Below are 70495 nucleotides of genomic sequence, written 5' to 3' on the forward strand. Positions count from 1 at the left end.
TAAGTGAGTAAAATTTTATTTATATAGCACCTTTCAAGATAAAAAATCACAAAGTGCTTCACATAAGCTAAAACATAAAAATAAAAATCAACCAAAAAGCAACTGTTGCTGTGTGCTGTCATGAAACACTGATTTAAAACATGAACTAATAATGCTGGTTTTTAATTTCATTAGAGATGAGTTATTGTAGTTCCTACCTGACCCTCAGAATCACGTTTTTGTGTGAAGGTATATTTCATGAAGCCTTGACCAGTTTCGACTTCACACTGTGAATATTTTATGAGAGCAGGCTCTCAGAGTGCATTGAGGGGGTTAAAATTTGGCATTTTTATTAATTATTCAGACACTTTTGAGGGTCCCTAAGTTTATATGTACAGCAGATATCCATGTGACGCTCTGTTTAAAAACTGCAACCACATCAGTTTTGTTCTCAGGATCACTGAACGCTGCGATCACAGAGCGTTGCTTCCTGTTCCATAAGACTGCGTGCCCCTTTGTTTTGCTGCTGTAGCACTCAGATCAGCTCATCCCTGAGTGACCTAAAGCTGTTTGATCAATGTGACACATGGTTACTTTCAGTGCTGACTCTGAAGGAATCACAGCTCGAAGACGATCCTGGAGGTAAAATTGAGACCTTTGAGGTTTGAAGGATCAGAAACAGATGAAACATCAGGCCTCATGCCTGGTATGTGCCGGTGTGAAGTTAAAGTGCTGCATGGCTTCATTAAATGTACTCAAGTTATTGTCCATGAACAAAATCAGCTGATTCTGAGGGCGTGCGGTGGCAGGCAGATGGAATAAAAGTTGAAATAGGCATTAGAACTTTGGTGTAGGTCATGAAATCACTGTGTTGAGGTGTGGTGCAGTTTCCCCTGCAGTGCCTCATATGGGGTGATCAGGTCCAACTGACCTGCAGTAACTCTGGCGGCTGTGCTCAGGTTTGGCTGGCCGCCCTGAGGGAGACGCACAGGCAGGACTCTGGAGAGGAGCTCTTAATCTGTGAAGACCACTTCCTGCCGGAGGACATCTGCAGAAAGGGAGTCACCAGTGATGCCATTCCCCTCATGCCCCCTTACCTGGATGGGCAGCTGGGTCTGCTCAGCGCCTGGGAGGTCGATTCCTCCGAGGAAGACGAGCAGTGGCACGCCGGAGGCTGCAGTAACGACAGAGAGGAAGATGAATTTAGAGAGGAACGTCCGACTGCACCGAATCCACGGCAGCAGGTGGGAGTCTGTTCTGATTTGGTTAGTTGTGATTTTTCAGAAACTGCTGAGGTTGAACTGAAGGTTTCTGTGGATAGCTGCATGCTTTGGACAAACTGCACACACGCTGCATATGTGCAGAAACATGACAGCAGCTTCACTGTTAGTTGGACATGAAGAGTAATGAGTAGCGTGTTGACGTCTCCTGGGCGTGTGCAGATAGAAACATTTCTCTGATAATAATTAGCTAATATTTTAAGAAAATGAATCATCTTTGAAGCTGTGAAATAAAAAAGTATGTCAGAAACTCTCTGATAAGATTTACTGCTGTTCTCTTTCATAAATCTGGTTCAACTCAATCACCAAATTAGAAAGGTCAATTAACTAAAAGAAAAACTAAAGTAAATACAGTAAAAACAGAAGTGGCCCTAAAATTGAGCCCTGTGGGACGCCTAATGACAGAGAAGCAGAAGACAATTCAGAACTGAGAAGGGTGGCGGAGAAAGTTCTGTCTGCCAAGTGTGACCTAAACCAATTAAGTGCAGTGCCACCAATGCCCACTAGATCATTTAATCAAGATATTAGACTATTGTAGTCTACTGTGTCAAAGGCAGCTGTTAGGTGAAGCAAGACCAGAACAATGTGGTTACCAGAATCACATGCCAGAAGGATGCAATTAAAGAGCATCAATGCACGGGCACCAAGCAGGCATCAACAGGATCCAGGGGTCGCTGAGACACAAAAATCTTGGGAACAATCCGTGCGCTGTTCGGAAAACAGCAGAAGAATTCCTTGGTGAAACTTCAGCTTCACTGAGCACTTCATTTACAGTGGCAGCGATGACATAGAGACTTGGTTTCATGAATGACATGGGTCACAAAAGCAGAGCGACAGATGAGCAGCCCTCTCACACTGGCGCCATTATTCCAGCCAAATTCAAAGTCATCGACATGAGTCAAACATAAAAAGCCAAGGCTCATTCATCAATCATCTGGTTTCCATTTTTTCTTGCTCAGCCATCGTCTTTTACACATAAATAAACTGCCCCTCAGTAGGCTTCCAGAGGATGGCTAATCAATGAAAAGTAGTACAGTAGTGCAGCTTTAAAGAGATAGGAGCTTAAAAAAAAAAAAAAAGCTGCTGCAGAGGATGAACATGTCAGTCATGCAAAGCTGCCCTAGTGAGAAACATCGGAGCTTATCTTGACTCTAATGTGATTCGATTGATTCATTTTATAGTTTCTGTTTTCCAGGGTCCGGGCTGGGATTGGGACGATCCTGCCGGGGCTGACAATATCAGGTAACTTACGTCTCTGTGTTTTGTGTTGTCTGTTAATTAAAGTAAAAAGTCCTACCTGCCTCTCGCAGCTTGTTAGTTCAGCATAGTCTCAAATGCAGTCTTCTTTTCTTCTGCAGTGCTTCCCTCCAGCAGAGCAGCGAGCACGGTGAGTCTTAGTATTCTACTCATTTCTAATCCTGGACTCTACTGCAGTACCTTTGCATGATTGTTACTAAATCAGACACAGTTTTGGTGAAAGCTCAGTGCTGTGAAGTAAACGGCTCCTTTGTGTTCAGGCAAACCTCTGGGCTCGTTGACTCACGGTTTCCTGGAGCTGCTGCTGGCAGCTCCTGACGGCTCCCTGGACGTCAGGCAGGTGGCCGCAAACCTGCAGACCTCTGTGCAGCAAGTGCACGCCATCGCCAGGGTCTTGGACGGCATCAGCCTCATCCAGAGAGAGTCGGCCCACAAGATCAAGTGGATGTGAGTCCTGAACGAGAGAATGATGGATGTGTTAGGATCTGCCTCGCTATCTTTTTCCATAAATTAAGTTTTTATGTGATTCTAATTTTCCTCCAGTCAAATTTGTGCAGGTTTGTTCTGTGGTGCAGTTTTTGAGTGCCTCTCACTGATAAACAGCAGGTTTGGAGGGAAGTTAATCCCCTTCAGGTTAAATTGCAGGTTAAATTGCAGGTTAAACGCGGCCTGCAAGGAGACTGTGAGAGAAGCTGAAGATGTTTTTTCCAGTTCGGGTTAGGAGTTGGTAGTTCCTCTTTTAGCATGAACCTTCTCTGTGTGCAGAGGTTGGAGCTCCATCTCCAGCTTCCTGTGGAGGAACCAGCAGAAGTTCCATAGAGAGATTCAGAAGCTGAAGCTGGTGGAGGAAGCGCTGGACGGCTTTATCAGAAGCTGTGCCCAGCAGCTTTTCAGCCTTACGGACGACGTGGAAAACTCTTCATATCCTTCCATGTGGGACTGAGGTCAGAGGTCACCCCTCTCAGAGGCCGTCAGCCTCTCGACAGGTCGCCGTCCTCCAGCTCCTCATGCGAGCTCCAAACATGTGCCGAGTCTGGCCCAGGGTGTCCTGTTGAGCCCATTTTCCTGGATTATTATGGTATTTTAAGAAAGTAGTAGGATTAGCATTCTCGATTTCTGTTAGCTGAAAGAGTCATCTCCAGAAATATGAAAATAATAATGCAGAGACCCTGGGTTCAGTTAAACTGCAGGAAAAATCTATAATAAGTCTGAGAATCAGTCACATCGTTCAGCATCAGGTATATAAAAGTGCCTTAAATCTACAGATTTTTGCTCTTTTCTTTAAAGTGAGAAGTTTTCTTTAACCCTTTTTTACGCTTGCCTATGTGACGTTCGAGGACATCAGTCGACTTGGAGTCTTCCGGGATCAGACGGCCATCATTGTCAAAGCTCCCGAGGACACTAAGATGGACGTTCCTGCTCCCACAGAGGTGACGCAGAGCTCAGACGGCCACGTCTCTGCTGGCTCAGTCATTTATAAGTGTGTCTGTGTTTCTTTAGGAGAGCGTTGAACTCCGTCTGAAGGCAGTGAAAGGTCCCATCTTGGTGATAACCTGTGAGGTTGGCTCGGACGACGCTGTGACCTCTGACCCCATGCAGAGTATTACCTCGTTTTTAACTCTGAACGAAAGCCGCATCAGGACGACGGCGCTGCACGAAAGTATGAAAAGAAACCCTTGCTTTTTCTTTTGGCTCCGATGTTGAAAAAGAATCTGTCAAAAAATTCCACATCCAGATCTCCTCTAAAGGTTAATGACTAAACCCCAGCCACCTCTGGTTAAAGTTTCCATGCACATCTGTCCAGAACTTTTTTTTGTCAGTCGTGCGAACAAACAGCAATCGGCCAATTGGCATCAGTGCCAACCGCGAGCACGTGAGGTCGCTGTGAATCCTGCACACAGAACGGGATGATGTCAAAGGATTTCACCTGCCTTCTTTTCCTGATGTGTTTGTTATGAAGATGTTAGTATCGCCACTGTAGTGGCTGTAGCTCAGGCGGCAGAGCAGGTCAGCCACTAACCAGAAGGTCGGTGGTTCGATCCCAGGCTGCTCCAGGCTGCATGCCAAATATCCTTGGGCAAGATACTAACCTACTGGTGGTGGTCAGAGGGCCCGGTGGTGCCAGTGTCCGGCAGCCTCGCCTCTGTCAGTGTGCCCCAGGGCAGCTGTGGCTACAATGTAGCTTGCCATCACCAGTGTGTGAATGTGTGTGTGAATGGGTGAATGACTGAATGTAGTGTGAAGTGCTTTGGGGTCCTTAGGGACTAAGTAAAGCGCTATACAAATGCAGGCCATTTACCATTTCACTTCAGTGTCCCTCAAAATGAAGATGTCACTTTGAAGCTGCAGTGAAAATGACTCTGCAGAGCAGCCTCGACGTTTATTTCTGTTGTAGTGGAGACGAATCAGCGGCAAATAAAAAAAAAAAAAAAAAACACAAACAAAGGTTTCAGATGTTTGATGACTTTTCTCCAAAAAAGGTTTAAAAAGCCTTTTTTGTACTATGAGATTTACTCTTTACAGATTTACACGTTAAAGCTCCCTCTGAATCCAGAGCCTCATCATGTGATCACATCACTGAACCACTAACTCACATTATGGTCAAGCCAAGAAAACTAGTTTCCTCCATCTTTACTGTAATGAATGGTCGATTGATCTGTCACCACATCTCTCCTCTGTGTCACTGCAGCTACATGACTGGCTCATTTATTTCCAGGTTCAGCTGTTGATTGGCTCATTTGGGAGAGGGGGGGGGGCAGCTTGTCTCTGGTCTCATTTCTGAAGTTATTCTCTGTGTTTGCTGTTTTCAGGGTCACTCACTGACCTGGAGAGCTCATGAACACCAGCTGACCTCCAGGGGGCGCCGGCGTGTTGCTGCATGTGTCTGATAAATGCACACGGGGAGAACATGAGGAGGTATCTGCTGACGGTGGCTCACTTTAACTCACGCTCGATGATGTGACGACATGACAGCAGCAAGCTCCTCCTACCAGAGGAAACAGTCTGAGCACAGGAAAGGAAAAAAAACAGTTTTCATCTGGACCAATGAAACGGCTTTAACCTGCTGAGCTCAGTTTGATGCACAGTGCCTGTATTTCACTGTTTGTCTTTCTGTCCTTTGCTTTGTGTTTTTAATGTATAAATGTTTACTTCTTCATCTCACAAATACCTCAAATATACTTGGACCAATAAAGTTTTACTTTAAAGTTGTGAATCACTTCCTGTTTTCATTCATGAGAAAAAAGCTCCAACAATTGTTGAGCAGCTGAATGTCTGAATGTACTCTGTTCCTCCTTTTAAAATTCCCTGAAGTGCACAGCTGGAAAATCAGAGGTAATAATAAAGGAGTTTTTTAGTGGCATCAACTAGAATCTAGAACATACCATAAGCATTTCCAATAAAAATAAATGCTTAACAAATGGTCATAATATTAATGGTTCAAAAAGAAAAACTTCATAATAAAAATAAATGTGATTTCATGTTCTGTGCTTCGGCTTTTTTATTTTACCACACATTTTGTTTTTGTCTGTGGAGTCTCAGGTCAGCATGAGCCTCCAGCTCCCGCTGCTTTCTTCTTGTAGTAATACACAGGTGCAGCAGGCAGGGGGCAGTATACTACACCTAATGTGTATTCACTTCATATCGTGTTTCGAGCTTATTACATTTAATAATGAACTGGTTCTGATCGCGTTGACCGAGCTTATAAAAAAAGTACAATCAGCTGTAAAAATACGTCATCAGTAAGAAATCCATGTTTTTCTCTCTCAGCTTTGTTTTTGCAGCTTTAGAATGTTTTAAATGACTCTCATATGTTGCATTCATATTTGTGATCGTGTGAGTTATGAAGCTCTGAGTGTCCCAAAGGCTCTTCAGACTTGTTGCAGTTTAATTTCTTCTGTCTTAACCTCCTAAGACCCGAACTCTTGCACGGCAAGCATTTTTAATTTCTCTTTGATATTTGGGCATATTGGGGTCCGATGAATGTAAAAACAAAGAATTGCCAGATTAATTTTTTTTTTTACCTTATTTTTGTTTTTAAGAAAAATAAGAGCCACATATGAGGATATTCGTTTAAAATTTTAATAGAACAGTAGCAGTATAATGTCCTTGTAAGTGGATATCAGGCCCTTGTAGAGCAAAATTGAGTATTTTGGTCTAAATAACCCAAAATTTGATGTCCACATATGTGGACGCCAGGTCCTAGGAGGTTAAAGAACACACTCGGGGAACAGCCTTCACCCCGCTGTGTGGACGGTGAGAGGACACAGAGCTCAACGTGGAACTGACTTTAAGAAATCTACTTGAGTCTCAGAGGGGTGGCCTGGTTACAGCACATCATCTTCCTCCTCCTCCACCTCCTCCTCTTCGTGTGGCTGGTCGTGGTCCAGCTGCAGGACCCCGCCCTCCTGCTGTCAGGACGGAAACACAACATGTGAGCAGAGCGGAGGAAAACTCCAGGATCGTTCCTCGGACATAATTCTTTTTATTCCAGGACTTTATTTTGGGTGAGTTTTTGTCTTTTCTCTCCTGATGTTTGTGTGGGAGTGTTCTCCCACAGCAGTGAGTCTGTAGGAGTGAGTGTTTTGTGGTGTTTTTGAGCAGAAGCTGCGGGATTTGTGTGCTGTTCTCTCGGACAGTCCTCCTTAAAGAAGATGACTTGTGTTTGTGTAATGTGAGCAGAGTGGTAACAGTGCGCAGCAGGTCCTGGAGGTTGGTGTGTGTCTGCAGACTGAAACTGGTTACATAACGTGAACAAAGACATGGCATGTCCTCCTCCAGCAGCAGCTGTAAGCAGATGTTTCCTCTTTGGACTGAAACTTTACAGACATGTGACCATCAGCTCTGAGGTATACTGATGGCAGGAAAATGCATCATCAGAGCATTCTTCTCTGTTTGTGGTTTGGGATCTTTGAAATATTAAATGACTTATAATTAGTGATCATAATTCTCCAGTGAGCCTCTGGAGTAAAATGTGTTTGGGGCCTCTGCTAACCTCCTCTGTCCTCCACAGCATGCTTACTACTACTACTACAGTCTGTATATAAAAGATGGAGATCTGACTAAAGCAGCTGTGACACTGTATGTAGATTTCTGATTGGTTGAAAATTTGGCTTTAACTAGGTGATAAGTGACAGCAGAGATCCTCACAATGAGGAAAAAGCACAAAACTAAACTACAAATCAAAAAGCAGCATTAGCTGCTCAGACAGGGCCTCCGGTGGAAACTGCCCCCTGGTGGCAAGTCACAGATACCATGTGTATCACAATCATATTTACACAAACAAGGAATGTGTCATGGTGCAATCAACAATGAAAAAAATCAACATCATCTTGTACTGTTTAAAGTTTGAAAGTAGCAACTAATCAGGAAAGTGTTTGCAAATACTAACTACCAGCTGAACAGCAGTGAAACTTATAAAACTACAAAACAGACTGGACATGAAGAAACTTCGCCTTCAAAGTAAAAGACGTGCCTCAGTTTCAAAAGGTGCAACTTTTACTTTGAAGAAACTGTGGTTTGCGTTGTTTTCAGTTTATCTACAGATTGAAGAGCAGCTGGTTGGTATTTGAAGTTCATTTGTTAGCAGTCAAAGCAGTCACATGAGGTTGTGGTGGTTTTTAGCTACCGGTGGTGCCAGAGAGTCACTGACCAAGGTGTTGGCCTGTGTGACTAGCCATTGTTTTCCCATCAACCGTCATTAGGCATCAACCTCCAGGAACTACTTAGTTTCATATACTAATAATATAATATTATTATAATAATTTACCGGTCGATCTACATCCCTACCCTCACCTATGTTCACGAGCTGTGGATAGTGACAGAAAGAACGAGATCGCAGATACAAGCAGCGGAAATGAGCTTCCAAAGGGTGGCTGGCTTCTCCCTTGGAGATAGGGTGAGGAGTTCAGCCATCAGAGCAGAGCCGCTGCTCCTCCACATCGAAAGGAGCCAGTTGAGGTGTTGTGGCATCTGACAAAGATGCCTCCTGGGTGAGGTGTTCTAGGCATGTCTCACTGGAAGGAGGCCCCGGGGCAGACCCAGGACATGCTGGAGGGATTATATCTCTCGGCTGGCCTGGGAACACCTTGGTGTTCCCCCAACAAGCTGAATGAGGTGGCTGGGGAGAGGGAGGTCTGGGCTTCTCTGCTTAGACTGCTGCCCCTGCGACTCGGCCCCAGATAAACGTAAGAATATGGATGGATGGATGGATGGATATATTTTACAGGAAATACTAATTTTTCCCTGGTGACTGGGTTGTTGGCAGCTGGTTGCAGATCAGTCTTTAGGCTCATATGACTGGAGCCTTTTTCACTTAATCCTAGATTGCCACATGTCAAAAATATCAAACAACATAACATGTGGTTAGTGATCACTTCATGTGCAAAAACTCAGTATAGTCTGAATAGTTTTTATAACTAGAGAAGTTGCCCACTGTGGGCCATTAAAAACAATGCAGGCAGATGGTCTTTACTTTTCAGACACAGAAGCACAGAATGCCACATATTTGCATTTCCTCACTGCTTGCCTGGTGATCCATAAGCAGACACTTCACATCGTTGGACTGATGTATCACTGCGGTCTGAGTCAAATGTCCTTTGTGTCCATGTCGGGGTCGTAATTAACATCAAAGCCGCTGTGGCGCATTAGGAAAGACTTATTACACTTATTTTATATGTCATGAAATTTCCATCTTCTTCATGTGGCCTAAAACATATTGCACAAACTCTTCTTCATTAAATTCCTGATGATCCACAGCCTTTCTTCACTTGTTGTTTCCCCGAATTTCACAGCAGGAAACTGAGCGTGAAATCCAGCAGCTGTCTCTCTATTAGGGGAAACCCTGTTAAATAAACCCCAGCAGGCCCCTGTGGTGGCTTTGTTGTGGTGTGTGTGTGTGTGTGTGTGTGTGTGTGTGTGTGTGTGTGTGTGTGTGTGTGTGTGCGTGTGTGTGCGTGTGTGTGTGTGTGTGTGTGTGTGTGTGTGTGTGAGGCACTAACTAAAGAGCAGGCTCATTAAAGGCTAAGTGGCGTCTTGCAGTGCCCCCAAAACCTCCAGAGAGGAGAGTTCAGGACCTGAAAACCCACCGCGCGCACACACATATAGTCATACTTTTGTCTTTTTGAGGCCCCTCATCAGCATAATGGATTAATGGATTTCTGGGGCCCATCCTGCTTGTAAACCTAAACTCTGAATCCAAAAGCTGCTTGGATCGCTCGCACATCGTCCGCTGTGCGTTTACGGCTGCAGACGAACGTGCCGGGTCTCCATTGTGATCTCTCTTTCTGAAACAGCAGCAGACTATCAGCAGCATATTAAACAGAGCATCTCTCAAAAACATTTGAATAAAATCTCTGTAGGAAACTTTATTTACAACATACTTTGGCTGAACTGCATCTTCTTAAACTAAAAGGCACATTTACCTGTGCTGTTATTCACTGATGCTTCAATATAGTCATTGTTAAACAATAAAATATTGATGTCTTTTGTTTTTTTTAAAGCAGCAGCATCAACGTAAGACCTCAGGTGCACACATTTCAGCAAGCTCAGGTATTCACAGTAGAGTCTTGCATGTGGTCCTGCCAAGGTGAGCACCTGTGTGTTTGTGAGGAGTTTAAAGCTCAGCAGGTGTTCTTGTCAGGAAACTAAATTAGTCTTTTTATTCTGAAGCAGGTACACATGAAGGCTTTGGTTTGTGGGTGTAGTGTTATATAGTTTCTGAACGCATGTTGGTGTATAACATGAATGTCACAGCTGCGATCATAAATGATGGGTCTTCCCCATCAGCAGCACCAAAGCTTCGACTCAGTTAAACTTCGACTCAGACATGGTGTTAGCTCAGATTCATCCTCAGTCACAGTTACACACACACACTTGGGTTTAGTGTTTAGTGATGACATCCAGTGGCCACAGGTATGCAGACATGTATATTATCACAGGCTCGAGCATTAAGATGAGCCCAAACTTTAAAATGGAGTGTTGAGAAGTTTTTGGCATGATGCACCCCGGGGACGGTCGAGCCAGACCTGATTAGTTTCACACATCAGTGAGTTTACACACTTCCCGTAGGAGTGTGAAGCAGGTGAAGCTGTAAACAAACCCTGGCGCTGCGTGCTTCTCTGCCCTCCTGACCGAATGGCTGCTGGTGAGTTTCCTGTGCTGTCGCTGACCTGGTTTGTGGTTGTTTGTGTTGTAAGACGAGCGGCTCAGGTGGCAGCGCGGTGGCGGGGAAACGCCCCAGCGGGTCGAACACTGCAGCGCTGTGTCCAGAAAACCACCGTGGAAGCTGCAGGCCCAAAGTCATGCCAAAATGAACATGCTGTACACACACACCAATATTTTCACAGCGTTTTGGGCCAGAACCAAAATATATTTGGAGGAAACCAAAGCTCACGTTTTTATTGCTACGACTGCGGTGCCATCACGCCAGGAACGTTCCCTCCCTACCCTGTAAATAACGTTTCTAAAAGTCTCTACAAACCGATGAATGACTTGAATAGTAGACAGCTTTCAGGATTTCTTTGCAAACAGATTCTACCAGTGAAGTAAAAACAGCTTCTGTGAGTGAGGAAAGAGGGAGGTCAGTCCAAAGCTAGAAGGAGGATGTTTTGTTCAGCACGAGTAAGAATAAAAGCCACACTGATCCCCTATGGAGGCCTCAGAGATCAATAACTGAAACACCTCAGTGATCAGTGTGACATGTGGGAGGCCAGAGATCATCCTAGGCCTCTGACCAACAATAGAACCTGATTTTACTGAGCTCGATGCTCCGTCAGTCGAGTGTTTGGTCTTGGCTGTCCATATGTCACATGACATCTAAACAGCATGTTAATGAATACAGAGTGGGCTCATTAGGCTCTGCTGTGTGCTAATGAGAGTCAGTGTATAGTCAGTGAAAGACGGCAAGATTCTCAGTGTGATAATGATTTAGGTCCGTTGATGGAGAGAGTCAGTGTCCCAGAATTATGTGGATCAGAATTATGTCTTTGTCAACTTCAGTCATGAAAGAAAAAACTTCACATAATACTTCACAGATGCACCTTTGGAGTTTGTTTTTATATGTATTTGTTCCTGTTTGCATTCTAAACACAGATACGGACGTCTGCTCCTCGAAACCTGAAGAAAACTGTAAAAACCTGAGAGATTCAAGATTTCTTTGTGTTTTTATGCCTGTTTTTTTGATGATTCAGTTTCAGCTGTTTCATTGTCCATTAATACGTCTCTGTGTTGCTTTTTGTCAGACTAACTTGTGTCTTTTTTGGAGTTTAAGGGAGATGAGTTGCACAAAACAGCATGTATCAGAGTGCATGAATCATTTCAGATGTCTGAATCTCTGTTCACATTGGAGACTGAACAAACACATCAGGGTTTTGGGTGGGTGCTCCACACAAACACCTCCACTCAGTGTTTGTGTAATGTTCAAAGATCGACATGTTAACTGCAGAGGTCGTATCAGACTACATATCCCGGACAAGAGCAAACTTTTTTTTTCTGGCTTTCACTGACGGACATTTCCTGGCTGACTATGGGGAGGTACATCACCATTACAGTGACAGACATATTAATCAGAGCTGCAGTTTTAGTTCCAGATCTGTGAGGACTCTTCCATCAGCAGGTCCAATTCTGAGCAGCACAGCAGCAGGATGTCCTGCTGTCTTTCTGCCTCCAGGCTCAGCCTCAAACTCCACAAACTTCTCATCTGTGAACTCCACGTCCAGTAAATACACCCGGCCATCAAACTGAGATGACCTGCACCATAATGGTCCATGTGGAAATCCTCCAGCAAATATAGCTGCTCAGTTTCCAGAAGGTTCATTTGTTTTTCTTCCAGTCTGACTTAAAACAGACGTTTCATGTAAACAATGGATGGAATTAAATTTTGGGGGGCAGATGGAGGATGTTGCAGGGATTTCCTGCTCTTTTCCCCAATATACATGCAAAGTGTATATCTCCATGTTTTTCTATATCTCAAAAATAGAAGTGGGAACCAGAGCAGACAAAAATAATCCACATTTATCACTTAAGTCATGATTTTAGTCATATATGTGCAAGATCAGAGCATCACAATAACTCCTGCTTTTGTTAAAGTTGAAAACACCTGACAGAACTTTAAAGCTGCTTCTCTCTGCAGTATTAAACCAGCAGGCTGTGGAGGTGAAGACTTCAGTTTTTTTCCTCTCAGGTCACGAGCTGCTGTGATCACCGCTGCTGCACCAAGCACGAGTTGAAGAAAAAAGGCGTCTGTGTTCGGCTGGAATGTGCAGTGGATTTTCCACCTAATTAACCTCCACGTTGTCGTGCAAGACCACCACTTTCTGCTCGATGAAAACAGGCGATAGGCTCGGCCGCTCTGTTGTTCTCTGTTTCTGTAAGCTGTTTAGTTTTCAGTATCCAGCAACTGAGAGGCTTTGTTCGTGCACGAGGCACAAGACCAAGCTGATAAGATCCGCCTCAGCCAAGCAGAACTCCGTTAGAGCACAGAATGAAGCCGCTCCAGGATAATAAATCTAATTGGATCACATTTTCACCATGATGGAGTTTTATTGTCGTCCTGGTACGGGCAGGAGGTTCAGCTGGATGTTTGAGATTCTTTACACCGAGAGCACAAGACTGCAATCAACACTGGATAAAAATATAAAAATGAGTAGCATTTTAAGAAGGTCAGAGCTGAGAGCTTACAGAAAATCCAGAATAAAACACTGAAAGGCCAAAAGACCAAAGTGCAGCTCCAACTACCCAAAAACATCTTAAATGAGTAGATCCTGATAGTTTATCATTTTTTAAGAACATTATTGCTTTATTGTTGCTTCAGTTGCTTTGTTTGTGAAGCTGTGGTGTTGAATGACTCTATGAGGCAATGGTTAAGAATCCTAAGATGATGTTGATCACTTCCCAGCTGGAGCAGGGCCCATCCAAATCTCTCTGTGGGTTTATGTCTGCCCGTTTTCACAGTTTTCTCACTGACATTGGAGGGCAGAGACACATCGGCTGCAGTCGAGATGCTTCTTTTTTAATGAAACATAAATATCTGAATCTTTCTTTCATTTTCAGTTATGTTTGTCTTCATTTTCTAAAATGTTACCAACTCAAGCACCTCCTGCTGGCTCCAAGTCTGAGGAGAGCCAAGAAGTAGAAACTTCATAAAGGCTCACGTGCTGTTGAATTAAATCTGTTCGAGCTCTGTGGCCTTCAGCGTCAACACAGAAAGTGGACGGAGCTGTCAGCCAGCATACCTCAACCTGAATTTAACAAGGCCGGGACTGTTCTTGGCAGAAACCGCTGCTGCTTCTTTTTTTCCACTTTGTGGTTGTGGTTGCGGTGCTGTGGACTCAGCTGAGTGTGGGGCAGTGCTCACGAAAAGACCCATTTAGAGTGGACTGCAAACAGCTCAGACTCCAGTTTACTGGAGCAAAGAGACGATTTAAAGTGTCTCTGAACGAAAGACAAAGGAGACGCAGTTTGGAGAAAATTGTTGAATTGAGAATCAAACAAGCATCTGAATCACAGAGCATCACTCTCCAAACTCAATAAACACAAACATCAGGGGCCACTGAACACACGCACAGACACACACACACACTCATCATGCTTTGATTACTCGGAGGATGGAGGAAACTGTAATAGTACAGCTCGTGATAATGAGGTTTGTTGGGTGCCTGCAGCTGTAATTTCAGGAGTCGTCTGTCTGAAAGGCTTTGGTTGGCCTGCTGAGGGTGAAGACGGCAGTGGAAAATCTCGACATGACTGTGAAATGGGAACCGCTGTGGTGGGCTTGATGACGAGGCGCAGAATCATCTAATATGAATGAAATTCCAAATATGGCTGCAAAGATACACATGAAACTCAAAAGGCTTCAGCTTCTTCTGATAATGTATATAATAATAATAATAATAATAATAATAATAATATTAATATAATATAAACATATAAGAGCTGTTAGGTTTGTTTCTGCGTCCGGGCCAACTAAAATTTATCTGAGGACTCATCCTCCGTTTCTAAACAGGTAAACTTCGCAGTTATTGGATTATTCAATTCAATTTAATTAAATTCAGTGTTATTTTCATACAGCTCCAAATCACAACAACAGTCACCTCAAGGTGCTTTATATTGTAAGGTAGATCCTGCAATAATACATACCGAGAAAAACCATACAATCATATGACCCCCTATGTCTGAGCAAGCACTTTGGTGACAGTGGGAAGGAAAAACTCCCTTTTAACAGGAAGAAACCTCCAGCAGAAACAGGCTAAGGAAGGGGTGGCTATCTGCCGTGACCTCTCTGCACTGAATCATACTTGTTATTAATCTCTGGCTGTCTTCCACAGCATGTCTTTCATCCTGTTTTCCTTCTTTCACTCCAACTGGTCGTGGCAGATGGCCGCCCCTCCCTAAGCCTGGTTCTGCTGGAGCAGGCTTGGCCAACTCCAGGCCTTGAGGGCAAGTGTCCTGCAGGTTTTAGATCTCACCCTGGGTCTACACACCTGAATCACATGATTAGTTTTTTAGCAGGCTTCTGGAGAACTTCAAGACATGTTGAGGAGGTCATTTAGCCAATTAAATCAGCTGTGATGGATCAAGGACTCATCGAAAACCTGCAGGATACTGGCCCTCGAGGCCTGGGTTTGGATACCACTATGCTGGAGGTTTCTTCCTGTTAAAAGGGAGTTTTTCCTTCCCACTGTCGCCAAAGTGCTTGCTTGGTATCAGATTTTAAAAAGCTCCTGTATAAAAACCCCATAACCTGAGACCGGGTGTGTTTGTGTTAGCATTGTGTGGCTGTCACTGTGTTACATCACCCTGCTGCTGCTGTTCTCAGAGCAGCTTCCAACCAAACAGCGTTTCCCTCCACAGCTGCTTCCAATTACTCACATAATACTCTCTCTCTCTCCCTTCCTCTGTGTGTGTTTTCCCACATCATGATAAACTCCCCTTGCTGGCCCTCCCCGTCCACAGTCATACAAGTGGACTTGGCATGAAGTCAGTAACGTCTGTGTGAAAGTAAAAATGCTCGCAGTCACATTTAGCTGTGACAGGACAGAAACTCAGTGTTCAGATACTTGTGGCTTTACCCCAAATTATATTGTGATGGCACCCATGAAGTTTTACTCCAGAGTATTTTGTTTTTGTTTTCAGTGTTTTATGATGAACTTTTTTTTGTTTTCTTTTGTACCTCCTTATATCTCTATTTTCTAAGGAAGTGTGACTGCTGTTGGGAAGACCCATCAGGTGAACTGTAGTTTTTCATTTCTTTGTGCACCAGGTCACCAGGTGCACAAGGTCCCAGGTCCCTTTTTTTCCTCTCTTACATTTATATAAAAAGACTCATGAAGAGCCCCGGCCCTTCTTTAAACTCCTCTGTCTTCATAAAGGATTTGTACGGATTGGAAAAGCATATATCCAGTTATCCTCTTTCCTATATCCTGGGCACATCTTTCCATCCGTCCCTCCAGCTTCGGTTCTTCAGGAAAACGAGTCCTGATGTGTTGTGGCTTTTGTTTCCACTGCTTTCGAGCATTGTGTCGTTGTCTTGCTGGCTCTGTTCAGGCTGTTTTCCGTTGTTGCTCAGCAGGTTCTGGATTCACTTTGGTTAGTGACGGTATACTGACTGGCTGGTGAAGCTCCCAGATGTATCTGGGTCTTGATCACCACCCAGCTGTGAAAAACAAAAGCTGCTGAGAAGAAGCTGCACACAGCAAAGCTCCACAGTTAGTAGCTTCATTCTTCAGCCTCCAAAGTTGGACTAAATATTAAAATATGTAAGGATAGTAACTCCTGTTTGTTTTAATGAGAGCTGTAAAAGTTTATTTTCTATTTTCAGTGAATCCAGTTCAGACACAAGGCTGATCTTTCACTCTGATGCAGAAGTTCATGCACTGCGAAGCAGCTTGAGGGAGTTTACTGTGAAGGAACAGGAAGGTTTTTATTGTCAAACACTTTCACTGGGCCTGGTGTGGAAACAGAAATCAAACCACTGAAGCAGGTTTTACTGGGAAAGTTCCTGGTAGTTACTTTTTGGTGAGACAACACTTTTTCAGCCTGCAGCCATAAATAAATAAGTTAAATAGGTTGGCTAAATAATAAGTGATTTCCTTCAAAATAAAAGCTTTAATGCAGGGTGGATTCATGGGAAGGTTTCACATCATTAGGGCTGGAGGCTTTATCGACCACTGAACCATGAAACCGTGTAAATATTTAAAGCCTGTGATTTCATTTATGTAATATTCCCGTCATATTTTCACTGTTGCTCGGTTTATTCCATCTTTTCTCCTCCTCCAGCTTCTCTCCATGTTTCATTGTTTTCCAGCTTCGGCTCCTCCAACTGTTGTGTAACAAGCAAAGCGAGTCGGCACTCGGCTGCCTGCGGTTTCTGGTGACTCTCGCCCTTTTGGTATTCTCTGGCTCAGGGCAGCTCTTATGTAAGACAACAGGTTCTGCTCAGGATTTAACATGTTTGGTGTGTTTTTAATTATGGTGGCTGTTTAACTGGAGCTGTTAAAGAAGTTCCAGTAAGCAAAGAGTACAACAACCACCATTTAAGTAAATAACACAAAGTCTCAGAGTCACACCTTTTTGTTCCTCCAACAGTGTTTGGCTCAAAGTTCCACTCAGTGTGCCTGTGGACACAGAGCCTTTAACATGGCAGGGAGCACAGATGCTGATAATGCATTGCCAAACATGCCGGGGCAGAGTCACAGATGAGAGGACAGGGTGGCTCCCAACTTTAAGCCGACCATGTCTACCAGCTGAGGGACATTTATGTTCTCCCAGCATTCAGCCTGGAGGCTCCTGGCTGAAAAAAAGTACACCATGCATCCAAAAAGAGAAACAGATTCAAAGATTTGATGATGTTTGATAAAAAATGACTTTAGGATGACAGACAGAGACTGAACAGATCCCAGAGTCACGCTCAGCTGAGCTCAGTGCGAGGCCACATGATTGGCTGACTCTCTTTCATGAGCCAGATTAACTAAACCTGTACCTGTGCACCTGTGCTTGTAGGCGTGGTTAGTTTTACAGGTGATTTAAAACAGTCAGTCCATTTCAATATCAAGCACAGTAAAAGATCTTTTTCTGTGTTAAATATCTGAGTGATTAGTGTTAAACTGTGTGTCATAAAGGTTTGTAAATCAGCTCTCATTCCCACTTCCTGGTCTTATCACAGCGTTCTCTTTGAGAATACTGACGGTACTTTTTTGATTTTATGCCAAAGTCCAGTTTGTGCTGCTTTAGTAAATCTGGCCCTGTGTGTCCTGTTGGCAGATCTCCTACAGGCTGCATTAATAGAGCTGCTTTTGAGTGCTTGTGGTTGCTGCATATCTGTAAGCCATTTTGGAAACCAGGCTTAAAACTGATCAGCATTTAGGAATAATCTTTGGAAAATTATCAGCAGGAACGGAGACTGTGACTTCACAAATATAACGGTCCAGGCATGTCTTTGTTCCAGCGGTGTATTTTTCTCTTTCACCGAGGTCGCCATGTCCGTACGGTGACATCAGGACAGGAAGCGTGCGACGGGATGTTTGACCCTTCAGAGGTGCTCGAATCAAGTGCAGCTCAGAGGAAATCGGCATGTCCTGTGTTGTGCGTGTCTGAGTGCGTTTCTGACGTCACAATGTTTACAGGCAGGGTGGGAAATTCCTGCTGCTGCAGCCAGATGTTGCTGCAGTTTGTCTTCAGGTCTGTTTGGCAGGAAGCTGGCAATCCTGAACCGACCTGAACATCCACTCATCCGGATTGAAAAGCTACTGTCCTGTTTCTCAGCCTTGGCTGTGAAATGTTGTCTAACGAGTTCTGCTGTCTTGAACTCCTCAGCGTTAGTGTTCACAGTGCACTGATTCAGTTACTGGAGATTACACGATAGTGTCAGGTTTCTGGTTCCTGTGTGGTGTTTCTGAAGGTTTTAAAAGGGTTTGTGTGATGTTGTTGTGACTGAGTGTAGGTGACCCGATCTGTTGATGTCTGTGTGGGGAAACTGTTGTCCTTCGCCACCTTCCCTCATCGCTGTGCTGTTATTTGTCTTTCTGCTGCTTCACGTCCCCCAAAGCTGTAGCTGTGCAGGTAGCGTTTCTACGACAGAGACACAAGACCTGTGTGTGCAAATAAAAAAGAGATAATTCAAAAAACTGACCAGGTGGTTCCGCCTGATTGAATCTGTTTCTGTGTGCCAGTTTGGTTCAGACAGGTGAGAAAGTGTCAGCCTCTGATAAGATGGCTGAGCAGGTCCTCTTTGAAGTTACTGTCTGGCCGGTGCTAGGACTGTACCCAAATTAAAATTTTGTCAGTCAAATCAAACTCTGCCGTTGAATTTATTTGAATATCTGGCCCTTTTTTTTCCTCTAGGCTGCCATATGACTGTTTCTGAACAATTAGTTAAAGAAAGTGCACACATTTCTTTAGCCTTTAACAAATGAAACCATTTAAAATGGATTCATGTCGCTGCCTGCAGAGAAATAGCTTACATTTAATTAGTCAACCATTTCCACTAGTTTGCTGTGTTGTTGTTTTATGTCATTTGAACTCATAACAGGATTGGCTTCTGGACGGTGCAAACTGATTGTGTAGATGACGCTCTGACAGTATTCTTTGTTCCCGTTGGTAGTTGTTGCAGTGATGAACCACAAAAAGTGGCGCAGTGCTAATGTTTCACAAAGTAAACCATGTGGACAGCTGTTAGCCTGAAGTCTGGATCTCGCGTCGCTAAGTTCTTGACCTCTAATTTTCTGCTTCTACATTCAGATAAAACTGAGGTTATTGTACTCGGCCATGAAAATCTTAGAAATATGGAATCTAACCAGATTCTTACTCTGGATGGCATTACCTTGGCTTCCAGTAACACTGTGAGGAACCTTAGAGTTATTTTTAACCGGGATATGCTCTTCAGTGCACATATTAAATGAATGTGTAGGACTGTTTTCTTCCATTTGCATAATATCTCTAAAATTAGAAATATTCTTTCGCAGAGTGATGCTGAAAAACTAGTTCATGTATTTATTACTTCAAGGCTGGACTACTGTAACTCATTATTATCAGGATGTCCTAAAAAAAAAAAAAACTCCTTGAAAAGCCTTCATTCAAAATGCTGCAGCAAGAGTACTGACAGGGACTAGAAAGAGAGAGCATATTTCTCTAGTATTGGCTTGCCTTCATTTGCTCCCTGTTAAATCCAGAATTGAATTTAAAATCCTGCTCCTCACATACAAGGCCTTAAATAATCAGGCCCCATCTTATCTTAATTATCTTGTAGTACCATATCACCCCATTAGAGCACTTTGCTCTCATACTGCAGGCTTATTTGTTGTTCCTAGGGTATTTAAAAGTAGAATGGGAGGGAGAGCCTCCAGTTTTCAGGCCCCTCTTCTGTGGAACCAGCTTCCAGTTTGGATTCGAGACAGACATCTCTAATTTTCAGATTAGGCTTCAAACTTTCCTTTTTGTTAAAGCATATAGTTAGGGCTGGATCAGGTGACCCTGAATCCTCCCTTAGCTACAGTGGCTTGCAAAAGTATTCGGCCCCCTTGAACTTTTCCATATTTTGTCACATTACAGCCACAAACATGAATCACTTTTATTGGAATTCCACGTGAAAGACCGATACAAAGTGGTGTACACGTGAGAAGTGGAACGAAAATCATACATGATTCCAAACATTTTTTACAAATAAATAACTGCAAAGTGGGGTGTGCGTAATTATTCAGCCCCCTGAATCATTACTTTGTAGAACCACCTTTTGCTGCAATTACAGCTGCCAGTCTTTTAGGGTATGTCTCTACCAGCTTTGCACATCTAGAGACTGAAATCCTGAAATCAGCTCAGTCAGATTAGATGGACAGCGTTTGTGAACAGCAGTTTTCAGATCTTGCCACAGATTCTCGATTGGATTTTGGATTTTGCTGGAAGGTGAACCTCCGCCTCAGTCTCAAGCCTTTTACAGACTCCAAGAGGTTTTCTTCCAAGATTGCCCTGTATTTGGCTCCATCCATCTTCCCATCAACTCTGACCAGCTTCCCTGTCCCTGCTGAAGAGAAGCACCCCCAGAGCATGATGCTGCCACCACCATATTTGACAGTGGGGATGGTGTGTTCAGAGTGATGTGCAGTGTTAGTTTTCCACCACACATAGTGTTTTGCATTTTGGCCAAAAAGTTCCATTTTGGTCTCGTCTGACCAGAGCACCTTCTTCCACATGTTTGCTGTGTCCCCCACATGGCTTGTGGCAAACTGTGAACAGGACTTCTTATGGTTTTCTGTTAACAATGGCTTTCTTCTTGCTACTCTTCCATAAAGGCCAACTTTGTGCAGTGCACGACTAATAGTTGTCCTATGGACAGATTCCCCCACCTGAGCTGTAGATCTCTGCAGCTCGTCCAGAGTCACCATGGGCCTCTTGGCTGCATTTCTGATCAGCGCTCTCCTTGTTAGGTGGACGGCCTTGTCTTGGTAGGTTTACAGTTGTGCCATACTCCTTCCATTTCTGAATGATCGCTCGAACAGTGCTCCGTGGGATGTTCAAGGCTTGGGAAATCTTTTTGTAGCCTAAGCCTGCTTTAAATTTCTCAATAACTTTATCCCTGACCTGTCTGCTGTGTTCTTTGGACTTCATGGTGTTGTTGCTCCCAATATTCTCTTAGACAACCTCTGAGGCCGTCACAGAGCAGCTGTATTTGTACTGACATTAGATTACACACAGGTGCACTCTATTTAGTCATCAGCACTCATCAGGCAATGTCAGTGGGCAACTGACTGCACTCAGACCAAAGGGGGCTGAATAATTACGCACACCCCACTTTGCAGTTATTTATTTGTAAAAAATGTTTGGAATCATGTATGATTTTCGTTCCACTTCTCACGTGTACACCACTTTGTATCGGTCTTTCACGTGGAATTCCAATAAAAGTGATTCATGTTTGTGGCTGTAATGTGACAAAATATGGAAAAGTTCAAGGGGGCCGAATACTTTTGCAAGCCACTGTATGCTGCAATAGGTGTAGGCTGCTGGGGGATTCCCATGATGCACTGGGTGTTCCCTCTTCACTCACTATGTGTTAATAGGCCTCTCTGCACTGAATCATACTTGTTATTAATCTCTGTCTCTCTTCCACAGCATGTCTTTTATCCTGTCTTCCTTCTCTTCCCCCAACTGTTCGCAGCAGATGGCCGCCCCTCCCTGAGCCTGGTTCTGCCGTAGGTTTCTTCCTGTTAAAAGGGAGTTTTTCCTTCCCACTGTCGCCAAAGTGCTTGCTCATAGGAGGGTCAAATGATTGTTGGGTTCTTCTCTGTATGTATTATTGAAGGCTCTACCTTACAATGTAAAGCATCCTGAGGTGACGGCACAAAAAACTAACTTGAATTGAATTGAGGCTTCCGCACAGACTGACTTGGAGGACTACACTGTGAACGTCATAAGTGTTTCAAGAAACATCAGCTGGATGGTCCACGCTTCGTGACGAACCCCTTCCGTGATTCTTTGATGGTTTTGGGTCAGACCTCTGAGCATCGGGACAAACGGTCAGCTCAGCAGATTCCCTCGGTCCTCTTTGTGTCGGCTCATCTTTGATCTGCATCGGTGTCAGAGGTGTTTTCTCAGCTTCGGTCTGGCTGCTCGGTCACATCAGGATCATTTCCATGACTCTGCCCACAAAACGGCCCGAAAACACAACGCACAGCAGACGCAGCTGCAGCGTTTGTCTTTGCTCACCTCAGTGAGTTTACTGTACAAGCTTTCACATTCCTCTGAGGCTCAGAGGCTCCGACCTCCAAGAACCAAACCCGGCTGGAACAAACCACAGAGAGCTGTAAATCACAGCCTTACCTGCTCTTACACAAACACTCCTTTCTCTGGTTTTCCTCTTAGATGCACTTAAAGGACGCTGTGCTTGTTTACAGCTGTACACAAGCTCTTCAATCACGGACAACAAGGAGAACATTGTCCTTCTATGGCCTCCACCAAACATCTAAATGTCACAAACGTTGTGGAGAGCAGGCCGAGGGCGGAGGTGTCAGCCAGAGATTTGAAAAATAACAAAATTTTCCTTTGTGGTCTTAATTGTGTTCTGGCAGTTGTTCCTATCAGATATGATGTTTGACGTAATCCCACCAATGAAACAATGTCATGGTCGGTTTGGGTGTGGACCACACTTAGAGAGAAACAGATGATAAATGCAGGTCCACCTTCATCAGGTAGATTAAATCAGAGGCTAAACGAAAATAATTAAGAACAATTAAAGCTGAAAAATGAGGAAAACTGTCTTTATAAACAAAACCCTGAGGAGAGCTCACAGAAGGAGCACTCACTCTGACATTCATACTCAAATGATCGAGTTCAGGTTTTAACCTGAACTCGATCATCTCAGTGTGTACAGAAGTCCCTCACTCACAGGACGGACATCAGAATAAAGTTTGCACGAACATCGTCATACGTGCAGCAATTATTAACATCTATATGTTTGTAAAACAGATTTATAAAGTCCTAATTCTTTTCATATATATTATGATCATTTCATCATCTCCCTGCGAATGCAATGTTAAATTCTCTGTTTTTGTTTGTTTTGCATTCAGCATCTCTTTACGTAACTTAACAGACACCAAAATTGTATCTGCAATTTTGTTACAACTATATACAGAATGAATAATTAGGAATAAAATCCTTATTTATAACAGATGAATGAAGCTGAAGATATCTTGATTGTGTGAACTGCTATGTTTATGTGAAACTAATCATTCTTGTGTTACACACAGAGAGATATTCGTTTAACATACACACAGATTACTAAGAAGGCAGCTATTGGAGGGTAATTGATGAGCCTGTGGGTAAATTTGGATCAACAGTCAAGATAAGATCCCAGTGGATGACAAATGGATTCTGAAATTATTCCCCAAAGAAACGAGTACATGTCCTATGCCCCCTGAAACAGCAGCCGTATGCCGGGTTTTTCCCGGTGGATATAAAGAGGTCTTGTTTACCACAGAGCCTGCAGAGCATCACCACACGAACCATCAGCCTTCAGCAGGTCTGGATTAAACAGCCTAAATTGCTTCCACCAGGGAGGATCAGGTTTCTGTCGTGGTCAGATTTCAATGAGATTTGCTGGAAAACATCCTCTGAGCCAGAGAAGAAGTGATTAGTTTCTGGTGTGAATCCAGGAATTTTCCTGCATTTGGATTTTTGGAATGTTTTTTGAATGTTTTCACTTTTCCTAATGACGTGCCTTTACTTAAATGGAATAAAAACTGGCACCTGCCCCTCATGGTTGTATATTTAGATGCAGATCGAGATGCAGATTTGAAGCTTAACAGATGCCGTCTGTTTTGCTCCTTCGGCCTCTGTTTACTCTGTGGTCGGGCTCTGTTGACACGAACTTTGGGCTAACCGCTGAATCCTGCTAATTTCTGTTTGTTGATGTGTGTGGGGGTGTAATTTTGCTCCAGGTGTCCAGGTGTCCTGCCATTGCACAAACTCGTCTGCAGGTTGATGTGAACCTGAAGAATCTGCAGTCTGACTCAGACCAATTAAAGGTGAACGGGACCATCAGCAGAATTCTGATTTGTTGCTCTTAGGCGACGGTCTGTTTCCGTCACATCTCCGCCTCTTGGCAAACTCTTGGCTCAGAGTGCCGCTGCCAACATATGGCTCCTTTTACCCAGCGAGGATTTTGTGACCAACATAATCATTCAGTGTCATTTCGTCTCCTCTGAGTCTGCTGCTTCCTTTCAGTCGGAGTTAATCGCAGTTTTATCTCCGAGGGAAACAGCATGTGTTGTTTAAATGGAGGCTTTTTGTCCAAATTACCCGTACGGGACCGTGACTGTGTGTAACGCTTCTGATGGTTTTACATTCAGAGTCCCCGGAGGGAAGTAAACTCCTTTCTGCTCTGGACTCATTTAGCTGCAGAACAACAAAAGAAGTTGCACACACTGCAATTTAAACTGGAGGACAAAGCATTTTAATTGGCTCGATCAAATGTCCCTGTACACTAACAGATGAGATAAAACTCTATCAAAGTCCTCGTGCTCTCTGAGTAACTCTCAGAAAATGCCATCTAAAAATATCGCTTCAGTCTGAATGTGCACAACACACCACGGCATGAAACCAGACAGAAGTTGTGAATAACACCGATACAAACACAGCGTTCTGCTGCTGGGTTCCTTCACCAGGACACGCTTGGCTGCGTCCTCAGGAACGATAACAGCAATAAAACACCCAAGGCCTTCACCCTGACTCTAAACTCTACAGATCCCAGTCTCATCGAGTATTTCTAAGCTGGATCCATGGAGGCCACCCCACAGCCCACAGGACCACAAGGATCCTTCTCCCGTAAACACACCTGACTGTTTGGAGATGGTTTTAGCTGCCTATCGAGGGTGTGCACATTATTAGACCACCTGATTTCATCCTGCGGCTGATTGGTTTATTTAACCACGCAGAGGTTTTGTAGGTTGTGCTGCACGAGGATGTTTTTTGTATCATCTTTCAGGTACGATCCATCCAGGCAGTGGCTGCTGCTGCACGTAGAGTAATCTGACACATTTAATCTGCAGGAAAATAGAATTGAAGGATAAGAAAGCTGCGCATGAACTCAACTTTTTAAAATAGAAGATCCAGCAGCAGCTTCTCTGACTTGCTGATAAGTCCTATAAGGTTTAACGTTAACATGTCGCTCTGTACTCTCATCTCTGTTTTTCTGTGTTTTGATGGATGTTTTGTGGAAAAAGGACCTCACAGCAGCAGCAGCATCTGGCGGCTGAAAGGATGAGCTGTGGACACTCGTCTCCGTTCCGTCCCCCCTTTGCCTCTGAGTTCACCCGCTGAAGGACAAAGTAGGAGGAAGAAAGGTTTAAAAGGCCCGCACACACATCTTCTGTTCACCCATCACACACTCGAGTACACAGTCATGGAGAGGCCGTCAGCTGTCAGCTTCCAGTCAACTGATGTTTGGATTATTTTGATCATTTAAGAGAACCGGGGGCCTCTGCGAGTCCCCGGGGGGGCACGGGAGTCACCCTGATATATGATTTGAAAGCCCTGAGTTGCCAAAACATTGTTGAATTCAGCAGCAGTAATGTTGAAATATGAAAGAAGAAAATTTATGACATCAGTTACAGTCAGAAGTATCAATCTTCCAGAAACACAGAGCTTCAGCCGGTCAGCCTGAGACCAGCCTAGTGCATTGTCGTGTTTGAGCCAAGGCGACGACGGTCCTGAGCAATGAAAAGTCCACTTCCTGTTCCTGTCTTTGGCTTTTTTTATGACATGTCCACGACTCAGTTACAATCAATTACTGAACCGGAGGAAGAGACATAATCTTATACCATGAATTACTAATAAGAAATCACATCTGCCCCTCGGCACGCTTCCTTAACTCATCCAACCAGAGGAACGTATACATCTTTTCTCCCTCTGTGTTTATTATTTCCTGTTTTATTGTAGATGTCATTTGTTTGAGGAAGTTTGCAAGTCAGACTCTCGACTTTCATCTTTTTATGTTTGACTTTCATCCTCAGCACATTTTTTTTAATTTTAAGAAAAAAATGAGAGGATAAAATGTTGGTCCCAGAATGCAAAGTTTTATTTTATCACTGTGGGATTTAAGATCAGATAAACCTTTATTAGTCCCACATGTGGGAAATTGTTTTTTCTTCCTCCTGTTCAGGTATCAATAAAATTATGTTGACAGCCCAAAGCAGAGACAGCTTACTGATAGAAAATAAAATGATCACTGTTCAGATAATCTGTCAGTCTTGGATGCTCGAGCAGCCACGTACTGAATGAAGAGTGATTACAGTCTGATGAATGAGTTACAGATATTGTTCTGTAACTCATTCATTATTAGCATGCAGTGTGCTACTAAGCTTCATATGTTTAAGGAGAAGTATTCAATAAACACTGGCTGAATTCTGTGAGGAGAAAAGAGGATGGGGGCGTGAGGCCTGACACGCTAACTCTGATTTATCGGCCATTTACTCAGGACCTGCGGATAACCTCCTGCCGGCTGAACTGAAACCACATTTGATCTGGACTCAAACCTGATTACTGTCTGTTTAGCTCTACAGCATGGCCCGAGTATTGTGAGCTGCCCCGACACCAACAAATGCTTCATCCAGTTAACCGACGATTAGACAGACGATCAATCCATCACAGCAGCTGCAGGCATGATGGTAATGTGGGTGGTGGGGAGTGGGGGTGGACAGCATGTGTGTGTGTTGTTGTTTGTTGATTGCACCGATCATACTGCATTGGCTGTTTGTTTGTTGATGAATGAAGTGATGGGGTCTGTCAGTGTGCTGTGACTGCTGCAGCTCTTCGTCGATGCGATCGTACCACCAGCACCTCACTGGTTTCAGAGCATGAAGCTGAATCATGGAGCAGACTTCAGGCTGTGACAGGCATGTGGGATCCATCAGACCTGCATCTGCAGAGCTCTGCTGGAGGTTTGAGGATCTCCAGAGGAGGAAGCAGCTGCAGCGACCACACCAAACCCAACACTCAACCCCACCTGAGTCCAGGGCCGCCGCCCGTCTGCCCACAGAGCCAGCACAAGGACCCCAGTCAGCCAGGGCAGGAAACAGACCGCCCTCCCAAAAACCCACCCCTCCCTTCCAGGCACACTTCCCCTGATGCACAGAAAGCGGCTGCAGCCCAACCCCCTCCTCCTCCTTATCGAACTCTCACTCTGTGCTTTCCCATGGGGAGGGGGGAGCACTCATTTTGCTCCTTGGCATCTCCCTCCGCAAACACCCCCCAACCCCCCATTTGTGCTGAACAATTAATCCCAAAAAAGTGCAAGAAAAAGAAGAATTGTGAGTCTGTAGCTCAGGGAAAGCAGTTTAACTTCCATTGTGGAGTAAATCCCGAGGCCGACGTGGAGGCGCTGATGTTCCCGAATAACCAAACTGCATCCTCTTTGTTAGCTTTGAGGTATTTCTCCTGTAACGCGTTACAAAAATGAATTATTATTATTATTAATATATCTTATCAGGCAATAAATCACTCGACTGAGCCTGAGTCACATCCCAGTCGCAAGGCCGGTCTGTGGTGCTACATTTGTGTCCAGTTGTGTAGACGTTTGCCTGCAACCAACACAAAAGTCTGTGAACTGGAGAACCAACGGCACAGCTCGCTGTGAACAGGAGAAGCACAGGCGGTGACTGCCGTGACTCTTCTCTTTGTTTTTAACACTTTGCTCTTCTGTAAGTAAGAGTAGCACACAGATCGGTTGTTTCCGGCACTTCTCCCTGGTGACAGTGCACAGCTACAGCATGCGGACGATGTCCCACTAACCGCCTGTAGCCTTTGTTTGACCACCGCACTGCCACAAACCCACCCAGCGTGGTTACGTTTGGTGTATTAAACTAAACTGGTCCTGATCCGGATGAGTAGTTTCAGTGTCTCCGTCATCCTCCTGTCCACGTCACAGTAAATGTGTTTCTCTGAAAACATAACTGGGAATGAAGTTTGGTTGTATGGTGAGCACCGTGGAACTGAGTCTGTTAAAAGTTTCACCTCCTGTTTTACTGAAACAATCAGCAGTTATAATTCAGCAGCTGCCACAAATCTGTAGTTTTCTGTGTAATCAGCTCTTTCTCTGGTGCTGTTCAGACACTGTTGGGTCTTTGAGGGTTGAGTAATAAATCAAGAACAGATAATCTGCCTGAAAGCCCGTTTGCTGGCGTCATGTTTGCCATTTCTGGTTCCAGGACCATCAGTAACGTGTTAAAACAAGTCTGATCTCACTTCATCTCCTGAGGATGAATTCTTTAGATGTGAATGATGTCAGGACGTTTCCTCTGTAGAACCACCCTCATTTATATTTAGGTTCTTCCTGAAATGCAAACTAATTTTAAAATTTTCAGTTTTAATACTTAAAAAGTCTTCGGCTTCATTAAATCAATGCTCCATGTTTGGTTGCGTGCACCCGCTGACCTCAGGGTCATATGCAGCTTCGGTCTAATGCTGTGGACACGCCATCAGGGCGGCTTTACACCACAATTAACAGCATTTTTCTCCCAGTACATAGCCTGGGCCCATCAGCAAAGAGTCTGGACGTGCTGGCAGGCAACAGCGGCAGAACGCACAACGTCTTCCTGGATGTCGTGCCTGCTCATAGGCACTGCAGCACCTAGGGACCTCAAACAACCTGTCAGAGAGCAGAGCAGTTTTTTATATTGAAAGTATTTTCACTTTGTTGCATTTCCACCTCTTCTTGTGTTAAACTGAAACTTTAGACTCACGTTGAAGCAATCACAGAGCGGAGCTCGTCATTTTCCTGGCAAGAAAAAGTGCGTTTTGCCAGTTGCGGCACATTTTTAAGGCCTTCGCTGAGACCACTGGACTGAAAAGTACATGGAAAATAAACGTGTGTAAAATGACACTAAAATATGAGCGCAGTTTTTCGTTCAAGTTTGAATTACACCATTGAGTTTTCACTTCACGGGATGCGCGCTGGAACAGTGGCCTGATGGATGGTGCTCGTTTTTCCATCCGTCGGTTCATAAACACGATGGCCTCGCCAAGCGTCTGAAAGAAGAAAAACTGACTGCTGCAGATAATCAGTTGATTAATCACTTCCTTTCTTTAATGTTTCCCACACAAATGCTCATCTATCTGCTCTCATCAAGTCCATGCTATACTTCATTAAAGATTAATAAAAGCAAAGATCAGCATATCAAGTACAAAAGCTGAGTGTTTGCAGCGTGTTTGTGTATCCACTGCTGCAGGAGCCGTCTCAGTTTCCTGCTGTTTACGGCTGATCTGGACTTCCTGTTTCCTGCGTCCCCTTAGCCTCAACACAAAAGCTTCTCTGCACTGAGGAGGGAAAAAAACGCCTAACAAGTGATGTTAAACACAGGAACGCTCGCTCTGAGTCATTCTCCTTCACAGGATCTCTTTTTGCACTGGCAGGACATTTTGTTTGTTTCACTCACTCACTTATGTCTGACTCATGTTAAAATCACCAGAAACCCAAAGTGATCTGAACATATGAAGAACTGGAAACCAACAGCTGGCAGTGGGGGAGCTCCGAATCTGAGGTCGGTCCTGGTCTGTCCTGTTTCTGATCGTAGATCGTAATGCAGACACGAGTTTTGTTTGTTTGTTTTTTCTGCACGTGCAGCAAAGCAGCATCAACTTTACGTAAAGATGGGCGTAGCCAATCGATGCTGCATTCTGTGTAATGTTCAGCAGGGGGCGACTCCTCTCACAAGTCTATGAGAAGATGAGCCTCCTGCTTATCTGATCTCTGAGCTCAAAAACACTTTGGTCAATCAATAATTTCAGGGTGCTGAGGGGGGCGGAGCCTATTGCAGATGTCACAGTGGGAGAGACAAAGTAGACTCTGGACAGGCTGGCGGTCCATCACATTCACACCTGCAGCCAATTTACAATCATCAGCGAGGCAAACAGAGAAACAGACAGCTGGTCAGTGAGTTCAAGCCTTCTTCCTGCCAGCTGTGGATTCAGTGAAGTTAATTTTGGAAGTGAAAGTCACATTAGACTCAAACACCAACGCCTTGAGACTGACAGGTTGTAACCGTATGCAGTGTCAGATCCACAGTGGCTAAAACACCCAGCCTGAAGCTTCACAAGCGAACTTCATGAACCAACAGGAGGCTTCATAGCAGCCATGTACAGTTTTTGGTTGCAGCTTATCCTCAGCTGATGGTGAAGCAGATCTTTTAGTTTTTACTACCTACAAACCCGCACAGACCCAAAGGTCTCACTCTCTTTCTGCTCCAACGAAGTCAGTGGAGACATTTTCCCTGAATTTGTTTGTGTCTTTGTGGCCGTTGGAAAGTGTGTACAGTGCATTTTGGGTTCCATCACAGTGAACGCTGAACATAAAGTAAAATCACGTTTGTAAAAAGTAAAAACAAAAGTCAAAAAGCTCTTTGTGATGTGAGCGAGTCAGCTGTAAACATGGGGGTGGGGTCTGCGTGTCTCGTCATGAGTACCAGATAAAGAAACTGTTGGACATGCGTTTGGTGAACAGGTGTCATTCCTCCAAACGGACTCAGAGGAGATTCAATCTGCACTTTAATCAGATTCTTTTCAATTCACATCTGATGAATTCCTCCAATATGGCAGCCGTGCGCCTGCCTGAGGAGGGGGTGGGGGGTGGGGTGTCAGAGGGATCTTTGTTTTGAAAGAATGTGAGGGGTTGCCCGTGGCGGGGCGTCCTGTGAGCCGGCAGATGGCCGATGGACCGAGCAGACAAAAGTCTCCGGCAGACTTTTCTCCTTTCAGAGCTTCTCGTCTGAAGAGCAAGACACAAAACAGCACCCGCTGGAGGGGGAGGTGGGAGGAGGGAGTGGTGGGTGAAGGCCCACCATCATCATACGTGGGTGTCATGAAGTCATTCCTCTGAAATATTCCGTGTCCTAAACTCTGTCAGTGTCCTCAACCAGAAAACATCTTCAGTCCTTTTTTATATGCCTTAAAATGAGCCATGAATGATCTTTCTGAGTCTGGGATGCTGGATGTCTCTGAGAAGACTTTATAGTTGCTCCTCCTCTGCGTTGGAGGACGTTTTATGCTTTAACCCACGTGGATGGCTGAAGGCTTACTTTAGCTTCACATAAACATGAAATTATTGTGATTTTTAAATGAAATGCGCATAACTTAGATCCTAAACAGTGACTTTATCATCTTCTTGTTTCCTCATAGCGTGCCATTGGGTTTAAGGTTAGCAAAGATGCTCAGACCTCAGTGTGTGGATGGATTAGCTAAAGTTTCCCTTAATGAATCGTTTCAGATTAAAAGAAACGTTTTAAAGGACAGAAGCCGTGCTGAGCACAAACAGTCCTCTGAAGATCCCTGTGCTGTGAGATGCAGTACCTTTAAGATTTGGAGGTTGAAGGTTAGATTGATCCGATTTTTCTGATCTGATCGGGTCTTGACCTCCTCAGATTCAATCCAGGGAGCACCGAAGGACGGAGTGTTTGCTCATGAAGCTCCAGGACACTGACACCTGGAGGGAGGGGCCTTAAATCCTTTCATCTCTCTCTAATTAAACTTCTCTCGCCCCTCTTCATCTGTCAGCTGTCGAGGTTTCCCTTCACCACTTTCCGTCTCGGTTCAGTGGATAAAGGTGAAAGGTCAGCAATGCTTTTGGGAGCCAGCAGTGCGTTGTGTTGCCATCTTCTCTCCTCTCTCCTCCCCCGTCCTTCCTCCGTGGCGCTGACCTGTGGGACAGGATGGGCGTCGTCCTGCCCGAGCTAGCTGTCTGTACGCGCTGAAAATCAAGTCCACTGTGACCTTTGACCCTTCCCGTGCTCACTCAGGAAATGAGTCCAGGGAACTCTTTATCGCACTGCAGAAGACGATTAATGATTTCTGAGGGTTTTTAGACACTGCTGACGTCCTAAGTGCAGCTGCAGTGGAAATCAGAGCAAACACGACAGGAAAAATGAATCTTGGAATAATAATTAATAATAATCTCAAACAGAAAAAGCTTTCCTCTGCTCACAGATGTTAGTAGCTGGTTGCTGCCTCACTGCAGACGGTCCAGCTGTTAGATCCCAGAGTAAACTGTTGGCTCGTTTCATTCACACAGTGTTTTTGTCATGCAGACTGAAGCGATGCATCTCTGGGCAGTTCGGGGATCGTGCTCACGTGATGAGTCATTCTGTTGAGTGGGTACAGGCATACTCTCCTGTGGAAAACAGTCTTTTTCACATGTTTGGAAATATAAACATCACACTTTGATTCTCTGGTTGGTTTTTGTATGATGGGCTTTGCTCTACTTTTGCTGTGAGTTAACACATAGATCTCAGCTGCTCACCAATCAAACATGATTTGTGTAATGATTTTTCTGTGTTGGTGATGGTCATATTAATGACATATCATATTAATCAGTAAGGACTGTAATTTTCACTGGCAGCCCTTCGGTTTGTTGTCCCGCTGTGGGAACGTGCGGCCAGATCTCTGGGATCACACTGAGGGTCTTAAAATAGCTCCTCTGTGATGACCTCAGCCTGCTGCTCGGTTACAAAAAAAATGTCACGGAGAAAACAGAGAGAAACCGTGGAGAAAATTGGTCAGCATTCCTGAAAACCAAAATAAACAGAGGACGGAGCGAGGTCTGGTTTTCAGAAAGAAAAAAACTCAAGTGGAGACGTCATGGAAGGGGAGGAAGGGGTGGGGTGGGGGAGTCGTACAAAAGGAAAGTCTGTGTGCTGACCGGGCCCCTCCCTCCCTCTGTTCTCCTCCAACAGATGAGCCAGCGCAAAGAGAGAGGGCGATCCACATAGACTAACACAGAGGGGGAGGGAGAGCGCGAGAGCAGCCGGAGCAGAGAGCTTCATTAGAGACGAGAGAGAGGAGGCAGCAGGACGAAGGATGAAGACGCTGCCGAGGGTCTGAAACACAAACAGGTAAAAAAAAAAAAAAAAAAAACTTTATTCATTTATAAAAAAACCTTTGTTTCAGAAATCTGTCCTCTGAGTTTAAACCATCTAAACTTAGAGTCGTTAGATTAGTTCCTTTAAAGGTTTACTTTAAAAGAAATGTCACATTTAGATCTCTCCTCTTCACTTTCAGTGAAAATTGATTTTTCTGACTGTCTGACAGTCAAAGCTCTGCTGAGCAGTTTCATTAGTCTTCTGAGTCTCACATTAAAACTTCAAATAGTCCTGCTTTTTTCTGCATTTTTAGTTTGAGCAGCAGAGCAGTGTGAGCAAAGCTGTTTGCAAGAAAATATCAGAAAATTAAAGGTTTAAAAGTTGTGAATGAATGTGTGAAAATGAATTGTGGGTTGCACAAAATAAAGAAGAAAACATATGTGAAGCACATCAGCAGTGATGGTGTCAGAGCAGCAGGTGGTACTGTGCGCTGTGCAGACTCGGTTCAGGGTCAAGGGTCATGCTGCAGGCTCAGGTCACTTCACTCAGAGAACGTGTAAAAATGGTTTGACACACAGCAAATATAAGCATGATGGTCCAAACTTAGTTTTCTTGGTTCGCCTGAAGGCAGCTATTAGGTTAGCTGTGTGCTAAATGTCCGTGATGAAGCTCCATCCTATGTTTGGTGTTCAGTCAGATCACAGCTTTAAAGATCTTTGAGGGTGATAAAGGAACCGGTCATGTGACTTAACATCAGCAAATCAGCAGTGAGTATACATCCAGCTGGTTCACTGAAGGTCTTCAGGATGTCGCATTAATAGAAACTGTGCAGAGATCACTTCTGATGGTTTGAAATTAGCATTTTAAAGCCTCAACACTTGTTTGTAGAGCTGGTTTGACCGTATTTAGATAAACTCCGTTATCGGCTCACGCTAATACAGCGAGCTGTCCGCAGACTTTTAGCATGGGAGGGCACTGACTCATGGCTGAAGCCGACCTCAAGTGGCCACCAGAGGAACTGCAGCTGGACGGCTGTCTTACAAATATCATCTGCAAATCTACCAGAAAATAAATATGTGACATCTGGGTAACATTGCTGTGATAAGGAAGAAGGAAGTTTAGATGCTTTGATTATTTTGTGCGTTTGAGAATGGACGGCAGTAAATGAGTGAATGTTTAACGTGTGTTCACAAACGTGGGGTCACCGGGTCTTTAACTCATTTTGGCTTCCAGTGGGACTGATTATAATACTGCCCGTAGTATTTGATGTAGTATTTTAGTACTGACTGTAGTATTTAATGTAGTATTGTGTGTAGAAATCTCTGTTGCTTTAATACATGCTGTGTGTGTGTGTGTGTGTGTGTGTGTGTGTGTGTGTGTGTGTGTGTGTGTGTGTGTGTGTGTGTGTGTGTGTGTGTGTGTGTGTGTGTGTGTGTGTGTGTTTCCTGGCTGTTGTGTCGCTCGTTTTTGTGCCTCACATCTGATGATGTCATCCTTCTCCATCCTCTCCCAGGTCATCATGGGAAACGCAGACAGCCACAGCAGCTTCGTCTCCCCTGCCAAGCCCTCCTGCTCCTTCAGGTTTTCCTCCAGGAGGGAGGAGGTGACATCAGCTCGCAGCTGGTGGAGGAGCAGCCAGGGAGGCTGCAGGAGCCGAGGGAAAAGCTACCTGAACCACCCAACGGCCGGCTCGCCCTACACCTCATGGCGTTACGAACCAGCCCCTAAAGCGGCCCGAGGAGGCGCCAAGCTGAGAGCGGGGTCTCCTCAGAGGCTCTGCAGGGGGGAGCGTGGTCAGTTTGGGGGGGGTGAGCGGGCATCTCTGGAAAGCAGCGGCAGCCCGAAGGTGCTGCTCAGCAAAGATGGCAGCATGAGGGTGGAGTTCACCAAAGCTCGGGTGGAGCCAGAGAGCCTGAATGGGCTCCCCGCCATCACTGCCGCAGCGACCACCGCCACAGGTGCAGAGGCGTCGCTGCGCACCAGCAACGGCAGCTCGCTCAGCTCCGATGGCTCTTGGTACGACTCGCCGTGGGGGAACGGCGAGCTGACGGATAACGTGTTTGTGTGCAGGCAGAGTGCGGACAACAGCAGCGGCTACACCACTGCCACCAGCAGCAGCGGCTACAACACCTTCTTCTCCGCTCAGGGTGAGGACATCTCACCTGGATTTAGCTCCAGCCTCCTCTTCCCCACCACAGAGACTAATGTGTTCGCTGCCGCAACTGCAGGTTACAACACCTGCTCCTCTGGCCGGACGGAGGACAGCGGCATTGGAGACTCGGAGCTCCTGCAGCCGGACCTCACGGATTTCAGCTTGATTTCAGCTCCTGGGGTTTACAGCAGTCACAACACGCTGCCCGCCTTCCCCACCGACGCTGGGACCCCCGCCAGGGAGGCAGCGCTGCTGGATGATGTTACACAGAAAGAGGAGGGATCAGCCGGTAATATGGAGGAGCATTACTCCTCCTGCATGCTGCCCTGCCAAAATGTGGAGTCTGCGAGCGCCACCTCTGCCGGGAATAACCGAAAAGACTTCCTGAAGAGCCGAATCAGACGTCTGAGCGACTGGACAGGAAGTCTGAGCAGGAAGAAGAGGAGGATCCAGGTGAGAAACAATAAGATAATGAAGTCATGCTGTGGGTGAAGCTCAGTGGTTCGCCACTCATTTTGGACAAAATGACATCATTTTTTGTTTTCTGACTTTTTACATTTAAGAATGTTGATTTTTGACATGAACTGACATCCCTGATAAAAGTGCACAAAATTATAATATTTTTTTAAATCTTTGAATTCTAGTGTTTGACAAAGTAGAGGTGTATGTTTTTATCACTTGAACATAATCACAGCCTGTAAACAAGAAGAAAGAAAGAAAGAAAGAAAGAAAGAAAGAAAGAAAGAAAGAAAGAAAGAAAGAAAGAAAGAAAGAAAGAACAAGGACAATAAAGATCATCAGAATATCTTAAAATGTCTTCAAAGTAAACTCAGTCTAAAAAAAACCCTTTAAAAGTTTTTATAAACTCATTAGTAGATAATTTTTTAAATATATTCTGAGAAACTTAAAACTGGTTTTAAAATGAATATATTCCTTAATCCTGAGACTTAAAAAAGTCGTTGAACTAGATTAAAGTTTCATCATGACTAACAACATTACACATGGAGTTAAGTACGAACGCCATTTACAAACATCATCACACATCAGTAATCTGATGGTAAGCTTTCTCTGTGAGAGCTGTTCCAAAAAAGCCTGGCTTCCTGTTTACAGCCAGCAGAATGAGGTCACATCCTGTCTGCAGTGAGGGAGCTGGAGTAGTGAAGCTTGTTGTTCGTGCTTTTTAACTCAGTGCTGATGATGACGGGGATAATGAAATCAGACGCTGATGTAGTTTCCTCACCCTGGAAACCCCACACACCCCACCCCCCACAACCTGGGTAACACCCTTACATCAGCGTGACCTCATGAGGACTCGTTTTCCCACACTTGAGAAAAGTTCCTCCAGACGCACAGCAAACATCAAAGGACTGACGAGTAAACTTTTATTATCTGCTCTCTTCATTGTCTTTGTTTCGTCTGCAAGGTTTTTAAGATGTTTAACCCAAAAAGCTTTCTTTGCACCGTGTGAATGTTTCACTGGAGTGCCGCAGTCTGTGTGCCGGATTATTAATCACAATCAGAAAACTTTATTAATCCCTGAGGAACAGAACAGAAACCCTTTGAAAGCATCAGTCTAGCTTAAATCCTCTGCAGCTTTGTGTCACAGTCACAGGAGAATCCATCTTTCCTGGTTTCAGTGGAGGCCAAACTGCACCTTTGAGCATCCATAACCTCACCTGTGACCATTCTCCAGGTGTGGCCACAGTTACAGTCTTTGTTTGAAGCTCTTCAGATTTAGATTAGCTTTTGCACAGGAGGCCAGGACCAACATGGATGTCACTGACTGTCTGACTGACTGAAAAAAGCCGAACATCATGTAAACTCTGTTCTAGTACGGCACCAAAGGATTTTCATTGTGGAACAGATGTGTCCTGGTAGGTGTTTCATTGATCTGATTGGTTGAAAGATGCTGATAACTAGTTGCTGGTGGTTTATCTGTTCACCTGTCAAGTAGTTTTTAGAAAGTGCTAGGCGGTCTCTGGGGGCTCAGATCAGGTTGATGGTAGGTGTGCTAACACTCTGCAGACAGACCACACATCATGTTTTTTTTTTTTTTTTTTAATGATCGCCGATAATTAGGATGTAGCAGAGAGGATTTTACCGATCATCAATCACTTTGCTCTCTGAGATTGACGTCCTAGTGATACATCACAGTGGACTTTTTATTGTTCAGTCTTTCCGGGGCTTTGATCCTGCTCATCAAAAACAAATCACAGTGCTGGAGGAACTTTGATCTCTTGGAAAATTCCTGGAGCTTTTCATGGGAAAGCACCAAAACAAAAATATCACATGCTGACACTGGAGAAAGAAATGTTTGGGAACCTGGAACCAGACCGATCTGAGGGCTTACGTTTCATTTACCCCTTGTTTAGATTTCCATGAGGGCTTGGCTCTGCTCGGCCAATCACAGCACTGTGTTTGATACGGGGGAGTTTGATACAGTGACTGCATGGACAAGCACTTCAGTAAACATCCAGGATCCTTTAAGTCCACTATTATCTCAGGAATAAAAGAGCTGCGTGGTAGATTTTTCTCTAAAGAACAAACAGCTTACCGCACTGACTGATAAGACCGGTACCAACTCACTCTGCCTGTCTATAAACAGCAAGTTTCCACATGTCGTCACTGTCACCTCACAATGACGGCTAAATGTGGAAAACTGCTCAAAAGTGTTGCACAAACCTGGACTAGTCACTCAGTTGGAGGTTTAAAGTAAAGTCAGAGTGGGCATCAAACCCGCGCCCTCTAAAACCAGCAGGTTGTCTTATTGGCTCAAGAGCAGTGATGTTTTTTTTTGTTTAATGCTGACACTGCAGCATATTCACACCCAGTTAATACTAACAGAGGGGGAAATTGTGGCTTGGAAAATGAACTCATAAACATAGAGAAACAAACACATAAATACTGCCTGGTGCTGAGCGCTGTGTTGCTGTGTGCCTCTAGTGGCTGCAGACGGAATCACAGCAGTCAAATAAAGTCCTCTGTGATTTCTCTGCAGGAGCCATTCGCCACCGACACAGCCGATGTCTTCATCAATGGACTGAATGCTGGGGCTGTTAGCTGCAGCACGCTGTGTTCCTCTGACCCTCTCCACTTCCTGAACCACAACCAGTTCCCAACGCTCCACTGCGGCTCCTCCAGGAGTCTGAACCACAACAGTGATGCTCAGCGGCAGAACATCTATGAGAACTTCATGCAGGAGCTGGAGATGGGTTGCAGCAGTACGGCTGACAGGACAGAGCCATCAGAGGGGGACGGAGATGAGGGTGAGGAGGACGAGGAAGAGATGGATGGGGATGTGGAGGTGGGAGGAGGGGAGCAGCTGGACGTCCTGTTTGAGAAGGAGCAGGGTGTGGTGCGGCGGGCCGGATGGCTCTCTTTCAAAGCTCTCATCACTGTTAACAAGGACAGGAAGCTGGAGCTGGTCGCCCGCCGCAAGTGGAGGCACTACTGGGTCACACTGAAAGGTACGGCCGCCTGCAAGGACCAAAAAACAGAAAGATGAGTTCAAGTTTCAGGATTAGATCTGATCTTATTTTCAGTGAAGGGCAGAAAACTTGTGTAGGAGAAGTCTGGTGATGCCTTTAGTGCCTCTGCTAGAGCTGAAATCAGGCTTGTGCTGCATACAAGGCAGCAAAAAAGTCTTTGTGCACCTGAGGCACAGTGTGAGTTTCCAGGTTCCGCAGTGTCACGTTCAGGTTACATTAACCAGTCTGGATGTTTCCAGTTAGGCAGTGGGAAGGTCTATAATCAGCCAGCTGATTATAGATTCAGCATGTTTCAGGAAATACTGACGAGTAGTTTTTGAGCTGACTGTTAACCGACCAACAAACATTTATCACTTCTGCTCTCAGCACAGAGAAGGTTAGGACTTCTTCTTAAACCAGAGGAGTCGCCCCCTGCTGGGCATCAGAGAGAATGCAGGTTAAGGCACTTCTAAATGAAACTTGATCAAAAATGTAAAAATAAGTGTTCTGTTTCATGTTAAACATTTTGCTCAAGTCTTTACCATCTGTGGCATCAACAGCAAAAATTTATAAAATCTCTGTGAACTAAACTATTTAACATAGAATTAACGATGGATTTTGTCTGTTCAGGTTGCACTCTGCTGTTTTACGAGACATACGGGAGGAGCAGCGGCAGCGCCGACCAGGAGCTTTCTCCTCGCTACGCTCTCCTGGCTGATGACAGCATTGTCCAGGCCATCCCTGAGCACCCAAGGAAGGAGCATGTCTTCTGTCTGAGCAACTCGTATGGAGACGTGTACCTGTTCCAGGTGAGGGAACCGCCCGCGCACAGAAAAACATGATTTTACTGGAGTATCCTTGAATGCAGCACCAGCACAGGTTTCTATAAGCGGCTGTGGTGTTGGGACATTTCTGAGGTTTTCTCTTCATTCTTTCATTCTGTGATCGCTTTCCTCCAACTGCTGCCTCCATCTTTTTTCCCATCGCTGTGGCTCATTTGTGAGCAGCGTGAATGAACGGGGCGTGGCGTCACACCAGCTTTTGGTTTTCTCACCACAAACATCCACACTGTGGGACTTTCTCGGCGTGTCTTTCTCCTGGTAATGACTGTGAGCATTTCCCCCTCTGCTGCCAGCTCCACACCACCCACACCAAGGAGCAAGCAGACAAACAAAGAGTAGATTTTACTTTTACTCCGACAAAGAAGAGGAGGCACAGATGTGTCGAGGCCCCGGATAAACTCCTGATGTTCCTTCAAGTTGATCTTGAATGACATGAGCAGCAAAAGTCTGGATGTCAGAGGTCAGCGGGGATCTGATTTTTACCCATACTCTCGTTGGTAAAGGTGATGTCATCATGTGATTTAATAATTTATCCCTGTGATCACCTCCTCAAACTTTTAGGAGCTCCCCTTGATTCCCAGAGTCACTCTGACTCCTGCAACAGAGTCTGCAGACACACAAATCACCCTCCTCCCAGAGGAGGAGGTGGAGGTTTTGTCAAGGGCTGAAAGCAGCTGAAGATGAAGAGCGGAGAAGGCTGAAAGCCTGCTAATGGGAATCACGACACCCAGCTAATTACTGCAACAAATGTTCCTCTTTACGATGATGACCTGATGAAGAGCGAGCTTTAAACCCTGCCACACGTCCCCTCGTAAACAAAAACAGCTGTTAACATCAGGACATTAAGTCTGCTGCTTAAACGCAGAAACCAGACCATCAGAGGATGACTGAGCGTTGGTTCCTGCTTTCAGCAGCAAATTTACATTTAAAAGTTTCTGTATTTAAGGTTTTTGTTGTTAAAATAAAGTGCAATCAGCAGCTGAATATTCAGAGTTAATAAAGCAGGAGGCTCAAAGTTTAATACTGTTCTGTTGCTTAAAATCTGTCTGACTCCATCTTGTCTCGCCCTCCAGGCCACCAGCCAGACCGACCTGGAGAACTGGGTGACGGCGATCCACTCAGCGAGCGCCTCTCTGCTGGTGAAGCGTCAGGGGAAGGAGGACACACTGCGCCTCCTGCGCTCTCAGAGCCACTCACTGCTCCACAAGATTGACATGGATGGGAAGATGAAGAAGATGGCCGAGCTGCAGCTGTCCATCATCAAGGAGCCCAAGAGCAGGAAGGCGGTGGAGAGCCAGGTGAGTGTGGGGAGAAGTGGTCCGGTCAGGGCGGACAGCATGTTGGTATTATCACCTACGCCGGTCCTGAATATGGGCAATGTTTTAGAATGACCCTCACAGCCATCTTTGAGTGAAGCACACGTGAACATCAGATCAGACTCTTGCCCTGTTGTCTTGGGTCAAAGTGCCACAACTTTGAGCTTCACGACACCTTCAGTGTCTGACGTTTGCTGCTGTCTCTGTGTTTGTTGCAGAGAAATTAGACGACCCTGAAACTGTGCAGCAGACTGTGTTTCAGTTTAAGGGTTTCCTTTCTGCTCAGCATCAGTGTGAGTCAGTTAGGTTTCATCAGCATTGCTTCAAAGGACATCAGCTAACAGCTGTAAGAGGAGACCTGTCAGTAAATCTTGATGAACGTGCAGTTTCTGAGTCTGTGGATGGACTTTGTCGTATCACAGATTAGCTTCAGGCTGTTTTGCGGATTTCTTGGTTCTTGTTGTTAATTTCCAGTGACAGAGATGTGCAGACAGAGAACGTATCATTTAGCAACCTGCTAATCTTTCCTCTGAACTGTGAAACTGATCCCAGCACTGCAGTTTGAACTCTGAGATTAGAGGCTAATCTTCCTGCTCAACATTCAATTACACATTTACTGAGAGAGAGGGGAGGGCAAACAGAGGAGGAGAAGGAGAGCCTCGATTTATTGGAGAGAGTCCAGCAAGAGAAGAGGAAGGAGGGGAGGAGAGGAGAGGAGAGGAGATGAAAGGGAGGACAGGATGGAGGGATGAGGGCCAGTGGGTGATAATCACACAGTAAGGGACAAAATAACTTCATCACAACAGAGACTGAAGCAGGAAGTGACAGCAGCAGCAGTCTGCCCCACCCAGGAAATACACTTTACCAGATGAGTGAATGGAGAAAAGATGGCTTCTCTCAGCGCCTCGCCATGACTCACTGACCATGTTTCATGGTTTTCATGGCCGTCTGATGAGTTATTATCGTTTTTTTATACAGAAGCTGTGTTTATGTGTGACCCTGTGTGTGCTCAGATCCAGCAGTGGGAGCAGAATCTGGAGAAACTGAACCTGGATCTGTTCAGGCTCAGGTGCTACCTGTCCAGCCTGCAGGGCAGCGAGCTCCCAAACCCAAAGAGCCTCCTCGCCGTGGCCAGCAGGCCCTCCAAGAGCATGCTGGGACGCCTGGGAGTCTTCTCCGTGTCCTCCTTCCACGCTCTGGTAAGTAGAGGCTCGACGCTTCCCTTTTTTGAAAAAATGAAAGGAAGAAGGAAATTAAACCAGACGGTAAATCTGCCTCTCTGGACTCTCACAGGTGTGCAGCCGAGAAGAGGCGACACTGAGGCGGCGCTGCCGGTCTCTTTCGGGAGGAAACCGGAGGAGGGGTCTGCCGTCCTCCCTGAAGGTCCTGAATGATCTCAACAGGCGCGGCAGGGGCGGCAAACACTCAGCTCACCAGGTATTACACTGCACCCTTCTCTTGTCCAGTTCATTTCTGCCCGCAGAATTTTTTTCTGCGGGCAGAACTCCTAACAGAAGGGTGAGGCAGCGTGCACCCTTCTGAAAATAGTTTGAAAGGTGAAATATTCACATGGAGTCAGAGAGAGGTTTAAGAAACATTCTACTCTGAAGTCTTTTCACGTGGACGAATAAAATCAGCTCGTCTGATTCAGGCTGAACTCGTTGTTCCTCTCTGCTCTCTAAAAACAGCCCAGAAGAAGCGTGCTGTCATCTGTCTTTACGAGGCTAAGTTTAGCCTCTCCTCAGTGCATCATCCAGCTGCAGTTCCCATCATGCCCGGCTCCTGACGGTCCCCTCGTGATAAACAGTGGGTTATTTTTGGCCTCTGAGGGTCCGGAGGATAAATCTGTCAGCGCCACTTTGCTTTGGCTTGGATTCTCGCAATTCAACTGAGCCGATACACGCTCAGTGGAAAAACTGTCTCATAGTTTCATAGCTGCAGCGTCTGCAGAATCGCAGCACGTTACCTGCTCCCTCCTGCCCTTGAGCAAGGAACTGCGCAGGATGCTTCCAAGCAGTAACTCCCGCTCTGAGCCAAACATCTGTGGATACCTTGGTGAGGGGAATTCTAGCCACATGCTGCCTTTGTTCGACTGAGAGTCCTGCTCCGAGCTGAACGCCTAATCAGTCAGCTGTTTATTTCATCTTACACAAAACCGACCAATCAGAGAGCTTAGAGGGCTTTTTGTATACTGTCCTGCTCTTGAAAGTCAGAATGATTTATTTCCAGCAACTTTTTATTACCATAATTCATTTTCCTTCAAAATGTAATGAATGTAGGGCGTAATAAAGCCTTCTGAGCTGCTGCACCTCTACTTGTTGTGTGTTGAAGCCCAGCAGACGGTAACACAGAAAGGTCTTTCTGTGGACAGAGACGTCTTCAGGCTTGATGGAGGTGTTCGTAGTCAGGCCTGCGGCAGTTTGTTCTTTGTGCTGAGCACTTGTGGTCAGACAGACCTGCAGCATGTTTGTGTGCAGCTGGATCTCCATTCTGGTTCTGCTTTCAGATCAGATCTGATGCTGCAGGCTGTGGTTTCTGGGTGGAGCAGCTCCACTAGAGGACATGTGGAGCTGATTGCTGCTCGCTGTGTCGACTCTGCAGGAGATATACACTTACCGGAACTTGCCGCCTCCACTTCACTGCCATGTCGGGGGGTGGGGGTCATTACTGTAAAATCCTTGATTCCTTCCAGAAAACAGAAGTTTTCGTACTGACGAGTGTTTCCTGCTTAATGTTGGTCTCCAGTCATCATGTGACTCACTGTGTCCAACCGTCCACTCAGACCACAGTCACGACTGCTGTGGATGTTTTAAGGTGGTGTCGAGGAAAGGCATGTGAGTCCACGATGATGATGATGCCGATGTGTTCAGTGTCAGTCGGTGGTCCCAGACTCCAGGCAGGCTGATGGCGGCTTCACAAACCTGTAATTTCAGCGCAGCTCAACCTGCTCATTTTTTCCCATGATTCCCTGGGGCTAATTTAGGTTTTGATGCAGGACAGAATTAAACATCCCAAGTCTTTGATCATTTTTAATTACGTTTAAATATAGGAGGGAGTATTTTTAGTTTGTCTTTAGTCATGACTGTGTGTGTGTGTGTATTTGTGTGTGTTTGTGTTTGACTACAGCAGTACATTATGTGGACTTTGTAGAAAGCAGCTCACTGGTTAAAGATCATGATGTGTAAAGAAGTCGCGTCGCTCCTTTGAAGCACCGTCAGGAAACACTCGGGTGGATGTGAGCGACTCTGAAGCAGGAGTCACTGATCTTTTGCTGATTAAGCAAATATGAAACAGGTTATCGCTCAGAGAAAACACGACTCAATCCGGAAAAGCTGGAAGATGATGTGACACTGATACTTGTGTTCAAAATTGTCACCCATCAAACTCGCCGAGGAGGAAAAGGAGGAGGAGGTGGGAGAAAGAGGAGGAGGACAGTTTGTTTAACTGTACAGCTTTTTGAGGGCAACCTGCTGCCTGCTGCTCCTTCTGAAGAGGAGGAGGTGGGAGGAGGAGAAGGAAGAGGAGGAGGTGATTGAGAATTAAAAGCTTCCAGGCTGCCAGGATTTCTTTGTTCCTGAGAGTTAATCCTTCACAGGAGGCAGGAGATGACTCCCACTCCTCCTCTCCACATGACCTCCCCACCAAACCCCACCTCCTGTTGTCACATGACCTCCACCTTCTTTCTTCTGCTCCCCTTTTAACCTCCTTCCTCCCCCTGTGTCTCCTCTGTATCCCACTGTTCCTCTTTACCCTTTTGTCTCCATATTTCATCTCCTGTGATCTTTTCAGCCAATCAGAGCTCCGGATTCTTCACAGGCTTTTCTTATTTTCCAGTCCACCTCGTCGCTTTAAGTCCTGTGGAGAAAGTCTGAATTTTAAGAATCACCTGCCTATCAGTTTAATGATTTTATAGTTTTCTGCCTTTAAAGCCTAAGTTTATCTATGTTTTTATCAAATGCATTGATGATTTTACTGATCAGATCTTATAGAAGCTAATCGGTTATAATAACTGAAGGTAAACCTCGTAGGTCGCTCAGTCCTTTAAAACCTGTGCTGATGAGTTAAAAGTTTAATTTAAAGTAAAATTCTTCCTCTGTGTTTCTTCTGCAGAATCTGGACTGTGCTCCCAAACAGATGGAGGCAGCGCCCCCTGCCGGTCATAGTGCAGATCTGCAGGTGTGTTCACTGACTTACCTACAACTTCTCTTTAATTTTTTTCTGCGGGCAGAACTCCTAACAGATATTATTTTGTATGTTATTTGGATGACTGCAGACTGAAATATGATGATAATTACTGGATTTGTATTCACATGATTCCTGCGAGGTCATTCTCCCGGCTCATTCACCTGTGTGTGTTTTCAGTTGCGTGATGAGCAGCAGCTTCCAGCTGTTGGTGTTTTTACTCTGAACATCTGTCGACCTGACGGCCACAAAGACTTCGGTGAGAAAGAAAAACTCTGTGCATCACTGAATAAATAAAATTCGTATAAAAACATGACTGGTTTGTGTTCTGAGAGGATAAATAATAAGTATATTTACCTGTGTGTGATGTGCTTCTTCTTCTGTGAATCTGCAGGTTTTGCGGTGACGGGTCACGTGGACGGAGCGGGAAAAAGTCATGTCTTCGTCAGCGAGGTGGACCCGCTGGGACTTTCATCCAGAGACGGTAAAACAGAGAACGGTTTCAGGTTTTATTTTGAGGGAGACCCTGCGTTTCTGACAGTTTGAGGTTTTGAAGGTGTCCAGCAGGGGGCGCTCGAGGCTCTGCTATCAGGCTGTCACCTGTGCAGCGCTACACCTCCAGAATGAGAAAAACCCTGTCTGTGTTTAGGATTTTAAAAAATTTAGAAACTTTAACAAACTTTAAAAGATGCAGTTTAATTTTTCTGTTTCCAATCAGGCCTCAGGGCCGGAGACGAGGTCCTGGCTGTTAACGGCGCTCCTGTGTCTGGACTGGACCTGGACCTCCTGCAGAGTCTCTTCAGACATCAGAAGCTGCAGCTGCTGCTGAGGAGGGATGAGTCACCTGAGGCCGAAGAGCCTGCCGACCTCTGGCCCGACCACGCTGACCCCTTCCACCCCGGCCGCCAACCACCGGCCACGAACATCCACACCTGGATCACAGGTACAGCAAAGACGCTCTGGTAACAGCATCATAATGTTCAGACACATTTCACATTTATATCAAACCGATTTCCAGTTTTAAATATAAACTCAACCATTTTAGTCACAGCTGTTTTATTGATCAGATTCATTTACAGAAACCAGAATCAAAGGCTTTTATTGTGAAGGCCAGTTAAAGCAGCAGGAGTTCTCCTGTAAAGATCACAGATCACATTTCTTCTTCATCTCACAGATTCCTCTGTCATCACAGATGCAGACAGCGTCCTGCCTCCCGTTTTCGATGACACTTCTGCGAGGATACCTCAGGACACCGAGCCCTCAGAGGAGGTGAGCTTCAGTCTGTGACAGTCTGAGAACATCTGGATTGTATTTAAATGGTTGTATGTTATTCATGACCAAGCCGCTTGTGTTTTGCTTTGATCGGCGATAACCCCGTCATATGAAATCAAGAAGTTTTATGAGGATGTGATTGGTTTCCAAAGAAGGCAGCTCAGACTTACCTGCAGAAATCCTCCTGTGCCTCCTGGAGCTCCACCCCCCACCTCTGTGCACATGACCTTTGGTCAGCCTGATAATCCAGCTTACACAGTCAGAAGTGTTTGTAAAGTCAGAGCTGAGGGATTAACGTTTTTCCCTGGAGAAACACAACTTGTAGGTGTTGTTTGTGACCGCCTCTTCATTTCTGACGACGGCGGCAGGAGTATCAGGTGACCTCCGACCCCAACTGATCCTCTTCGTCGTTGTTTCACTCCTTCGTCATGGGTGCTCTGTGCTGGGTACTGCCGATGGAGGAGGACTGGGAGACTCTGGAGGAAGAGGAGGAGGATGGAGGGGAGGTGTTCCCCGGGGTGGGGCTCCTGGAGCGGCTGCTGAGGCTCCTGGAAGAGGTGGCAAGCTGCCTGGGCTGTTGGCGTCCCGCTGACGGCGTCGTCCTGCTGGTAAACGGGCTGCTGGTTGGTGTAGAGCTGAAACTTGGTGTGTTTTCTGTGCTTTAGATTTTCTCAGTGTGAGACGGTTGTACACGCCACTATCACAGCGTTACGTGTACAGACGCCCACGGGACTATGTTGTACCTGCTCAGACAGAAAGTAGGACAATAGGAACACGTCACCACCTGAGAGAATGTCAGCACAGGACAGTAATCCCAGCCTCAGATGTCCCGGGGCGGCTCAGAGTCAAACAGCTGCTCCTTCGTGAAACAGTTTAGATGCCTTAGGACTGACGAGGATCCTCCTGGAGGAGCGGGAAACCTCTTGTTGAAACATCAAGACCCTGAAACACACAAATATTTGAGACTAATATTCCAATTAGTGAGATAAAATCAAATATAATCACCCTGAAAAAGCAGAGATAATTAATTGATTTAAAAATTAAGATAAAAACAAGTCCTGGAGCTCAAAAGTGAAGCTGTTAAAAGGTTCTTCTGTTTACACAGCATCTTTTGATTCTTCATGAACTAATTGATTGTTCGAGTTAATAAAACTGTCACGCTGTGATCGCGCTAACCTAAAGATCTTCATCTTCAGTGTTTTTGGAGTCAAAGGTCAATCCTGCACTCTCGATCATCCAAAGACTCGTTGGTTTCTTTCAACTCAACTCCAAACAAGCACCAGTTGCTGCTGTTTAGGCCTTTGATGCACTTGTGTGCACATTAATATCCCGGGTTTGATCATCTTCCAGTTCGTTATCTGCTCTGCTGAAACCTGGAGGTGGGTCTTTAGTTCTTCATCTAAACTGCTCCTCACCTCCTTGAACAGTTGAACTAAACATTTCTGGGCAGTCTTTTCCCCACATGTTCAGATCTCAGGGCGCTCCTCCTTCCTCGAGTTTAAAGTGCAGCGACGCTTCCTCACCGCTTATCAAAAGCTCTGCAGCTTCAGGGTGAGCACATTGGAGCTCAGAATTCATCAGGCTGTCGGCGCTGCGTTAGAGGCTGGCAGCTCAGATTATGATGACGGATGAGGCAGCCAGTTCGTTAGCAGCTCGTCCTCAGTCAGGGTCATAGCAGCAGCAGCGGCACTCAGACTGGGAACAGGTTTGTGTTTGTCTGTCTGGATTTTGGTGTTTGTGTGTTTAACCTCATCTCTGGCTCAGCGGCCTCCCAGACCTCCCCGAAATCCAGCAGAGAGATTAACCTCCTGCTCCACTGATCCTCGTTCTCCTGACTCAGAGCCACAGTTCTCTCCGGTTTGTCACTCAAGTTTGAGTGTGAGTGGAACAAAAATCAGTTACTGGACTTCCACCTGGGATCCATCCATCTTCTTCTGCTTATCTAATTCACGGTCATGTGGGAGCTGAAGAATACCCCAGCTATAATAGGACCGGGGGGGTGGGGTCTGTTTTCTGATTTTTCCTCTTTATTGTCAAGCACATGAACAGTGGTGTTGTCCTGAATGATTTCATTGAGCTTTGGTTCCTGTGTTTCCCTCCCAGAACTTAGACCGGGTCTACTCGCTTTACCAGACCTTTCCAGAAGGCCAGACAGGAGATGGCGACAGCCCCAAAAACCCGTATGGCAGAGAGGTCAGCCTGCAGCCGGTGAGCCCCACCCACCTAAGCGTGTGTCAGCGTCTGCGTAAAGTCATCCAGGAGCTGGTCGACACCGAGAAGTCCTACGTCAAGGTCAGAATACAACAGCAACAGTAGTACTACTGCGGTACTACTGCTAGTACATCTGATATGTTAATGGACGCGTTTTGACTCATTTTCAGCTCCATGTTTTTATTCTTTGTCTCTACGAGAGTAGCTTTGCATGATTCAGTTCAAAATAATCCTTCCTTATCTTATTCTGGACCTTCAACCCTTTACCCTATCCTTTGTCTGAAACATGCTGTTTTAGCTCCTCCCACTTACGTCTAGATTTCTTCTGATTGGCTGCCCCTGATATTACCATTTTGGGGATTTCTCCTCTCTGTGACATCATACTAAACCAGGAGTAGAAAAAACTGTGTGAAACTCCAGTTTTTTATCAGTTTATTTATAGAATAAAATAAAACAGAAACAATTTTTTTATGTTAAAGTGATAAAGAAATCTATACTTATGATTTTACACACAATTTGTACAGTTTTAGTTTTAAATGGTTGTATAAAATGGGTCCCTTACAAATATTAAAAGAATCTGCTATATTAATATTTTTGTCTTAATTAGAGTGTATGCTTAAACATCTTTATATCTTTAAACCTGTGTGTTTAAAACTACTGGAAAGATCTTAATATTTGATTAGAGCCGATAATTAAATTTGAAAAAAGAAATTAGACTTTGATTAATATCTGAACATTTTTTTGGTTCTGTTTCAGGATCTCGTCTGTCTGTTCGACATCTACCTGACCCCCCTGCAGAAGGAGACGTTCCTCAGTAAAGACGAGGTAAAAACGAGCCGACAGTAAGTGACGGTTGTGAAGTGAAGGTTGTGGTTGTGGACTCTGACCGCAGTGTGTCTCTCTGTCGCTTTGTCAGATGGAGGCGCTGTTCGGCAGCCTGCCAGAGATGTTGGACTTTCAGAGAGTTTTTCTCCAAACGCTGGAGGAGAGAATCGCCGCCTGTCCGAACTTCAGCAGCCTGGAAACCCCCGAGCAGTTCAAGGTGAAGGTCCATCAGCTGGCTCAGACAGATTTTATTTCCTTCATTTATTTTTTTATTTTATTCTTTTTGTTTTAGTTGTGCATGCATGCAAGTTTTATTATTTTATTTATTTAAGCTCCAGTGATTTATTTGGGCCCTGTGATGTTTTACTTTTATGCATTTTTTTTCCAATTGTTAAAACTGGTATATCTTTTATTTACTCCATTTCGGGTCCATTATTATTATTGTTATTTTATTTTTTACTTAGTTTTTTATTTTTATTTATTTTAGTTATTTTTTAATAATTTATTTAATTACATTTTATACATAGTATATATTTTTTGGGATATTTTGTCTTTTCACAGTTTATCTTCTTTTTATTTTTTTTGTACATTTTATTCATTTATTAACTCTATTTTTATTTATTTTAAGCTGTTAACATATTTCTCCTTTTTAAATGTTTCAATATTTTAAATGCGGTTAAACAGAATTTTCATATTTTAATGAACAAAAGTTTTTATTCGCTTGTTCGATGGGTTTAGTTTTTTCACACCTCATTTGTGTTTCCATCAGAAACTCCTCTTCCCATTGGGCGGATCATTTCTGTACTACGCCGATCACTTCAAGCTCTACAGTGGCTTCTGTGCGAATCACATCAAAGTCCAGAAAGTTCTGGAAAGAGGTGAAAACACAGTCTGAGCACTTTAAACTCATTTAAGCAGCACTCCATTTAACCTTTAACCCTGAACACCTGTGACGCAGCCAAAACAGACGCAGCCTTCAAACAGTTCCTGGAGGCCAGAAATCCAACCAATCAGCACTCATCTTCCCTGGAATCATACCTGATCAAACCTGTTCAGAGAGTCCTGAAGTATCCGCTGCTGCTCCGAGAGCTCGTGTCCCTGACAGATGCAGAGAGCCCCGAGCACACACACCTGACAGGTAACCCAAACATACACCTGACAGGTAACCCACACACACACCTGAGAGGTAACAGACCTCACAGTATTGTATTTAAACATGTTTTGTGACCGGCTGCACTTCCACTGTCATCCACTCAGAGGCGCTGCGAGCAATGGAAAAGGTGGCGAGTCACATCAACGAGATGCAGAAGATCTATGAGGATTACGGCTGCGTGTTCGACCAGCTGGCAGCAGAGCAGAGCGGAGCCGACAAACAGGTAAACACAATGACACACACACACACACACACACTTGAGCGTCACCAGTGTGCATCACGTACCCTGAAGGTTTTTTTTTTCCTCCACCCTCAGGTGACGGAGATCTCGATGGGGGAGTTTCTGGTCCACTCGTCGGTGGTCTGGTTGAACCCACTGCCCTCTCTGGGTCGCTTGAGGAAGGAACCAGAGCTGACGCTGTTTGGTGGGTGAAGTCTCTTCTTCACACTTCTTCACTTGCACAGGTGATAACTGATGGAGAATAACACAAGTCTGTCTTTGTCCTCAGTGTTCAAACGAGCCGTCATCCTGGTTTACCGTGAGAACAGCAAACTGAAGAAGAAGATGGTGAGTGCACGTCTACTCTTCATCTCCTAATTTGTATAACTGAACAGACTTGTATGTCTATTTATGCCAATGTAAACAAAAAAATACAGTGACATTTAAATAAATAAAAACACTGTGAGGTTTTAAAAGAAAGATGGAGGCCAAAAATGTCTAGTTTTTAAGTCAAATATCAATAAAAATCAATGTGGCTTAATCTGTTTTTTCCTGTATTGGCAGTAATGGGCTTCCATACAACTGCTGGTTTCTATTAATTTCTTTAAAGATCATCTCAGAAAAACTTTAACCTGGTTCTGGAGAGATGATCTGCTTCTTTGTCTTTACAAATGTAATCCTCGTCCTTGATTGGCTCCTCAGCTGTAAACACATCAACGTGATGTCACTGAATAAAAGAAAAAAAACACCTCCACCTGTTCTTGTTGTCAGTTTTTATGTGTTTTTTCTCACAGACCTCGTCCCGATCAGCTGACCTTGACCCCTTCAGATTCCGCTGGTTAATCCCAGTTTCAGCGGTCCAGGTCAGACCGGCTAACATCACAGGTGAGTGACCAATCAGAGTGAGGTTTGTTACTGCAGTGCTGGTGCAGCAGCTCTCCAGCAGGTGACGGTCTGAGCTCACTGTGCTGTGTGTAGGTTCTGAGGACCCATGTGTGTGGGAGCTGGTTCACAGTCGGTCTGAAGTGGAGGGACGACCAGAGACGGTGTTCCAGCTGTGCAGCAGGTACGGACAGCCAATCAAGTTCCTGTGGTGGTTCTCCGTCACAATGGAGGTTCTCGGCTCTGTGCATGATGATGTTAAGCTTCAGCTCTGTGTTTGTATTTCAGCGGTTTGGAGACAAAGGCCAGCGTGCTGCGAGCCCTGCGCTTGCTCCTCAGAGACCGAGCTCCTGTGGGATCCCTGAGGAGGAGCAGGCTGTCTACGGCTGAGAGAAGCGCCTCCTGGAGGAGGAGGCAGCAGCGCCGCTCTGACACCCAGAAGACAATTCCTCACCAGCTGCAGGAGAGCTGCAGGTCTGACGGCGTCCTGGGCGACACGTGCTCAGAGCCTCTGCTGCCGAGCCACGCCTCCAGCTCCAGTGCCGCTGCGGGGATGAGAGGCAGACTCTGCTCCCTGACTAGCGAGCTGGAGGCCCAGCTGCAGAGGCTCAACTTCAGAGAGGAGGAGGTGGAGCAAAGAGGGACATCTATAAGTGAGGAGGAGAAAAATAAGCGGAGCTCTAGCCTACGGCGAAGTCCTGGAGATCTGCAGGACCTCAGCAACCTGCTGGAGAGAGACTTCAGCGTTCAGAGCATGACCTCCATGATCAACGAGGACTGTTTCTATGACCCCCTGCTGGGGTTACCGACGACCGCCGCCATGCCCGCAGTGCAGGGACAAAGCTAACATGCTAACACAAGGAGGATGGTCACAATGCGGGGAGTCTAAATAAATCCAGACGATTGAGCTGGAAGTTTATCACACCTGCTCCGCAGACCTGAACATGGAGGTCCACGCTGACCAAAAGGTGCCATCTGACGAGGTTCGGGTCATTTTCGAGAGTGTGAAGCAGCTTCATTCCTCACACATCGCCTCCTGCAGGTCATCACTGGTCACTACTTCAAAGGAAACGCTGACAGACTAACTGACCCTCTGAGAGGATCTTCATCTCTCCAACACTTGAACTGTTCTCAGTGAGACAGTGAGATAGCAGGACATCTGTCCAGCCCTCTGATTGGCTGCGAGATTCGTGACACTGAAACCTCCAACAAATAAAAAAGGTCTGGAGATGGAATGATAACAAATTTTTGTACAAGAGGAAGTCATATCAGCCAATCTGGGATTTTTTTACTGATCTCTCTGATTCAGCATTAAAAGCTCACCAGTGATTTAATGGTAACAAAAATAAACAGCAGTCGAACGTCACCGGAAAGTGAGAGAAAAGAGTCTGACAATAAAGTCCAAGAAAAATGTAAATGTTTAAAGAAAACGTATGTCACTGTGAAACATCAGTTCATGTAAGTTCTTAAATTCCTAAAATTCTTTTTTAATTTATGATTTTTTTTGTTTGTTTTTAGTCTCAAAAAGAAATTTGATTTGTTTGTATTTAAAAATAAGATTTTATTCTCATAAAATTACAGGTTGATCTCTCAGAAATGTGACCTCTTTCCACAAAAGTGCACCTTTATTTTTTAAATATCAATATCATTACCTTTTAACCTTTAAAATTACCGTTATTTATGCAAAAAAAAAAAACATTTGGCAAGCAGTTTTTAGTTTTTTCATTTCAATTTTTTTTAGTAAATTATGACTTTTTCTATTAAATAAAAAATAAAAGCATAAAGTGTTTTTTTTTCTTTCTGAATTTTTTTTTAATTTTACATTTTCTTTACATAAATTACTTCAGCTTTAAAACGATAAGTTTATGGTGCCCTCACAGTAAAACTTTATTCCATCAACATCTTTAAATATAACTTTCTCTAAAAACGATTTTATCATCAAACTACTGAAATTCCTGCATGAAATTCAGCCTGAAAAGTGTTTTTTTCTTTACACGAGTTTATAATAATTTGTCTTTTAAAATGTAAATTTATACCAAATTTTTCGACTTTATTCTGAATCTTTTTTCTCTCACAGAGGCTCTGATGTGAAACTGTAGACCCATCTCAGGCATCTCGCTAACACAGCTCACAAACCTCAAAGAACAAACAGAATCATTTGTCTCAGAGACAAACTACAGACCTCACAAAAATTTCCAGAAACTGTGGAGTGTTCTTTTTAAAAATTCCTCCAGAGAACATGGTGCTCAGTTCTTTTCACTTAACCAAGCGTCTCTCTGAAGGGTCCAACCAGCTCAGTTTCATCTTGTTCGCTAATGATGGACCGAACCGAATGTTGGACTTGCTGCCCGAACACGGCGACAGCTGTCAAACTCTTGTGTTGTAAATATTCTTGTGTGCAGCACTCATTTTGAAGTTTTCTGTCTAACAGAGAAACTTTCTTGACAAAAGCCGTTTCTGGAAAAATCTGGAGCTGCTGGATCAAAGCCTTCAGTCGAGTTTTTATATTTATATATTTGTAATGTTTTGTTGACCAAGCACTAGAGAGACACCAGTGTTTTTATTTTATATTTGTGTTTTATATTTTCTAAAATGTTAAAGTATTTGGTAATTTATTTTCTTAAATATTTGTTAAAGGCAAATAAATGAAAAAAATATTTAATTAAAGATTTTTGACCTGAAATGCTCCTCCTATTGCTGTTTATTCAGTCCCTGTGTTTCCACAGGCCCCGCTAGTTTAGAGACTTATTCCTCATGAAGAACACAAGACAAAACAGAACATCTTCAACCGGTCTTTAACTCGCTAACGAGGGAAGCTTTGGTCAGAACCAGGCTGTGGAGCAATGCTCCTCACCTGTCTCTAGCCCAAATCCTTCAAAGAGTAGCTCTCCTCGTAGCTATTTATTCAAACTGTTACAGTTCACACAATACAACACAACACAAGCACCTCCCACCGTAAAACCCCCCAATGGTTCTAAGACAAGGCACTGTGTGTGTGTACGTGTGTGCAAGAACTTGTGTGTGTGTGTATGTGAGAATGTGTGTGTGTGTGTGTGTCATGGGGGTGCGTTTGTGTGACCTCCTGCTCACCAAAAGGGTCATAAAAGCAGGAAGCTTACAACACAAGAAACAGATCTTTCAGATAGGATGTATCTACAATAAAACCTCCCCCAGCACAGAGTGGCTGGAAAGGTGGTCAGGATCAAAGGAATGGCTTTGATCCTACTGCTTGAACTAAGACTTTACAAATTTAAGAAACACAATGACAACATTCAACAATTTGACTTAACACTAGTGACCAGCTGAAACCCCCCCGGCAACCACTGGTTGCTAGGGGGCGGTTAGCTGCGGCTAGCCGTGGTTTGCATAGAAGATGCTGACTTTTCTCAAAACTCTCCCCAGCTGCTCACTGAGTACCTGTAAAGCTTTGAGGGAAAAACAGAAAAGATTCACTGAAGTGGATTTGTGATGCTGCAGAGCTCTGTCTGTGCACTGCTGAGTAAAGCTGAGGTCCCTGTGCTCTCTGCAGGTTTCATTATTAATGTAAAGAGATAATAAAATCTTATTCTTTCAGAATTTGTATGTGTCTTGGGCAGCTATCCTCCCCCTGCCTCCAGTTCTCCACTTTACGCTCTACCCTCCAACATTAAAACACCGACACCGTGTGCAGCGGTCCACGAGCTACAGACGCTCTACAGGCATACCTAGCCCAGCAGACTCTCTTTGTTCTTGTCATGAAGTCGTGTTTCTTTCATGAACATTATCATTTCCTGTGATGATACTCAGATTTCCTCCTTTCACTCATTTCAGTCTGACTTCACCTTCAGGGGAACAGGACGCTCAGCTCATTTTTGGATTGATAAATTAAATTTTAAAAAGCAGTGAAGGTAAAAACTGAGTGTGTGTATGTGTGTGTTGTCTCTTCAGCTCTTGTTGCCAGAGTAACCGCTGTAGAGAGGAGGAAGAAAAGCCTTTAAAACATATTCATTTATCAGCACAGATCTCAAAGAAACACAAAATTGGCACATTTATCATAAATTTACAGCTTTTTAAAAAATCTGCATCTGTTTGGAGAATGAACATCTTAGCTTGTCTCACCAAATGACATCATTTCAGACCTTTGAAGGCTTTAAACACTCATCGCTCAGTTCACCTGTTAATGGTCACTGAGGAGCTGAAAGCTGGTCATGTGAGGATATTTCAGGGTCCGGTTGCCTAGGTGAAATTCTAAGGTGTTTATTCACAGGTCGTATGTCAATCAACAGTGTTTTTCACTCTTATTGGACGTCTCTTGAGTCACTCCCCGGAAAGTTCATCACTAGTCCCACTTCATGTTAGCAGCATTTAGTTTGTCCGTAGTTGGTTAATGTCTGTGGTCTCTGACTGCAAATCACGTAGCTTTAGAGCTGGGTATCAACTATCTAAGAGGGAGATAAGTTGTAGTGGTGGTGGCGTTCTGTTTCAGCCCTACACTTGAAATCAGAGAGCTCTTTAAAACAACCTGTTTATTCAGAAATGGTGTAGGCAGACTGCATGGTTACGTGCTGGGTTCATCCACCTGTGGTAATGCCAGTAGAGCCAGTTGCTGCCTGTGTGGAAGGAGCTTCAATGACCACTCAAAGCAGTTTCAAGTCTACAAACCAAAAGCTGCAAAGCTACAGTAACAACAGACGCTGGTGATGTTTTAATAGTTTTGCTTTGGTTGTATTTAAGAAATCTTCTTTGTGAACTGATGACAGCAGAACGTTGAGTCACAGGTAAGCATTTCTCCACCAGGTGGATGGATCAAGTAAGAGAAGATAAAGTACAGCACGATAAGAGGGCGTCTCGGTGTCAATGTTTTTAACTTTGTGTAATCTACTGGGATATTCAGTATTAGTACTTCCCGACATAACACTGAAAAATACAGTGTGATAAATATATATATGCACAACTTTGTAGTATCTAGAGTAAAAGCATTCCTACCAGTAAAAGAGGAGAGACTGTGCAGCTGAACACACGCAGCGCTCCCTGTCCTATGTATGAACTCTTGTGTTTTGTCATATAGTCCTATGATTGTTATTATTGTTTGTTTTTTTTCTATCAGTAATATAAAAAAATCCTGCAGCACAGTTACTGTCACGTCAGGCAAAGAACATCTGCAGGAACATTTAGACCTGATGTTTCCATCTGCAGCACAGAGACAGAGTCAGGCTTCTGTTAATTACATTTAAGACTTTTAATCCCGACTGAGGAACCTCTGAAGACCTGCAGAGACCCCGAAAGAGCTGGGGGCCTGATGAAGCCCCGGAGTTTTTAACTTCACTCTCTGCTTTCATAGTCAGTGAGAGCAGCAGGACATTTAAACACACATATACAGGACAGGAACTCACAGGGTTTTAGCTTAAACTCTCACCATCCATTCGGAAAGCTTGAACACTTCGATGTCAGAAGCTGTAAGAAACTGCTGCTGGTGGGAGGGCTCTGTATTTGTTCCCTTGAATTTGAGACATTTTTACATACAGCTCTGTGTTAGTCCTGAGTTTAGTGTTCCCTAGTGCCTCTGAGCTTTTTATATTTCTATTCCTTGGATCTTGTTTGATTCCCTTTTCGTGTCCAGCCTGTCCCAGTCTCATCTCCGTGCTTTGTTACCCTTTTCGTCTCCCCAGTTTTGTCCCCGTGTCGTTCTGGTCTCTGTGTTTTTGTGGTTTTCGTGTCTTGGCTATGTCTTTAGTCCTGGTATTCATCTCTTCCTTTTCCTGCGATCGTCACTCTGTGTTTCATCCTTTTATGCCCTTCTAGGTAGATCGTGTGCTCCCAGGGGTGTCTACTCTGTCCTAATGTTCTCGTGTCTATATACTTTCTGCATCTATATACATCTCCTGCATCTGGTCTTTGTTGTGTCCTCTGTCAGTGTATTTGCTCAGTGACTGTTTTTGCTTTTGTTTTCTTCACCTTTCTGCATAAAAATAAATCTGTGATTTTCTGTCTGTTAATCCTGCATCAGTTTCACTTGCCCCGTATCTTCGCATTCAGGGGTTAAAATAGCCTTCACAATAACTACAGTTATATGCAGAGTAATCTCTAGTGGGATGAGGTTGAGACGTTTTATTGATTGAATCAATAAGAGGAGGTAGGAGGAGGTCGGGGTGGATGAAGGGTTTACAGCCATCGTGCACCATGTTTGCTGAACTGGAAAAGAGATGCTAGAAAAAGAAAAGAACCAGAAAACGTTTTCATAATGGACAGTTTAACCATCAAGATATTAATTATTGACCAAAAAAATCTTCAAATCTTGTGAGCCAGAAAAATCTACATCAGCCTTATAATTTCTACTTATTTAAGCTATCTGTCTTTGACTTAAATGTTTAACTTCGTGTAATACCATTAATTTTGCTTTGGGATAAATATTTACTGATATTTCACCAACAACACAGAACTACTGTGACATGGAAGAAAAAACATCTATTAGCATGTTTAGGCTGACTTTAAAGCAGAGCATTTCTAATTAAACTGAAATGAAGCTACTTTAATAATTAAATAAAAACTATTAGAAAATAATATCTTTAAATAAGGGAACAAAGTTTCTGTTAAATTCTGACTGAAGTCCAGCAGCAGAGCAGATCAAACATCAACCAGCAGCGTTCATGATGAAGGTCAGTGTAACACACACACACACACACACACACACACACACAGAGAGAGAGAGAGAGAGAGAGACGTGTTTTTATATCCTTGTCAGGACATCTAATTGAAATAATAATAACAATAATAATAATAATAATAATAACTTTATTTATAAAGTGCTTTCAAATAAAGTGCTGAACAGCTATCTGACGATAAATAAGACAAATAAATAAAAATACAGTTAAAAACTGATAAAACAAAAGAGAATAGCAATTAAAACTTTAGCCATAGAATTAAGACACGAAATAATGCTTTCCCCAGCCGCTAACTCTAACCATCAAAAATGAATGCCTAACCCTAACCCTCAGCCTAAACCTGACCATAACCTGACTGTAACCTTGACATTAAACCACATTTTGAGTCTCAAATATGCCTTCAGGATTTTGGTCCCCATAAGGTCTGTTGTTTCCCACAAGTACAGTAAACTTCTAATTTTTGGTCCCCACAAAGATATTAATACACGTACACACTCACACATGCTCACACACACTCTCAGGCTGTGTGTGTTGAGCGTAGATAAAGCACTTCATTTATATCCCCCTCTGGTTGCTGACTGATGGCTGATGGAGCCTCGGGGGGGGGGGGGGGGGGGGGGGGTTGTTTCTGCCAGATGGTTTGATTCAGCTCCAAACTATTATCACTGTGACTGAGGGGTCAAAGGTCAAACTATCTACTTTAATGTGAAGCTAATTTCAGCTGTGTTGGGTGAAAGAATGAGGAATTGTGTGGCTCTGTGGATACTGAGGAGGAGTTAGAGGAAATCCTTCCACTCTTCTTCATTCTTCCTCCTCATCGAGTCAGCTCACATCAGCAGAGTGTGAAGCAAAGATATCCACCCACACTGCTGAGCTCACACAGATTTATTATGTTTCTCCATCAGAGAAACAAACCACTGAGAAATCAGAAAGATGTTACTGAATGAAAACAGCAGAATGAAAACGGATCATTTATTTATTTAGATTCATTCCCAAGTGATTACTGGCAACATTTTTATTTAGGCTGCTTTATGCCATAAACACACACTGATGTCAGTGTATGTTTTCATACAGAAACCAGTACATTAATTTTAAAAATATAAAACAAATAATTTACAAAATGTAAATTACAGGTGCATGAAAAGAAAAATCAATTAAATTTTATATAAAGTCCTTGACCATCCAGGTCGTCACAGTCTTGTCTCATCACAGAGGCCTCTTTGGTTCTAAAAGCAGCGTGGATTCCCGGGTGTTTCATCCCCGCTGGGGGACATCCCCACGGAGGTGGTCCTGAAGATCGTTGACCCACGAATCATCACAAGGTATGAAAATTTTAACAATAACCTTGATTATGATAAATGCAAACAGATTTTTTTAAAGTTAAACAAGCAACTGTAAAACCAAATTTAAACTCTCCCCATCCAAACAAGTCATAGAGACAAAATGATCTTTAAATAAAATAAAATAAAAATCATTTAAAATAACGAAAATGCTTCTTTTTAATTAAAACAAAAGAATTTACAAAAAGCTGCACAAAGAAAAAAATATATAAATAAAATGATAAAATGTGAGAATTATTAAATGTAAAATACAAAAGATAAAAATAAAATTAATTTCTTTATTTTTGTCTTTAAACAAGTAGAAAAGACAGAAAAAAAAGCTGCTCGCCAGTAATCAGACTTCCTGAACAACAACAGAAAAACACGGCGATAAAAGAAAAACCTTAAAGGACAGAAAAGCAGCTTCTCAGTTTGTCCTCTGCAGCGTTCAGACATTCAGGCCCGCGGGCGGCCACTCAACCCTCCGGAGACCCGCCTCTAATAGCCCGCCGCCTGGTTTCACATCGCTGAGCGACACGTCAAGCGGCTGGATGTTAAAACAGGCTGTTCAGCATGTGCACGAACACAGAACAAGAGACCCAAACACTGCAGGAGGCTCAAAACACTTGATGTAAAGGAGCAGAACACTCCGAGGATCAAACAGCTCAAATAAATGATCAAGAAAACACCAAACAGCTTCTATAATATGAGGATGTACAAGTAACGGGACAAAATGAAAGACACAAACATGGCCTCTCACAATTACCTGAACATTTATAGATCAGTCAGAGATCTGGGACGACACGCACAGACGTTCATTAATAAACTGGACTGCTGGGAAATCTGGCGGTGCATTCAAGGACACTCCCACATGTCATAAAATGCAGGAAATAACCAAATCTTTACCGACAACAGCCCATAGAAAAGCATGACAGTGTTTCTGATTCAGTCAAACATGAATCACAGAATAAAAAGTGTTTCCCACTCAGGACAATAAACACCTCCACAGAGAAAAGACAGCTCAGCGCTGCAGTGCAAGAGCTTACATTTATTATTATTGTTGTTGTTATTAGTAGTAGTAGTAACAGTATTATGTGACATGAAAGGAGTCGGCCTTCATCTGTTACTTTTGTAATATGACTTTAACCTGCATCAGTTTTACTGACATCATTTGTTTATTAGCATCTCGCCTCTGTCTGTTTTATATTTTGAATATTTTAATATTTTATTTTAAAGTTTCACACTCTCCTTTAAAAAACACATGATTTATGTATGATATTAAATTATTAAGTTAATTTTTTAAAACTGGGCAAATTAAGTATATAATAAATATAAATAAATCTGAAATTATGGAAATGATGTAAATTATGGAATTAAATGAATATGTGGCCGACCCAAGCAGCTATGTGCAGAGTGAATAAATATTTTTACACGAGTTCCTTAAACAGACGTTTACAAAAAGGGATTAAATTATTCTTTTATCACTTTATTAAAATGATTCAGTAGATTTAGTTCTTTTCCAACCACAATTACATCCCCAAAAAACCTGCAAAGAAAAATGAACATATTGTGTTAATGTCACCAAATATTAAATATTCAACACGGAAAGCCTGAGTAGGCGAGGTCACCTGTGTCACCTGCCGTCGTCGGTGATGATGTCACAGCGGCTCATGTTCCGAAGGCCGGGTTTGGGCCAGGGAGCCGAAATGTGCCCACATCAACGCCACAGCACCTCGCCATGTGACCATGGTGATGACATCACCTCTGCGGTTCTCTGGTGGGAAACACAGTCGACTCTATTGTGTTTTTATCCATTTCTACTGTTTCTGTATCAACAGAACAACATTAATTACGCAGCGATGATGGCGGCAGTGACGCCAGTGTGTCTTTAAACTTGTGTTTTCCCACCGGCTGCAGAAACCCGACATATGTTTACAGGAAGCCGGTCGTGTCTGTGCAGGTCTGAGCTGATAAAGCCAGACTGAGGATTATGGTAATAACAGGCTGCCACCGACTGACTGACTATAGAACGGGTGGGCGGGCTGCAGACTCTTATCAGCGTGTTGCAGTGGGCGATTCTTCACGTGGTCACGTGACGGGCGACACCTCGGCTCACAATGCAGCCCCATGAAGAGAAACTGCTCCACGGTTTTATCTCCAAACCAGAGAAAATGACTCGACGCCGCAGCGTGATTGTTTTAAAAATGTGGCACGTTCAAAAGCGAGGACTCAGACATCACATGTGATCGCTGATAATCAGTAATTACATTTACCTCCGTGGTTATTGTCAGCTTCAGAGGGGGTGCTGTGTTTTTTCAAAAGCCTGCGAAAGTCCCAAAAAAAACCCAAACCGAGACCAAAATGTAAAGAAAAGAAAGTGAAACAAACATTTTGAGGTAAAAATCAGATTTCGTGCAGTCAGAGGAGAATATTTCAGCGGCGTTGTGGAGCTGACGCACCCCGCCATCAACTCATCAGATAAGAACGCCGCTCTGCGGCTCCTTCGGCCGAGCCAGTGACCTTCAGGTGATGGAGGCGGAAACACATTTCCTGGAGCAGACTTTTTTCAGAAGGACAGTTTCTTCTGCTCACAGTGAGATTGCGGAGAGGACGCCTGGTGTTTCCTTTCAGGACGCAGAATGGGATGAAACTGTATGTACAGTTGCCAAGGAGACAGCAGGCAGAGGGGTAGTTAGAGGCTGTTCACCAACACGCCCTCTGTTTTCATTCACGCCGCTTCCCTGCTTCATCTCCAGCAGTCACTTGAGGAGACGCTGGCAGAGCCCGACACAGGTGAACTTTTCAGAGGAGAACTCCTGTTCGTGTTCCGGTGCTTACTCCATCCAGGAGACAACTTCACTCCAGCAGAGTTCCGAGTTTCTGCTCTGTGTCTTTGCAGAGGGAGCGCTGCTGCAGCTTTAAAGGGACATAATTGAGTGTCAGTGATCACCACATCAGCTAATGCAGGCAATCATCGAGCTCGCCCCCCAAACAGAGACACAGATTCCCATCAGCAGCCTCAGCTGTGCGCCCGTCACGCTCCCACGCTCACTTCAATTCTCATTTCTCTTCTGGTTGCAGCTCGCTGGAGCCTGAGCTGAGGAATTATCTGCTGTCAGGACCTGCCCGGGACAGAGGTAGGGGGGGTGAGCCATGCTGTCCGCCGCTATTCAGATCCTGGCGTTCGCCCTGGCACTCCTGGGCGTCCTCGGTGCTGTCGTGGCCACCCTGATGCCCAACTGGAAGGTGAGCATCAACGTGTGGACCAGCATCATGACCCCGATATCGCAGATGCAGGGTCTGTGGATGGATTGCGTGTGGTACAGCTCCGGCGTCTTCAGCTGTACCGTAAAGAACTCGGTGCTGTCGCTGCCGCCGCACCTTCAGGCCGCGCGGACCGGCATGGTCCTGTCCTGCGTAGTGGCACTGTTCGGACTCTGTCTCGCCACTTTGGGGCTCAAATGTACTCGCTGGGGGGGCAGCCACCGAGCAAAGGGGCACACGGCCATTGCTGCGGGGGGCTGCTTCATCCTGGCCAGCCTCCTCTGCCTCGTCCCCGCATCCTGGTTCACCAACGAAGTCATCACTGCCTTCCTGACCACAGACCTACCGGACAGCAGTAAATATCAGCCCGGCGGAGCTCTGTGCGTCACGTTCATCTCTGCTGGATTCCTCCTGGCCGGGGGGGTCATTTTTTGTTTGTCGTGTCCCGGGAAGAGAACGAGACGACCGGATTGCGCTTCCCCCGCCGACCCCGACAGATTCACGCTGCACCCAGATGAGCAGAGGAGGCGGGGGCTGCAAGTGGAACGCAATCAGCCGAAAAACAGAAAGAAGACGGTCCAGCTGCAGGTAGACGGCGTGAAGCTGGAGAAACCCACGCCGCGCAAGGGACAGGAGCATCACTCGTCTCCATCCAAACTCCCTCAAACAGACATCAAGGACAGCTACAGCCTGCAGGAGTACGTCTGAAGCTCGCGGCTGTACTGAAACGTGGAGCTGAAGCTGAGGCGCTCTGGCTCGTTTGGAGGGGGAGGTGTGTGTGAATGGGAAAATTACCAAATGTTGAAAATGACAGATTGTGGGTTGAGTCGAACGTCTCAGCAGCAGAGAGAAAAAATCTGCAGACTGTAAATCCTTTAAAAACTGCCTGCCACAGCTTTCTGATACCAAAGGCCTAAAGGCAAAAATACCGAACCTGCTGATTATGAGAAAAAAAAAAAAACAGACATTCAAGCTGTGACTGAAATGGAAAAGCCACCATTTGACTTTATTTTCCAGCTGCAGCTGCAGTCTGCCTTCATACACTCAGCCATGCACTAACAGGGCCGGCCCAAAGCTTTCTGGGGCCGTGACAGGACTTTAAAAGCCAAACCCCCCCACCACACACACACCAAACGCTGCATTACACTTCAGAAAGACATGTTGGCCATACATTTTAATAATACTGTGTAGATGATGTTTATGTGATGTTCAGATACATCATCGGATTGTGAATCGAAAATTTTAAAATAATGTCAAAAAGTTGAAAAAAAAACTGTTTGTTTGAATCAGCACATCCTCAGAGTGAGGCTCAAAGTCACCCGTCACTGTGAAGTCTAAGTCGTTCATATTGCTCTACATATCACACAAAGTGATAATTATTGGTGATCAAAGTTAAGAACCAACAACATCAAAATGACACATTTTCCCCCTGCGGTGCTGCATGTTCCTAAAAAACAGAAATAAATAAAAAGATCACACTAACAGTTCAGGATCATCTTATTTTAAAACATGCAGCCGATCAAAAAAAGCTTTAAGCAGCTTCATCACCACAGCAACAGCTCCGCCTGTTTGTCACTGTTTGTTCAGTGTGAATGAAACACGCCGAGTGCTTTCAGATCCATGACATCCACATTTAAAAAACAAGAGTAAGAACAGGATTGGATCATCTGCAGCTAGTTTTCAGTAATATCCAGTAAACAGACTGATTCCAAATCAGCTGTTTGTTATCACAGAAAAAACACTTTGACAAGTCCAAATGATTCCATCAGTGTTTTTATAATTACTGAGAAAGTAATCACAAAGTGTCTCAAAGGGCTGAACTTTTAGTCACAGAATATTAAAACTGTGGAACATATAAAGGGAACTTTAAAACACCTTAAAACGTCTAAAAACAGCTGAACAAATTTGATGAATTTTGCTACTTTGTATATTTTTGAGTTCCTCCAAGTTCAAACCCAGAAAATCTGTAATTTAATTTAATCTAACTCATTTTATCCACTTCACTCATTTTTACTTGGTTACACAGACACTTTCTTCCATGTATATCATGGCATGAAATGCAGCAACAATATTCATTTTAATATTTTGTCAGTAGCATTCTTGCTGATCACTGTGTGTGATAATTGCTTCATACCAGCTGGTAAGCTAATTATGCTAACGAAGCTGACTGTAGCTGTTTTGCTGGATAACAGCACAGCCGTAAACCACAATGAAATCTGCCACAGAACGTTAGCAGCATTAGCAATATTAGCAGCAGTCAACTCGGCTAACAATAAATTAGCAAATAACAGCATGTTAGCTAATGTCACCCATAAAACTTTATTAGAATTCAATGTCAAAGTGAATAAAGTGACTAAAAGTCATTAAATGGCATCTTCCATGAGTCTGGTTCTGATTTTGATGGACAATGATGGTTAAGACAAAATTCCTTTTATTGTTTTTTTGTTTTGTTTAGTTTCTTCTTTTTTTTTCTTTTTTAACACAAGGAGATGGTGAGTTAAAAAAAAATGTATGTCTTAGCTCATCCTGTTCATGGTCCATCATAGTTCACAGATTATTGTCTGTAACATTACAAACATCACCTTGGGCACAATTTCTGAAAAGACCCATTAACTGATAACTGTGTGCAAGTTTCATTAAAATCATATCAAAACTGTAGAAGACGTAGGAATCGCTGTGAGTTCTGGAGATAAGACGAATGCTTCACCACGGCACGACCTCACTGGTCCTTCGGCCGGATGAGCTAAAGAACAATTTTAAAAACTATGTGGTGAGAATAAAATTATTAAACAAAAGTTTATTTTAAAAAACTGTTGCCTAAGTAATATTTTACTTTAGTTTATTTGCATTTTTCATCTAATTATTTGAAACTTTTGAGTTGATTTAATCTGTAATGCACAAAAAAAGCTGCCTTACTTCATGAGAAATATCCTGTGATTCACAGCAAATCTTTCCTGGAGGATTAGCGACACCAGTAAAATAAAGTGTTAAAGCACTGCTATAATATCACAGTGTCTTAGATGCAAAAGGTGCATAGTTTCATCTGGTCGTGTGCCCCCTGCTGGTCAGAGGCTGTGGTTTCACATTGAGTTCATGCTGTCAGTGATTCAGTTGCTGTTTAAAGTTAGTGAACGGTGCTGTTGAACAGATTGTGCCTGAAGCAATAAAAACAATGACGAGCTTCTTGATTTCAGTGTTTTTGTCGATTTAAAGTCCAAATCCAAAGCATCTACCCAACAACATCCACTCCACCTTTTCCTGATGTTTTGGGGGGAGGTGAGAGGTGCACAGCAGCATGGAGAGGGGTAATGATGCTCTTTGCTTTCCCATTATCCTCTCACCACGGATGGATGCACACAGCATACAGACCCCCTCCACAGCATCCCGTGTCAGCTGAATGAGAAGGACATGAAGTCATTTTCTGGATGTAAATTAAACCCTGATGGAGACTGGAAGCTCCGCAGTCTGATGTGCATTTGGTAGGCGAAGTGTCCTTTAACCTGAGTGAGCTGTCAGTCACATGATCACCCATCAAGGAAAAGAGCACTGAGCTGAGCGCCCACGCTGTCTATTTGTCTGCAGAAGCATCTCCCTCAGTGCAATCACATTAAAACCATATCTGAAAAATGTGGTTGGCTTAGTTAGTGAGGATGATTTGACCTTTAGATAAAGGACAAATATGTGTAAGTCCTTAATGTACAGTTCCTGCACTACCAGAACTTGGATAAAACACAACACAAGTCACACCAGGATACTTACTGCTGTATAACTGTAGAGAAAGACTATACAATTTATTCATTGTTTTGAACATGTCAAAGATTTTCAGTTCTCAGTACACCATAGAGAACAATAACCAACCTGGGAGTGAGGTGTATTTCTACCACACTGTTAGCACTTCTCTGCACAAAGTACACCAATCTGGGTTATTTGCTGCTTCAGTATCTTTGATGTACTATTGCTACTATTGCTTCGATGTATTACTATTACTGAAGGCTGCATTACAACCTACTAGCTGCAAATAATCATGTACAGTTCTGAAAGCAGAAAGAAAACATACTACTGATGCAGAAACCGTTTTCTATACGAGATCACTGAAAAAGTGCAGCCTTACCTAATGGCCACCCTACTGTTACTCATTTTATATTAAGATTTACAAAACTGCAGAACTGCACATGATTATTTGCAGGTTGTTAATGCTATCCATCAAGTCTAATAGTCCGCAGTCTATGAACTAACCTCAACTAACGTCAGCTAATAATGTTAGCTCGGTGGCGAGAAGCCTTCAGCAATAGTAATAAATCACACAGCAATAGTACATTTATGTAGCTGTAAAAAGCGTGACTATATAAGTAATCCAAAGTATTCAGAATACGTTACTCACATTGAGTAACTTAACGCAATACGTTACAAACTATATTTTGGGTCATGTATTCTGTAATCTGTAGTGGAATACATTTTAAAAGCAACCTTCCCAACAGTGTCAATGACCTGAAGAGAGCTGGGACCACAGTAAGGTTACTATTAGTAACACACTACGTCATCATGGATTAAAATCCTGCAGAAAGGTTCCCCTTCTTAAGACAGCTTCTTAAGCCCCTTCCAGGTCTGTCTAAAGTTTGCCAGAGACCATCTGGATGATCCAGCAGAGGATTGGGAGAATGTCATGTGGTCAGATGAGACCAAAATAGAAGTCTTTGGTATAAACATTGAAGATAGAAACATGGCTGGATCTTCCAGTATGACAATGATCCACACCGCCTAGGCAACGAAAGAGTGGCTACATAAAAAGCATTTCAAGGTTCTGGAGAGGCCTAGCCAGTCTCTAGACCTCAATCCAATAGAGAATCTGTGGAGGGAGTTGAAAGTCTGTGTTGCCCAGTGACAGCCCAAAACATCACAGCTCTTGAGCAGATCTGCATGAAAGAATGGGCCAAAATACTAGCTATGGTGTGTGTAAACCTGGTGAAGACCTACAGGAAACGTTTGACCTTTGTCATTGCCAACCAATTTTACATTACGTATTGAGGTGAACTGTAATCCTTGTCGCAGTCCTGGGTCTGCGACGCAGTGTTTTGAGTTTTATACTATTATTGATCTTTGATTTCATTATAAGTTTTCACTGCTAGTCTCTTGGTTTTGGTTTTTAGTATTTCTAGCTCCCTAGTTCTTTAGTATATCATGATTTCTAGTTTTTAATTTTTTGTTTATGTGCCTCCCCTGTGTTCTGTGTTATGTCTACTCTGTGCCTTCCTGTCCCACGTTTCAGGTCTCTGTGTTCTCTGTGTCTTCTTTGTCATCCTTGCCTCAGTGTTCGTGTGTTTCTCGTTTTACTTTGAAAGTCCAAGTCCTATGTCAGTGTATTATGTTTTGCGTCCTCCCCGTCTCGTCATGTCTAATTAGGTCCAAGCTGTGTTTCTCTCCTGTTTCCCATTCCCTGGTTACTCCCTTGTGTATTTGAGCCCTGTGTTTTCCTTGCTCGTTATCGTTTTGTACCCTCTCCGTGCTGTTTTTACCTCTGTGTTTATGGTAGCTTTCTAAATCTCTGTTCACAGTTTTGTTTTCTAGTTTCCCCAGTTTTATAGTTAGTGCTTTGAGTTTTAAGTTTCTAGTTTTTAGTTTCCTTGTATTCATGTTCGAGTTTTCCCAGATAATAAAGCTGCCGCTTTGAGTTTCATTTTTGCGGTCTGAGAGTCCTGCATTTGGGTTCTTCCTCCTGCCCGCAGGACACTACAAGACAATCCTGCATTTCTTTTTTACTTTCTGTCTCTCACAGTTGAAGTGAACCTATGCTGAAAATTACAGACCTCTGGGACAACTTGCACAATCGGTGGCTACCAAATGCTTTTTTTGCCCCACTGTATAGAAATCTATTTAAAAACTTGTTTCGAGTTAAATATATTGTTATTTATTTGGCAAATATTAGACTGAATTGATGTTTTTACACCCAAATTTGTGTCAGCATTGCTGGCGTTGTTGGAATGCTACTATGCAGTAACCCTGGCGGAAGGGGTTACATGAATAGGATGTGGGACCTATGGATCCTTCGATACCCAACATCCACAATGACGGCGAAACAACTAGTAGCTCATTGTTCCAACATTCGAAAGAAGGGACTGCTCTCACAGCTAGAGATTGACGAGGTACAACATAAATGCTACGGCAAGGGGGAGCCAGGACGCCAGGTCAGGGGGGAGATATCATTACCCCCACCCAAGATTGGGTACCAAGCCCCAAGTGCGATAGGAGAAGGATCGTTGAGTGGGAGAGGAACTGACCTAAAAGATAGGATCATGGCCAAGCTTGAAACCTGGACCCCCCATAGCTGGTTACCAAGACTACGTGAAGTACCCTCAGAAGGTCTGCTAGATGACGTTAATGCAGCACTACGGACGATACCTACAGCTACCATTACTGAGACTAACAAGCTGATCTACAATACGGCAGCAGTGATCAGTGAGATGCTTGGCTACAAGCTGAACAGCCACAAGGGGCAGTACCCACCATGGAGAAGGAGGCTAGAGGCTAAGATCAAGGCTAAGATCAAGGAAGCACGGAGGGAAGTTAGCCAACCATCGGAGTAGCAGAAAGGTGCGATGAAGAAGGTGCCAAGTTTGATTCAGGCCTGGGCTGTCTGTATCCAGTAAGAAGAATGAAGAAGGTGCCTAAGAAGTACAGCAAGCTATCCATACCTGAGGCCTTGTAAACTGCCAAGCAACGACTCACTGCCTTGGCCAGCCGCTTAAAGAGGTACACTAGAGAAATTGAAGGTAGGAGAATAAACCAGCTGTTCTCCACTGAACCAGCCAAGGTGTACTCTCAGTGGCAGGGGAACAATATGAGAACAGCACTACCAAGGCTGGAGACGGAGCAATACTGGAAGAGCATATGGGAGAAGGACGCAACCCATAATGGCAATGCTCAGTGGCTAGTGGATCTGAGGGCAGACCACAGCAACCTCCCTAAACAGGGTCCAGTAACCATCACAGTGGCAGACATCCAAGAAAGGGTCTCCAATTTGAAGAGTTGGACAGCACCAGGCCCCGACATGGTTCACGCCTCCTGGCTAAAGAAGCTGACTGCACTCCACGAGCGTCTGGCAGCACAAATGAACCAGCTGCTAGTTGACGAGAGACACCCAGAATGGCTAACGGAAGGCCGGACAGTCCTGATCCTCAAGGACTCCCAGAAGGGACCGGTCCTCTCCAGAGATGGGCAGTAACGCGTTACGAGTAATGTAAGGGATTACTATTGCAAAAACGGTAATTAGATTACCGTTACTTTCATGTAGGAACGCTGCGTTACTGTGTTACTAAAACCGTGATTTTTTTGCGAGAATGTCTCATGACAGTGACGTAAGCGAGTGCGACGTTCGTGACAACAGCTGTGTGCAGATCAACAATGGACAATATATCGAGTGCGGGAGAGAGTATAGCATGCAGCGTTTAAAGCGTGGAAGTACTGACCTAATTTTGAGTTTGATTCCATAAAAAGTGACAAAAACATTAGTGTCCGTTGCGCGTGGGAAGAAAACTTCTTTTTACAGCGAAAAAAACCCCTAAACTTCCAAGCAAGCAGCGAGTGCGCTACGACGTAATGGGAAATTCACAGAGAAACTCGCGGATTCTTCAACTGACCGCCGCGGCACACCTGCACCAGGGTAAACCTCCGCCTAACCCACTCCTGCCTTATAGGTGAAAATAGAGCAACAGGACCGCTAGTCTTTGATTTTATTTATTTTCTGCTGTGTTTTACTTTCATCTATTTGAAAGAGTGAGTGTAAATACAAAAAAATATTTTATTTTATATGCTGGAATGTGCAGAAAATTGGTTTAAATGTTAAACAAATTTCTTCCAGTCACAGAATGTTGCATATAATTAAGTTTTTGCTTGATGCATAAAGTTAA

The 70495-nt window shown here is 44.2% G+C and overlaps 3 protein-coding genes and 2 long non-coding RNA genes across 7 annotated transcripts in view; 4 read left to right on the forward strand and 1 right to left on the reverse strand.

The window, feature by feature from the left end:
- Positions 1-3592, forward strand: part of LOC134643810 (transcription factor E2F2-like) — a 4092-nt gene extending 500 nt beyond the window's left edge. The window contains exons 2-6 of the mRNA XM_063496383.2: positions 939-1223; positions 2455-2501; positions 2618-2646; positions 2777-2963; positions 3282-3592. Coding sequence (XP_063352453.2) covers positions 939-1223; positions 2455-2501; positions 2618-2646; positions 2777-2963; positions 3282-3459 — 726 coding nt within the window. The 3' untranslated portion in view covers positions 3460-3592. The remainder of the gene's footprint in view (positions 1-938; positions 1224-2454; positions 2502-2617; positions 2647-2776; positions 2964-3281) is intronic.
- Positions 3593-3836: 244 nt separating this feature from the next.
- On the forward strand, positions 3837-5796 carry LOC135933810 (uncharacterized). Its single transcript, XR_010573947.1, has 3 exons — positions 3837-3946; positions 4017-4176; positions 5327-5796. It is a non-coding gene; the product is annotated as an uncharacterized LOC135933810 (long non-coding RNA).
- Positions 5797-6940: 1144 nt separating this feature from the next.
- LOC134643774 (rho guanine nucleotide exchange factor TIAM2) lies at positions 6941-54038 on the forward strand. Of its 3 annotated transcripts, none has more exons than XM_063496324.1 (24): positions 6941-7021; positions 32720-32878; positions 34359-35450; positions 37996-38464; positions 39095-39273; positions 40380-40604; positions 41636-41821; positions 41916-42059; positions 44733-44798; positions 44985-45063; positions 45199-45288; positions 45523-45747; positions 45979-46073; positions 48180-48368; positions 49044-49112; positions 49204-49329; positions 49882-49990; positions 50071-50250; positions 50370-50488; positions 50582-50690; positions 50775-50833; positions 51280-51370; positions 51464-51551; positions 51656-54038. In XM_063496324.1, the coding sequence occupies exons 3-24, from the start codon at positions 34365-34367 to the stop codon at positions 52212-52214; spliced, it is 4542 nt and encodes a 1513-aa protein (XP_063352394.1). In that variant the 5' UTR covers positions 6941-7021; positions 32720-32878; positions 34359-34364; the 3' UTR covers positions 52215-54038. The 3 variants fall into 3 exon arrangements, with proteins under 3 accessions (XP_063352394.1, XP_063352396.1, XP_063352395.1); XM_063496326.1 differs by having other exon boundaries at positions 45997-46073; XM_063496325.1 differs by lacking the exon at positions 6941-7021 and adding an exon at positions 26476-26665.
- LOC134643812 (uncharacterized) lies at positions 38376-45256 on the reverse strand. The gene is made up of 3 exons (XR_010096401.2): positions 45162-45256; positions 44969-45042; positions 38376-38474 (listed from the first exon to the last, which is right to left on the reverse strand). It is a non-coding gene; the product is annotated as an uncharacterized LOC134643812 (long non-coding RNA).
- Positions 54039-62480: 8442 nt separating the features above from the next.
- Positions 62481-63299, forward strand: LOC134643804 (claudin-20-like). Its single transcript, XM_063496374.1, has one exon. The coding sequence runs from the start codon at positions 62481-62483 to the stop codon at positions 63297-63299; it is 819 nt and encodes a 272-aa protein (XP_063352444.1).
- The last annotated feature ends 7196 nt before the right edge of the window (positions 63300-70495 follow it).

The sequence above is a fragment of the Pelmatolapia mariae genome, linkage group LG15, assembly GCF_036321145.2.
Source record: "Pelmatolapia mariae isolate MD_Pm_ZW linkage group LG15, Pm_UMD_F_2, whole genome shotgun sequence".
Taxonomy (NCBI): domain Eukaryota; kingdom Metazoa; phylum Chordata; class Actinopteri; order Cichliformes; family Cichlidae; genus Pelmatolapia; species Pelmatolapia mariae.

Coding starts and splice junctions, on each gene's coding strand:
- LOC134643774 (XM_063496324.1), top strand. CDS start 34,365: ATGGGAAACGCAGACAGCCACAGCAGCTTCGTCTCCCCTGCCAAGCCC. Junction 40,605..41,635: donor GGAAGGCGGTGGAGAGCCAG/GTGAGTGTGGGG, acceptor GTGTGTGCTCAG/ATCCAGCAGTGGGAGCAGAA. Junction 45,289..45,522: donor GGGACTTTCATCCAGAGACG/GTAAAACAGAGA, acceptor GTTTCCAATCAG/GCCTCAGGGCCGGAGACGAG.
- LOC134643804 (XM_063496374.1), top strand. CDS start 62,481: ATGCTGTCCGCCGCTATTCAGATCCTGGCGTTCGCCCTGGCACTCCTG.